The sequence below is a fragment of the Carcharodon carcharias genome, chromosome 16 (assembly GCF_017639515.1).
Source record: "Carcharodon carcharias isolate sCarCar2 chromosome 16, sCarCar2.pri, whole genome shotgun sequence".
Classification (NCBI taxonomy): domain Eukaryota; kingdom Metazoa; phylum Chordata; class Chondrichthyes; order Lamniformes; family Lamnidae; genus Carcharodon; species Carcharodon carcharias.
In genome coordinates this window covers 6,691,797-6,763,885 of record NC_054482.1, presented here as the reverse complement: position 1 = coordinate 6,763,885, position 72,089 = coordinate 6,691,797, and the positions used below count along the sequence as shown (strand labels likewise).

The following is a 72,089-nucleotide window of genomic DNA, read 5'->3' as shown; positions in this document are numbered from 1 at the left end:
GAGGAAAAACATGGACTTTTTCAACCTGGAAAAGAGGCAAGGAGGAGGGGATTTTGTACGGGCGTACCGGACAGTAAACTGTGGAAAACGTGTCAGCCATTGCCTCAAATCAACCGACTCAGTTGGTGGGAGGGGGTGGAGGTGGGAGGGGGTGGAGGTGGGAGGTGGCAGGCAGTGGCATAGTGGTATTGTCACTGGACTAGTAATCCAGAGACCCAGAGTAAAGATCTGGGGACCCGGCAGATGGTGGAATTTGAATTCAATGAAATATCTGGAATTAAAAGTCTAATGATGACCATGAAACCATGACTGTCATTTAAAAAACCCCACCTGGTTCACTAATGTCCTTTATGGAGATAAATCTGCCGTCCTTATCTGGTCTGGCCTACCTGTGATTCCAGGCCCATGGCAATGTGGTCGACTCTTATATGCCCCCTGAAATGGCCTAACAAGCCACTCAGTTGTATAAAGCTGCTAAAAAAAGAACAAGTCAATAAGGAATGAAACCAGATGGACCACCCGGCATCAACCTAGGCACCAAAAATGACAACGGCAAACTTAGCCCTGTCCGCGCTGCGAAGTTCTCTTTACAAACATCTGGGGGCTTGTGCCAAAATTAGCTGTCTCATGGATTAGTCAAGCAACAGCCTGACCTGGTCATCCTCAAGGAAGCATATCATACAGACAATGCCCCAAACACCACCGTCACCATCCCTGGTATGCCCTGTCCCACTGGCAGGACAGACCCAGCAGAGGTGACGGCACAGTGGTATACAGTCAGGGAGTCCTCAACATCAACTCCAGATCCCATGACATTTCATGGCATCTGGGTCTGCGACAGGTGGTGAAGGAACCAACAAGAGGGAAAAGCATACGTGACCTCATCCTCACCAACCTGTCAATCACAGGTGCATCTGTCCATGACTGTATCGATAGTAGTGACAACGACAAAGCCTTTGTGGAGATGAAGTCCCGTCTTCACATTGAGGATACCCACCATCATGATATGTGGCACCACCACCGTGCTAAATGGGATAGATTTAGAACAGATCTAGCAACTTAAGACTGGGCATCCATGAGGCACAGTGGGCCATCAGCAGCAGCAGAATTGTACCTAGCCATAATCTGTAACCTCATGGCCCGGTATTTCCCCTCATTCTACCATTGCCACCAATCCAGGGATCAACCCTGGTTCAATGAAGAGTGCAGAAGAGCATGCCAGGAGCAGCAGGAGGTGATAACTTGGTGAAGCTATAACACAGGACTACTTGCATGGAAAACAGCATAAGCAGCAAGTGATAGACAGAGCTCAGCGATTCCACAACCAACAGATTAGATCTAAGCTCTGCAGTCCTGCCACCTCCAGTCGTGAATGGTGGTGGACAATTAAACAACTCACTGAGGAGGAGGGTCCACAAATATCCCCATCCTTAATGATGGAGGAGCCCAGCACATCAGTGCAAAATGTAAGGCTGAAGCATTTGCAACAATCTTCAGACAGAATTGTCAAGTGGATAATCCATCTTGGCCTCCTCTGGAGGCCCCCAGAATCACAGATGCCAGGCTCCAGCCATGTGATATCAAGAAATGGTTGAAGACATAGGATACTGCAAAGGCTATGGGTCCTACAATATTCAGGCAATAGCTCAAGACTTAGCTCCAGAACGTGCTGCACCCCTAGCTACAACAGTGGCATCTACCCGGCTATGTGGAAAATTGCCCAGGTATGTCCTGTATACAAAAAGCAGGACAAATCCAACCCAGCCAATTACCGCCCCATCAGTCTACTCTCGACCATCAATAAAGCGGTGGAAGGGGTCATCAACAGTGCTACCAAGAGGCACTTGCTTAGCAATAATCTGCTCATTGACACTCAATTTGGATCCTTGCAGGGCCGCTCAGGTCTTGACCTCATTACAGCCTTGGTTCAAACATGGACTAAAGAGCTGAACTCCAGAGCTGAGGTGAGAGTGACTGCCTTTGACATCAAGGTAGCGTTTGACCACGTGTGGCATCAGGGAACCGTAGCAAAACTGGAGTCAATGCAGATCGGGGCAAAACACTCCACTGGTTTGAGTCATACCTAGCACAAAAGAAGATCGTTGTGGTTGATGGACGTCAATTATCTCAGTTCCAGGACATCACAGCAGGAGTTCCTCCAGATAGTATCCTAGGCACAACCATCTCCAGCTGCTTCATCAATGATTTTCCCTGCATCATAAGGTCAGAAGTGGGGATGTTCACTGATGATTGCACAATGTTCAGCTCCATTATGACTCCTCAGGTACTGAAGCAGTCCAAGACCTGGCACCGTCCAGGCTTGGGCTGACAAGTGGCATGTAACATTCGTGCCACACAAGTGCCAGGCAATGACCATCTCCAACAAGGGAGAATCTAGCCATCATCCATTAACATTCAATGGCATTACTATCACTGAATCCCCACTATCAACATCCTGGGGGCTACCATTTACCAGGAACTGAATTGGACTAGCTATATAAATACTGTGGCTTCAAGAGCAGGTCGGAGGCTAGGAATCCTACGGTGAGTAACTCACCTCCTGACTCCCCAAAGCCTGTTCACCACCTACAAGACACAAATCAGGAGTGTGATGGAATACTCTCCACTTGCCAGGAAGAGTGCAGCTCCAACAACACTCAAGAAGCTTGCCACCATCCAGGACAAAGCAACACAGTTGATGGGCATCCCATCCACAAACATTCACTCCCTCCACCACCGATGCACAGTGGCACCTTCCACACCCATGACCACTACCATCTAGAAGGACAAGGGCAGCAGATAGATGGGAACACCACCACCTGGAAGTTCCCCTCCAGGTCACTCACCATCCTGACTTGGAAATATATTGCCGTTCTCTCACTGTCGCTGGGTCAAAATCCCGGAACTTCCTCCCTAACAGCACTGTGGGTGTACCTACACCACATGGACTGCAGCGGTTCAAGAAGACAGCTCATCACCACCTTCTTAAGGGCGATTAGGGATGGGCAATAAATTCTGGTCCAGCCAGCAATGCCCACATCCCATGAATTAATTTAAAAAAATAGTTGGATGAGGGGCCTATGTTCAATCTAGTAAAAGCTGCCGAGATTTCTGGTAACACACAGAACAAGTAGAATGGAATTCCAGTAAACCAAAACACCTGGGGCAGAATTTTCCCCCAGTCGGGGGGAAGTTCAGGAGCGGGCGCATTCAGGTGCGCCTCTGCTGCCATTTTACTTGGGCGGGCCAATTAAGGCCCACCCAGCGTGATGTCCGCCAGGTAGCGCTGTCTGCTCCCTGTGCGAGGGTGGGGTGGGGGGGATTCCCTAAGCCGAGAGTGCGCTCTTTCACGCATGCGCACGAAAGAATGCATTCATCTCCCTGAGGCTCAGTGCTGCCTCACTGCCACATGAGTTGGGACATGTCCATCACTTTTAGTTAAACTTTTATTACATTTTTAAAAACCTGCATGGAAACTGATCCCGCCCGTGGATGAGGTTTCATGCTTTTTCTGAAGCCCACCTTAAGGTTGGATAGGCAAGTCCTTTAACTAGTGCAATTACTTTTTAAATGGCCTCAGTTGGCCATTGACAGGTTGGCGGATGCACAGCTGATTCGACTGCACCCCCACCGGCCTGAAAATTGAAATGACGCGGGGTGACATCGGGAGTTCCGCCCAACGTCATCCATCATCATTTTACGCGTCAGCGAGCAGGCCCCGCCCCCACACACCGACCGGGAAATCCTGCTCCTGGAATCGTTTCACAAACCGTCAGATACCCTTCTTCCCGCTGGTGACATTGCAATTGAAAAGATATCCTTAATTATTTTCTAGCCACAGCTAGTTTCAGCCCTGTACTGATAGCAAAATAGATAGGAAGCTGGAAACTCCAAAAAAAGGGGTTAAAATTGCACAAAGTAGTTTTACAGCCACACACCCATGGTGGAATGACTTTAATGCCACACAATTGGCTAAGTTGCAGCTCTAGCTATTGTCATGAAGCTACTAATGTGTATAATATTTTGGGAAATATTTTTCTTTTAAAATAGAGGTTTAGTCTGCGGTTGTGTCTTAATTGGATTAAAGGCAGCTAGTCTGGGTGCTTTGATGGGCACTAGTTTTGATATGGAAGAGAGATAGCGTGCATTTGCGTTTTTTGAATAGAGCTTTCAAGAAGTGGGGTGAAAGCTTGATGCCTCTCTAGCAGATACTAAGCCATATGTTTATATTATTAATAAAATTGGTATTACGAAAGGGGTTTCATTGTTAAAAGGTGAAGTTGAAAGAGGCTGTGGAGACAATGAGAGTTTGAATTCAATCAGTGGTGGTAGGTATAACTTCAGCAGTTTTCAGGTGTGCAGAGCAGAGGCAATGTGAGATCAAAAGGCAGCTGTAAGCCTCCAGCTGGCTCCACAGCAACCAAAGTGAAAGAACGTCGTTTGGAATTCGTAAGGTGAAAATGCTTTGCCCTGGTGTTTGGTTAAGTCTATGGGTTGCTGTTGCCTTAATGGAGATTAGTTTGGGAATTTGTTAAAAGCTATGATAGTAGTAATTTGTAGCCATGTGTATGTATGTTTTAACCTGTGTAAATTAATAAAATGTTTCAATTAGCTTAATGTAAAACCTTGAGAACTGATGGTCTGATTCCTGAATTTAAGGTGACATCTCGAACATAACATTTAAAATTATAGGTTATGACAGTTGTTTAAAGTTTTCCTCTGGGATTTTTAAATAACTCCGATTTACCAACTGCATCAGTCATAACACTAGGCATGCCATCAAATTTTTCACTATGTGTCACATGTCTGTTGGATTTGATAAAACATAGAGCTTCACTCTTGTACCTATTCAGTACATAGGCTGCTACATGATATTGAGGCGCACCATTAATTCATATTAAGCATATGAACAATTACCAAGGCATTCGCAATATAATGATGATGAGATTGGACAGGACCAGAAAAGGGGCACAGGCATCACAATGCAGAATTTGTGCTTTCTGCTCTTTTGCAGGATAGTTGTGTGCAGTCAGCGCTAAATGCATTGCTGAGTGACTGCATACCTGAGCAGGGGGCCCAAGTTTGTATGATGCTAACACAAGTTAATGCAAGCCACCACTACTTAAAGCTAACCTGCACCTCTGAAAGGGGAGGTGTATTTTAGCTGGAGTAGGTGCTGAAAGCGGTTGTAGAAGAGTGTGCAATAACAACACTCAAATATGGCACACTGGGCAGAAAGAGGGCTCCAACATTCTCAGACGCTCCGCTGGATGTCTTGCTGGAGGAGATGGATTGGAGGACTCCTGAGAAACTTTGAGATACTGTGGCAGCAGATAACTGTGGTGGTCAATTCCAGGAGTCAAACACGAGGACCTGGATGCAGTGCCCTAAGAAGTTCAATGACATCACACGAGTAGTCAAGGTCATTGAATTAATCTTCAAATGCTATAACCCACCAACGACACTAACCGTCTCTCGTACTGTTCATACCTCACATTCATAACTTCATCTCACTCTCACACGCTTAACACGACTGCAAGTCTGACTCCCACACCTCTGAACTTGCACACATTGCCAGCTCTAAAGTCATGACAGCCACAACATTTGGCCACATTGCATCATTTTTGCTGACACACTTCACTCTCTCTTGCAGGACAAAGTGGCGCTGAAAAATAGACAACAGGTGCTAACTGGGCATGACTGCATGTCCTCATCCTGATGCAGGAGACAGAGGTCACCATCACCGAGGTCATGGTCAGCAGAGAGGCTGGAAGCCTTGACGCTGATGCTGTTCTGATACTTAATCCTCCTGTACCCATTTCCCTTCCCCCTCAACCCACACTCCCCTAATTTACAACTTGCAGACAGTGTAAGTGTGCACCTATTGCTTTCCCCAACCACCAGCTTTCCTTGTTTCAGATACCTAATAAGTGTAACCCTGCCAGGCGGTGGTGGAGGAGCAAGAGAAGGAAGAGCAGAAAGACAAAGAAAAAAATATCGTCACTCACTTGTGAAGCCACCAGCTCAGACATTGATGCTGTGTGTACTTTCAAGAATAGTTTAGAGGTGGAATCTGCATGTGCTAAGACAATATCACACGAGATGGGACATGTTAATAAAAAACACATCGGAGATGACTGGCCTGCAGCGAGGGCAAGTGACAAGGGTAGTGCAGATGCTAACTCGCCAAGGATGAGGTCACACATGTTGTACTGCAGAGGACTGAGGTCAGAACTTCAATGGACCGACCTATGGAAAAGGCTGCTGTGCAAGCGTAAGAAAGTGTCGGGTGCTTTGCAGACCTGCCAGAGAGCATGCAGTCAATGCCAAGGAGCATAGAGGAGTCCAGTACCAACTTGGCACAGGGTTCTGTGCAGAGCTTGGAGCCCCATTATTTCCAGTGTGGAGGTGGTGACCAACACTGTAGGAATTCTTGCAAGTTCCAGCCATGATGCAGCATCTGTTGGCTGATGTCGCAGCTTCCATGGCAGAACAAGCAGAAGCCACCCAACATTTGAATGCTACTGTGGAAGCGCAGACAGCTCCCATGCAATATCAGTTTGCTGGCATGCAATGTATTGCTGCTGCTTTCACAGCTGTGGATATCAGCGTGCAAAAGAGCTTTGTAGGATATTACAGCAGTCCAGCAACCTGTACTCTAAAACATTATCAGGATCCTGAGACATTTCCCCAGGGGACTGACAGTGGCCCCATCAAGTGCAAACCTGTTGTTGTATCTGAGGACTCCTCCCACCACTGCCACACCATCAAAGCCCTTGCTGTTGCCAACCAGCCCAGACTGCTGTAGCCCATAGTGAGGTGAAGCAGTCTGAAATTGGTCCCTCTCAGCTCAGAGCTGTTCGAGGTTGTCCTCCAAGGCCATCTTCAGGTTCCTCCCGTAAGAGTCAGCAGCCTTCCACCAGCCATGCTGCAGCCGCTGGGTTATCAATGTGAAGGAGCACTAGGACAGGGACAGGCCATGAAAGGCAGGCACTATAAAGGGATGCACAAGGTTGATGAGTTGACTCTTGTGTGCAATATGGCATGGCTTAACTTTTAAATTTGATTCGGAATGTTTATTTTGTGGGAGCTTTTAATTTTGCATCGATGCTTAGTGACAGAGCAAAGGAAAACTGTGTAACGAGTGAGAAATTGGGGTTGTGTTTCCTAGTACAGCAGTTGGATGAGTCGATTATGGACAATGTGTCAAGAAAGGGACTACGTTGTGTGCCTCCTCTATTGATCCTCATACTTCTCTTCAGCCGCAGCTGTTCACCATATAACTGGTTTCAAGGACTCTACCAAGATGACCGTGAGCTAGTGCAGCATGCAGCAGACCACCATGAACCTTGACATGCACCCTGCTGATTCCTGCAGGGTTTCTCCAGAGTGGTTGAGGCAGCAGAGACATTGGGCAGAATTTTTCCGTCAGCGAGTTGGGGGTGGGGCTCGCTCGCCGATGCAAAAATGCCCGGATGTCATCCCGCCCCATTTAAATCTTCAGGAAGGTGGGGGCACAGCGCAATCAGCTGTCCGCCCGCCGACCTGTCAATGGGCAATTGAGGCCATTGACAGGATAATTAAATCAATTAAAGGACCTGCCCGTCCGACCTTAAGGCTGGTGGGCAGGCCAGGAGCCTCAGCGGGCTTCTGAAAGAACATGAAACCACATCCACCGGCGGGATGAGGTTTCATGTCTGTTTTTAAAAAGTTTAATAAAAGTTTCTGTGTTTTTTATTACCATGTCCCATCTCGTGTGACATTGTCACATGAGGGGGACATGTTAATAATTTTTTTTTTCTATTTTTAAAGCTTTAAAAACCGTCAGTGATCTCCCTGAGGCAGCTCTTAGTCTCAGGGAGGTGCGCGCTCTTTTGTGCACATGCGTGAAACAGCGCACTCTGACAGTTGGGGAATCCCTCACCCCTCCCCCCCTGCACAGGAAGCGCACAGCGTTTCGGTGACGGCGATCAGCTGCGCGCCCGCCGCCAAGTCAGTGGGGCCCGCCCGCCCATCAAGGGCAAGATTCTGCCCATGGTTTAAACAGGCCAATATCTGTAATATTACATTTCCTGGGGCAGCTTGGCTTTCGTTATACACACACTGCCCATGTGTTTCTGAGAGTTGTCCACCAGAGTCACGAGTCATGTTGTCAATGGATAGATCGTGCCATCCAATTGCCAGCCTCCAATTTGTCTGGTTAGCTCAAATGCAGGTGGCACAGTGGAGTGCCACAAAATGAGGGCATCATTACTGATATCGGGCACCGAGGTACATCACATCCAAGCGCTCTGACAATCACGCAGCAGCAAGTATACATCAACCAGAAACAAAACTGAAAATTTTTGATGATCTCTATAAAGTAGCAAAGCTGAAAGGTCCTTCCTGTTGCTGAACACACGTTCAGCTGAGGGAGGTTAATAACGGGAGTTAGCAGCAATGTTGAGCTCCAGTATGGCAGGACAGGCATCACATCAGCATTGCACTGTGATTGATGTCACGACCTGCTTACTCTGTCTACTCTGGCAGCTGAGATAATTCAGCTCACCAAAATGGCATCCAGCACTGCCAGCACAAGAAGTGCGCACGCATCCGGCCAAAGCAGCAGTCTGGCTAACATTCATCCCTGAACCAACATGATCAGAACAGGTCATCTGGCCTTTTAACTCATTGTTGCTCATCTGCAAATTAGCATCTGCATTAGTTTACATGGCAGCAATGATGACAGTTCAAAATGTTTCATTGGCTATGGGACGCCCCGAGGCTGTGAAAGACTTTTTTCTCCCTAAATACTGTATCCAATTCACATTATGCCCTGGGAAGCTGCAGAAAATATTTCCCCAAGCTGCAGCAAAGCTTTTTTGTGCAATTTTCATCCTGTTTTGGAATTATATTACCATTTTTTAATAGCAATTATTTCATTTGCGTTTAGCAGATTTTAACAAAACAGGATTTGAAATGAATACGGGTCAACTTGACCAACACGTTTAGCAACAGGGAATGTAACATGTGAGGATGGATCACTAGTTAGTGTATTCCAGTGTTCATGCACACGCTGTGCTTCTGCAGAAAGCAAGCATCTAAGGCAGCCTTCTTACAAGCTGCTTCCACCTGTGCACATAAACAACATCCGTAGTTTCCACTCCATCTGTAGGTTTGTAGTTTCTTTCAATATTACAAATAAATAATCTGTCACTAATCCATTCCACTGTCTAATGGTTTTCACCTTTTTAAAACCTCTGACTATGTCGCCTCATGTGTTTTCACTCTTTGCACAATTTTAGTTTCCCATTAGTTAGGATTGCAGCGATGTATTGTAGTCTAGCAGCCTGCAGCCACCTATAGGGTTGGCTACAATATCATCTACATAAAGCGCACTCAGTTTTCTCCCAATAGGTCCTCTTACGTCTTTTATAGCCTCCATTTGCCCCAAGTGAGTGCCGGATCCCAGGGAACAGTAGCAGCCAGATCAGTAATAACATTTTAAATGTAATCCTAGCATATTTTTTATCTCCCTTCCCTGAATTTGAAAGCTGAATAAATGATGGAGAATCTATTGCTATGAAATAGCTAGCATGAACTGAGAATCATTTTATATTGATCATTTCACTACACTGTCTTTAAGATGAGACACAGAAACCCCATCCGATCCTTTAAAATTGGCCCCTGTGCATTTTGCCTAGGTGTGAATTTTAGAAACGCAGTACATGAAACCATCTATGGGGTACCTGGTTGCTGGTGATGGCTTGTCAATGCCAGTGCAAAACAGAAATTTGGTCATAAATATGCCAGTGGCTTTTTACCATTCATTTTAATTGATAGAAAATGGTGGGCAGTTTGCTCTGAACTGGTAAAATTTCCCACCCCAAAAGTGTGAACGTGTAAAATTATCCTGTTTAAATATATTAAATCCTTATGCCTGTGCACAATTCCTGTGAAATTTTCCATTATATAAATCTATGCCCAGAGTTCCCGCTAGTTTGCGCTGCATTTTACCAACAATCTGGCTGGAATCAGCCAAACCAATGTTCAAGATTGTGGTATTTTAACTGCCAGTTAGAGTATCTGGTTTCAGGTGATCTTTAATGCTGGTTAAAAAAAATGCGCTATCTGCCAGCCCCGCCCACAAAGCTGGCCACGTCCCAAATCAAAACCACAAGCACAGCGAGTTTTCCACTGCTTGTGGCCATTTGAGGAGGCCCTTCAAATTAAGCTTTGCTGTTTAATATTGCTGAAAACAGGCACATTTGTCAAAGCTTTTTGTCTTGGATTCATCAGGTCAATTCGCAAGAATATCAGATGTAAAGGGAACAACAATTCATACTGCATGAGAAGAGTTAACTGTCAGTCATCAGTTAACTGGTGCATTCTCCATGGCAAAACTGCAGGACTTCACCAAGGCTTCTTCGACAGCACCTTCCAAATCCACAACTTCTACCATCTAGAAGGACAAGGGCAACAGATAGATGGGAACATCACCACCATCCTGATTTGGAAATATATCACTGTTCCTTCACTGTCAGTGGGTCAAAATCCTGGAACTCCCTTCCTAACAGCACTGTGGGTGTACCTACACCACATGGACTGCAGCGGTTCAAGATGGCAGCTCACCACCACCTTCTCAAGGGCAACTAGGGATGGGCAATGAATGCTGGTCCAGCCAGTGAAGCCCACATCCCCTGAATGAATTTTTAAAAATGCCTCCCCCGATCAGAGTCCCACTTGCCAACCAATGAGCACCCTCTTCTCATGCAGTATAAGTTGTTTCCCTTTCCATGTGGTACTTTGGTGAATTATCCTGATGAGTGCAAGATGAAAAGCTTCCACAATGTGTGTCTTTTTTCAGCAATACTCATATTCTGTACTACCGAACAACGTTTTTGTTTAGGCGCAAAGTCACATTTTAAATGTCATCAAACAATAAAAAATATTTAATTGGCTAAGAATCTGACTAGTACTCACCAGTGAAACAAGAAAATGATCCAGCACGGTTTTTATGTCATTTTCAGTTATGGTAAAATCAAGTTATTCACAGATGATGCTTTAGACACTTATTAAAATGCTTATTATTTGTGATAAATCCATTTTCAGCTGTATTAGTAAAACCACACTCGATTACCACTCATAAGTATATCAATTATGCTTGCATGCCCTGGTCCAATCAGTTCCCACTTTAGATCTGCACTTACTCTGAATATCACTCCTGGTTTTGGCAGGCCATGTACAACAATATTTTTGTTTCGGAGGACAATGTCTGTTGAGCTGCATGCATATTGATTTCTGCAATAACTATTTCCGTTTATTTACTACCACTTACATAAGGAGGTTTTTAATCCTCCCCAGGATGAAGTGCCCGTAAGCACAAGTCCACACCGTATGGGTTATTGTGATGGAATACTGTTATAAATATATGGAGGTTTGTGTGGTCGTGTTGAGTTCTATATGCTCCTTATCAGCTTCTTGGAAACACCTGCAAATTTGTTTTTCTTCCTTTGTTCTTGTTTTCTCCACCTGTGATAGAGGTTGGTTTGAGTTAGTTACATATATCAGATATAGCAGCTTCTAGCCATGTGGCACAGTACAGTAAGATATCAACACAAACCATAAACTGATAGGATGCAATATACACACCAGGCTCCCCATGTACAAGACTGCCTTATTCAGGCCATACTTAACGCAAGAATAGTGCACTTGTATAGCACCAGTCCCGACTCCAGGATGTCAAGTACGCTTCACAAGGTTTTTGAGTTGTAGCCAATCATTGTTATAATGTAGAGAGGTTCTTCCTCACTGAGAGATTTTAACTGCTCTCCCCATCTGATGCTACTTTCAGACTAATTCTTGGAGTCAGTCGGTCAGTAGCAGTCAAAGTTCCACTCACTGAAGAACATGGAATGCGTTACTTCTTTACAAGGGGATGTTGTTTTAACATGAGGACGGAAGAAATAATGCTGCAATAGCTGCGCAAGTCGATTCATTATCCGTTATGGCACTAAACATGCTGAAAAGTGTCTGCTTGCAAATGTCAAGTAAGGATCAGGCTCTATAGTGATGCTCCCACAAATGAACACCACATGGTTTTGCTTGTTGTGTTCCCTACATGGTGAACCCCCCCACTGCCCACTATTGGACTACTACTGGTGGTAGCTGTGGCATGAGGTCCTTAAGTGGGCATTAATTGCCGACATAAGGCCCTCAATTGGCGGCCAGGTAGGTAAACCATCCTCCCTTCCCGACATGGACTTAATTGAGATGGAGGCGGCGGGGGGGGTGACAGGGTCCCCACGCTCCACCTTCCTGCCTGATTAAATCCCCCAAGCCAACAAGCTCGCCATGTGAGAGGGCACAAGATTGCACCCACAGTTCCCATTTTCTGCTATGTAATAAAGGTCCAGATGCTTGAATAATTAATGGAATTACTGTTCTGATTTTCAGAAGTTTGCAATTATGTTGCACGGCTGCTTCACTAATTGTTTTCAATCTTCCACAAGCTCAGTGCTCTGAACGGATTGGCATTAAAACAGTGACTTTCCAATCTGAAAATCCCTGCTAACAGGCTTTCTGTAATCAGCCACGTTGTTGAGGTCCGGACAATTTGGACCAAACCCCAAACTCTTGGGTGAGAGCTTTTGGACCAAAATAGGGAAAGCCAAGAATCTCCACCTGCGTTAAAATAATGGCTGGGATTTTCCTGCTCCACCAATGGTGGGCATCAGCCATTCTCCAAATTTTCCTGTCCTACCCGCGATGATGCCCTCTGCCGGCGCGCCCAGAAAATCCCGCCCAATATTTCAACAGCTAGCCTTCCTCTCTGCAACTTGGATTTCACCCATTAGCTTAATAGGGTGAGGTACCTCTGCCCAAGGAAAAGCATTGGTCTGCCATGGTTCTTTGAGGAGGAACTTCACTACCTTCTGAGGAGCAGAAAATATTGGAGGCTAAAGGGAACTGGGAAAGTATTTCAAACGAAAGATTGTCAAAGGGTCCAGAGAAAGGTCAGGGAGATAGGATTTGGTCAGTCAGCTGTAGTTTATGGGTTAGTGTGGGCAGAAGCATGATGGAATTAAGTTTGCCTAGAACTCCATGGTCTCCTAGAACTTGGTTAATGCTTTGCGGAATTGGGGACCAATTCCCCAGAGTTTTACACAATGTTATCCAGTTTCTTGCCTCCGTTGTTTGCTTTCCCCAGGAATGCTGAAGCATTACCAAGGCTTGAGGAGGGCAGTGAGCTAGATTGCCTCATCAAATGGAAAGAGGCAGCATTGATGGACCTGAAAACTTTCTTCCTCTTCTTTTCAAATGTTTACCGTAATTCCCACAAACTCATTTAACTGGAGCTATTTCCCTCTATCCCTTTTCCTATATCCTTTTATAGTCACCCTTTTCAAGTGCTTATCGAATTCCCTCTTAACTAATGTTACAATTCCTGTCTCAATAGTACTTCATGTTCGAATAACCCACTGTTTGACAAAAATTTTTTTTTTGTTTCCCTTTGCATCGCTCCAATAATGTCATGAGCATTCGAGTTACTGATTCAAAAAGCAATGGAAACAAGTTATCACTATTTCCCCTCGCTAAACCTTTCATAATCTTGAAAGGCTTAAAGGTCCCACTTAACATTTTCTGTTGAAGTGAGGGAGGGGGGGGAAGAAACTATTTTTTGAAGCCTTTTTCAGAACGATAACCTCTCACCCCTGGCATTATTCCAGTGAATCTTTGTTGTAGTCTTTCGATCTTTTGCTTAATGGAACCTTGATGGAACATTGTACGCAAACAATACTATCTGCTTTTATATCCTCCCAACCCTGCCATGTATTCAACCCAGAATTTGATCTGTCATTAATGGCCCTGTTATGTGCAGCCTTACTGTTCATGGTCTACATATTCCTAGATCTTTCTGTCCCTTCACTCTTAAGAATCTCGCCATTCAGGATGTACTTTCTTCACTGTTTCTTTTCCCTAATATATTCGTTTCTATTTCCTTGGCTAAAACTGATCCTTTCCCAAATTATTGCTTCCCATTTCTCTGTAGCTGCCACCTACATTTTACATTGCCCGTGTCCGTCTGCAGCCTGCTTCATTCTTCTTCACTATTAGCATATACCCCCAAACTTGAGAGCAAAGTTCAATATCATTCCTTTTGAGCCGACGACAAAGCAATTTACATAAATAGGAAACAAAACAGGCCCCGACACTGCATAGCTTTGTGCTACCCACAGTCTGCCTAAATATTTAAAAAATTTACTCCTGCTCTATAATATCTGTCTTCCAGCCATTTCTCTATCCAGCAAACTGCTTATCCTTTAATATCAAGGAATTACATTTTCCTAACATTTGTGTCGCACGTTATGAAAAGCCTTTCTGAATATTGATACATACAGCATCAATTTTATATGTCCTGGGCAGAATCCTGGTGAGGTATTTGGGTGGAGGGGGTGGTCTTGCCTGCTGAATGGAGGGCCGGTGAGAGATCTGTGCTGCCTCTTTTCGGGAAGGCCCGCCAAACCACGAACTAATCAGGCGGCAAGGCCGCCAGCAGGTCTTTCCGTGGAATCAAGACCTCCCGGGGACTCCAGAGTCCCAGGTTCAGGGAGAAACCCAGGCCACAGGTAAGTAAGGTGGGTGTGGGTCCGGGTGTTGCGGGGGTGGGGTGGGGGGTGGTTGGCGATCGCAGGGAGACGAGTGAAGGGGTGGTCAGCAGCAAGGGCAGGGGGTTGGCTCTCAGCACCCTCCGCCCCCCTCCCCCCCCCACCCCTCCCCGATATCCAACCCCTCAAGACCAAACCCTCCCCACCCCACCACCCTCCAAAAGTGACAATCTGGCAGTAAGGTTTTAGTTGCGACACACACCACAAGACGAAAGGCCCACCTGCAGCTAGATTAATACCAGCGGTGGTGGGATGAGGGCCTTAAGCGGTCATTAATTTGCCACTTAAGGGCCCCTGCAGACCGTGGGGCAGGAAGGTCGACCATGGGTCTTCCCACCCGGAACTTAATTCTGGCAGAGGCAGGAAGGCAATGCCAGGGTTCTGGGACACCACCACCCAGCCTAATTATATGCCATTCCCGCCTCTAAATTCGCCACCAGCAAGAACAAAAGATTCGCCCTCCCCCTCCCCCACCCTCCCCCCCCTCCCCCCACCCCCCACCCTGCTTTTCAACGCAATCCAAATCTTAAAGTAAATTAATCAGATCCACACAAACTAGATAAGCCCATTGTTATGACCACAGCCCATGTTAATCGCTGCGCAAAACCAAATCCCAGAGGGAAACTTGGCTTATGGACCATACCCTTTTGTTTTTGTATTTTGAAAACATACTGATCTCAGCAGCAAGAAATCGAGTATCACTTCTGGGATTTTAAAAACTAAAAGTAAAAGTTTTATTAACAAGTATAAAAGAAAATAAAATTTAAGCACACAAGATTACAGTCGCACAGTTAAAATTAGTCGTAAAAAACATTCCCCCAAAAAGATTCTCTACTTGGTCAGAGCCATAAGTAAACACTTTCCAGACAACAACACTGCCTTATAGATTTTAACTATGCAGATGCAGTAATGTTAAATAAGGCAGACGGCTGTAGCCTTAATAAAGGCACACCACATGACCTGTTAAACTCTCTACTGCTGTGCTGTGGAAATCCAAGACTTTAGAACAGGACTGCCTTTTGCAGCCCAAGGCTTTTCTGGCTTGGCTGATTCAAGCTGCATCTCTTCCTAACCTAGAGCTATTTTCAGGAGATCTTCCTCACACAGCTAATAGCCCACAGCTACAGCTAACAGCTCAGCAGCTACCAACCCCCTTAGGCTTTCCACAGTAACTGTAAAATACCTTCTCCCCCTTTCGCCTCAGGTTCCATTATTCTCACACCTCTTTTTAAACTTTAAAATCTTCCAAATATGAAAGCTTTCATGTTTCTATTTTGTCTCTGCTTTGGGGTCAACAAAATGTAATATCCCCTCTTCTGGTTACCTATGGAACTCCTGCAAGATGCAAACATGTTTCTTGGAACCTCTGACTTCCCTTTGATATTCAAACGAACTCTGAACTTCTCTAAAAATGCAAATATTAGATCCAATCTATTCACTTGTACCTCAAACCTAATGCCTCTATCCTTTCATGTCTTAAAACTCCCAGACAACCCTGTCTTCTAGTAACCTTCCTCAGCTTAATTAAATCATTTACACACTCACAGCTTTCTTCACAGGATAACATAATATTGCCCAAAAATATTTTTAAAAATAACATCCATTCTCACACCATACTTTTTCAAGTGCACAGAATTCCATCTTTCCAATTTTCTGCAGCATTCTATGATGTCTACCTCACCTTTCTATTTTTTAGTCCTATTAACTTTTTGATATGCTTTAACTTTGAACCTTTCTTTCTAGTAGTGGCCCTTCCCTATTCTCCTCACAGTCTCTGCACAGGAGCATTTTGCCGAAAAACCAACTCAAAATATTTAATAAGCTCTTGATGTTTCTCAGTAGACAACACCTTCATTCAATTATTCTTTTACTTTTTATGTACTTACAATTGCCCTTGTTGTTTCCCTTTTTATGTTGATCACTTGTCTTCTTTTAGATTCTGTTGCCCGATTAAATTTTTTTATTTCCCTAATGTAGGTCATTGAATATATTTAAGGCTAAGCTAGACAGATTCTTGATCTACAAGGAGTTCGGAATTTTGAGGGAAAGTGGAGTTAAGGCCACAATCAAATTAGCCGTGATCTTATTGAATGGTGGAGTGGACTTGAGGGGCCAATTCCTACTCCTGCTCCCACGTTCTTATGTGTGAATTTTCTTCTCTATTAAATCACAAACATTTATTTTATCCCAATCTAACTTAGAAGTCCTTTATAATAACAACTCTTGCAATATTGGAAATGTCTGTAAATTGTTTGCAAAATCTCTTTCTTATGTTGGTTTACAGTGTATTCCCAATTTCATGGTGATCAGCAAAAGAGATATAAAGACTGCTTTAAAGTGACTCTGAAACAATGCAAAATAGAGATCTCAAAGTGGGACAACTTATCCCAAGGTCAGGGTGAAAAACCATACATGAAGTCAACTCCTGTTATGAGGCTCACCAAATTGCTGATGAAGATGGTAAGTGGTAGCTGAGCATGTCTTAGATAAACTAAGATTTCCAACCTGGTGTATCCAGAATCCGCTGCTCATTCTGTATGTGCTCATCTGATAAACAACCTCCCACTTCAGCAACAGGTCCCTTTATTACTTGTTATCTCAACCCAAATAAGTGCCATCTGAACATTATCATCAGTAAGAAGTTTTATTTTAAGGTTGTAATGGTGTCCTTAATTAATTAGTAAGGACTCTTCTCTCTTTTCTTCTCTATCCATACTGAAATCCTTTACAAGGAACGTTTATTTCCAAAACTCACCTGATTGATATGAAATTGCTGCTATATTGTGTCCTCTCATTCTAGTTAGCCCTTCTCATAACCCAAGTTTATTTCTTGCACTTTGTACATTTGAATATGACTTTTAAAGTTCTTCACTACTGCTCTTTGTTTTTAAATAATTTCCTGGATCATCCTTTTCATATACCTCTTCTACCTTTCTGTAGCTTATTTTTCTTGAGCTTTAAACATTACATTGCTATAAACCTTCACGATATTTATTCTCAGCTCTTCCCTCTAAATAGTCTAAGATTTTCCCCTTCAAGTTTAATCTTCTCTGATTTCAGCCCAGCTCCTAACAAACATAAAGCACAAAATGGCCTCTGATTTAACATTAATGGGCATTCACACTCAGACTGGTGTGGGGAACAGAAAATATTACACTGGCACAGTAGGGATTGAAGATTGCAATTAAAGCAAAGAAGGGGAAGCTTAGTTATTCTACATCGAACCAAAGTAAATGTGGTGAAGTTGCTTCATATCAATCAGTGCTCAAAGTGGAAACATGTTCTCCTATTCCAATCTTGCTAAGCACAAAATTTGACTGCCTCACACCACAAGGTAGACTGGTCACACTGGGCTTTAACATATGTACCTTGTACCTAATTGATTGAGTGCAATTCTGGGATTCCAAAAAAACATACAAAATCATTGAAGGAGAAGTTTCCATTCAGTTCTGCAAGCACCACAGGTGCAAAATTGCAGATGGAGCTGGCGTGAAGATATGCAAGAGTGCCATTAACTCTAACGATAATGATGGAATAATTACGTAATGGCACATAACCTCATCCTGTGGCTTATTACATCATCACCAGAGATGCAGCACAAATGACACATAGGAACATTTGATAAACTTTAATATTACAAGTAAGAACAATAACTGCGGCCACATCCAACCATTGAGGAGATGGTTCAAGTTTATTTTTGCCACTACCCCAAACAGGCAAAAACTTTATCATGAAGCAAATAACTGTCAGGATCCACACCAGATTGATACAGTCACTGTAATATTTGCATGGGGAAGGGCTGTTGCCCACTGTCATTTAAAATACCATGTGAAAAGGATCTTTCCAATTGGCACGGTCACTAAAACAACAGTGTGTACAATGATGGCCATAGGTGTAAGCCCTGGGTAACATCCTTGCCTCTAATGTTGTGGGCTCACTGTTCCACTCCAACAAATTGAGCACAAAATCTAGGCTGAGCCTCCCAGTGTAGTAACATGGCCATTCAAAGGGAGTATCTATTGGAAAAGATGTTAAACCAAGGCCCTGTCTGTCTTCTCAACTGGATGTAAACAAAGCCTCATGACACCATTCCGAGGACCAGTGAGTTTCTCCTCCGTGTCTGTCCAACATTTATCTTTCAACCGACATGGCCAAAATCGACTTTCTGGCTATTTATCTCATTGCTGTTTGTGAGATCTTGCTGTGTACAAAATTGACTGCTGTGTTCCCTACACCAAAACAGTGGCTACACTTCAAAAGTACGTCATTAGCTGTAATGTGCATTAGGCCATCCAGAGGTCATCAAAGGCATTATAGAAATACAAGCCTTTTATTCTTTGCAAGGCGTGAATGCTTGTTTGGGTTAGGGTTAGCTAATCTGAGCCTTGAGGGCATTGAGAATTACTACAATTGGCCATGAGCATAGCAGAACAAAGCCAAACACACAACCGGGGCTCTGGTCTCTGATCGGTGTCTTGGACCTCCTGCTGTGAAAGCCCATCCTAGGACAGGAGTTTCCAACCTCCTTGAACTGCAGGCTCTGCCCTTCCCCAAACATGGTGCAGTATGCTGCTGCAGAGGGCCAATTTTTACTCCTCTAAATCAGGAGCTCCCCATTTCTGGCACTTGCACTGACATTGTTTGAGCCAATTAAATGGTGGCATCGGCCCCACCTCAGTGATCTGGAATGGGAATGCAGCCCGGGTCCTCCAGGGTGAAAATGTGAATTTGTAAGAACATATTTTAATTTCAGCTTCCTTCCAAATATGTTCTTCCCTATAAAATTGCAATCAAATTCAACCCATGAAACATTTATCTTAAAACAATTTAAACTTAAGAATCCTGGCTCGCAGAGTAATATTATATAATGCAGTGATTATATGTTATAGGATCTCATTAGAATTAATCTCGGATTGCAGCTGAGTTTCCTGCCATTTGAAAGTTATGAGAGTTTGGGATTGAGCTGATCAATTCCCCTTGTTCTGTCTTCAGCACAGGTTAGCCATTTACAAATCAACAACAATGGATATGAAAAGATAGCCACTGTTAAACCAGTTAAGCTGCTCATTCCTCCTCCTCTGACCTCTGCCTAATGATGGCTTCAGATCCTTTCCCAGCTAATTCCCCTGTCAGTCTAACTCCCACACAGTCATTCTTCTGCGAGAAAAAAAGAGGCTAGGACTGGGAGGATCTGCATGCCTTCAATCTTCCGATGTGGCCAATGGAAGAAAAAAATGTCTCGCTTAAAGATTATCAGCTGAGCCAATGGTGTGCACCTATGTGTTCCACGTGACTACATTTCCCCCTGTCTTTCACATGGGTATTATATAGTTCAATTCAGTGCAGCAGATAGAAGCAATACTAGAGCACTGGGATGTCTGCACACAAGTGCCTGACTAAAGTGACTTTAAACTGAAGCATGTTTCTTTGTATAATTAATGGAACTTCCTGCTCCCTTCCCTTCTCAGCTTGTAGTAAAACTAAACAAGGCACTGTACAGCTTGAAGAAAATTCATAAGAGTCTATTCTGGCATCTGAACTGTAAGTATTTATTTTAATACACTTGCCTTCTGAGATCGCTTCACTGCACAGCTCCAAAAGATTTGGCGTTTGTGTGATTTCTGTTAAGTGACAAATAAATGGGAAGAACATTTGAAGTTTGAGGAAACCAGCTCACATACCACAGAGTAACCTTAGATCACTTTTTTGGGAGGGGGCGTTGGGTGGATGGGGGCAGTGTTGTGGGGGGGGGGGGGGTTTGCGGGGGGCGGGTTTGGTGGCGTGGGTGCGGGAGAGAAAGTCGGCAGCCTGAGGGGACTGTCTGTCTGCCTGCTGACTACAGCAACAGACTCCTTTAAGCAGAGGCAGCCCTTTGCATTATTCAGGGAGCAGGATGAGATGAAGTATGCTGCTTGTGATAACACATTCGCCGTGTCCAATCAGTTTCACTGCAAGCACTAAGTAGAACAAACTCGACTGACCCTATGACGAAGGGGTACAGCCCTGTCCGGCCAACTCGGAGTTTAGCTTGTACAATGAGTTGCTGAAAAGACCAGAGTTTCAGAGGCACAGCTGAAGAGCTTTGAAATTCAAACAAAGGGCAAGCAGGAGGGATTTTTTTTTTTGTTTGTTGTTTACATTAATTAATCTTTCCTACATATTTTTGTATACAGCACTGAACGGTGCTTAATAAATCCTGAAGCAATCTGGACTTCTTTACACAGACAAGCTTAAATCCGCCTCCCATTCTTGGGAGACTGCTCAGCTGAAATCAAATACATAAATTCATTTAACATGGGAATATGTTCACTTTATTCTCTCTGAGCCAAGCTTTTTTTTCCCCCTTTCCTTTGTCTGCCATCATGTCATCCACAGCTCCTCCTCCTCCTCCTCTGTCCACCCCCCCCAACCACACTCCCCTTCACCACCACCACCCACTGTGAGCTAAGACACCTGAAGGCTAGACATAATGATCAACAGAGCTCTCGCCTGTCTGGCCTGCAGCCAGCTTTTTTCTACAATCAAGGAGCCTGCACGCAATGCATGACGAGTCTGTTCTACTGCACCGAGAGATCGGCAACTGTGGGCTTCCATATGCTGCAGATAGCTAGCTGCAACAGCAGACGAGAGCGAGCGCTTCCTTTGTTGAGATTTTTCTTTAGACACAAATTAATGTAATTTTTGGGACATCCAGATTCACAACAGCACTGGCAAGCCCTCCCGTTATAACGACCCCCATAAACTTTGTACAGAGTTTGACCAGACCAGATGGCCATGGGCCCTTTTATTATTTAGATGAGACTCTTCCTTTCAATAACATCATTCTTCCTGCTCATAAGGCCCTGCTTAAAATTTCCAGCAAAAGGAATCAGCTGAGTATTTTCAATACTAATTGACCATATGCAGAGGAAGGGCTCGTGTGGCAATCAGTGGGACCATTGTAAGGCTAACAGGATCAAGCCAGCCTTTGTCCCATTTGCAATAGTCACTGTGGAAAAACTGTACAAAAATTTAAATATTTTTGCAATCCTGACGTGCTTTATTTCAGGGCTGTTTCATTTCTGACAACTCATTTATATGAAAGCACTGAGGCTGGTGCTGGGCAACAAACTGATTGAATTAACTGATCTGTTCCAGACATTCCCATTCACTTGTTTCAGTATTGCAGCAATAAAATAAAATCCTCCATCGTAATGAGCTATTTACTATGGACATGTAGCTTTCCCACTTCAAAACTTTGTCACCCCTTTGATTTTTTTTTGGATGGGGGCAGGGGCTGAAAGGGTGGATATATGTACGCGCGTGGAGAAATACTTAATAAGCGCCAAATACAAATAGTAATATTGAGTGAAGCGTGCGATCCTAGTGCTTTCCAAGCAAAACCATGCAAACTGTTCCCCACCACACATAGGATGATATATCTCGACTATTTGCATTTTTTAAAAAGGCGTCTGAGTTGACACTATCAATAATGGGCCTTTAGAATTGCTGCTACCTTGCTAACTCAGCAAGCATTCCATTCCACCATCTCCAGACAAAATACCTACTTCACTGGCTAGTCTGATTGGGTCTTTGAAAGCAAATGACTCGCACCAAGGAATGAATTTAACTTCTTCTATGGTGATCAACTGAATCGTGCTACAGCTGTGCTTAAGTGCACACAGACAATTTGGTCTTCAAAGGACAGGGCACTGCCACGACTTATGGCCTTTTGTAAACCTTACAATACAAGTGTCTATTACCCGGACCGTTCCTTTATTACACCTTCCTCCTCTACCTGGATTTGAATGCAAGTCAGACAGACAAATTTGCTGGCAATAGACTGTGTTTGGTTTAAAGTGATGGGGGTGGGGTGGATGGGGGGGTGGTGGGGGTGGGGTGGTGCCGGGGGTGGGGGTGGGGCTGGGGCAAAGACGCTTCATCTATTATGGAACGTAACAAGGGAACTGTCACCCGAAGGAGCTGTCATTTACATAACCTCCGAGCAGCCAGGTGTGTCTGAAGACATTGGAAACATGGCACATTTACTTCTCACAAGATGGAAATTAAACAAAAGATGTGCTCATATATATCCCCTAAATGACTCTTGCAGCAAGAGTCAGCTTTAAATGATAAAAGTATGTGACAGCTGAAACAAATCATCGCCATGCCTGAAGAGGAGCTGTGCTTTTCCCACTGTATTAGTTCTGCTATCAAAGCACCAAAGAGCATCTGCAATCTCTCCAGACTCCAGCTCCTAATAATGCGGATTTAGATCGGTTTGATGGAATTAGGAGGTAGTCATAACAAGAGGTTCCTGTGAAATCTAATCTTTTTTTTAAAAAAAAGCCACTGCCTATTAATGCTCGGAATTCTTCCAATGCTGAGCGCAAGGGTGGGGGGGTGGGTGGTGGGGCGAGAGGGGGAGGGGGAGTGGGGGTGGGGGGGAAATGAGAAGCTGGTGGATAATTACGCTGCTGGTGATCTGAAGTATATTCTTTGGATTACCACGTCTGGAAAAGAAGAAAGGCGAGTGTCGCATGATGAATCCGCAGGGGTTGTCTGGACCTTTCATACAGTGCAAAGTCTGTGTAGTCAGTGCCCTAGCCAGGGTCAGCCTTTGCCCTTACATGCTCCTCCCTGCTCCAGGTGCAGCCACTTACTTGCTGCCTTTGCACAAACTGAGCAGGATTGTGATGATGCAAGGCACGAGTTTCAGCCACTGAATGTTGGTACACGGGCCATGTTAGAGGTTTACAGCTGTATAAACCCCTACGCAAACAACGTTAAGCCAGACAGACTGCATGATGCCGCCATAGTTAAATCTGCACTGCAAAATGTCGCATTGACCTGCTATCAATCGATGTATCAAATATCATTTTACAATTAGCTTAAACCTTTTTCAAAACCCCAGGAGTTGAGCTGTACCACAAATGGAATTTTAACCGGCTTATATTTTCTTTCAGCCTATAAGAACGATGCATTTGCTGTCCTCATTACTTCATTTTGTTTCACGAAAACTCAAACACTTTAAAATACATAAAATAGTTTTGCAAAATAATTCTCTCCTTTGAAACACAAGTCACGGTTCTCAAAGGGTTAAAGGTACCCAGTCACCACACTCCACCTCCCCCCGCGGCCCCCCCCACCCCCCACCATGGGTAGGGGAGGTGACACTTAGCTAAGAATAGCAAGAAGGCTGTTACCATGGCAAATCAAATTAATCAATCAGTTAAATCAAATATGGCGTTGGAAGAGGGAGTCATCATCACTCATTAGCTAACATTGGAAAGATTCAAATGGGAGACGTCCATTGCATGTTGCTGTGTCAGGAAAAATCCTTCTTGTGGAAAATGTGGAGGAAAAGCATTTTCATCATTTTTTTACAGTTCCAAACGGGCTAATATCTGGCCATAAATTTCTAGATGATGTACTATCTTAAGGTCTGCATTTGTGAGAACTAACGTTAAGAGCACAATAATGTATGAACTTCCACACTACATTACATTATGGAGCAGTTTCCAATTAAATAAACTTCTTCAATCTCAACTCTCTGTAACGGGCCAATTGTACAAAAATAGACCTGCGGAATTTGAAGAGGAAAATTGAATCAGATTACATTGCATGGAATATGTTCAACATAAAAAGTTGATTGGTTAACTCGGTACTATTTGGTCATTTATTGAATTGCTTCCCATTTTCATCCAACACCCAACCCTATCCATCCACCCATTTCCAACCATTCACAATTGTAATTTGATTCAGGCCACTTATGTGCACGTTTCCAGTCAATACACTTTTCCACAGATTTGATTATCAGCAAATCTTCTGACTCATTTCTTCCTAAGAAATGTGTTCCTTGTAATCCATTTTGCCAACCTCTGTCTGGAAGACGAAGCCAACCCCTCGTGACAATCAATAATTGAGCAGCTAGCAATTGAATTCTGTGAAGAGATGCATTTAAAATCAAAAGTTCAGACATGCTGTGAGTCTGACTGTCTGGTTGGATTGCAGCAGACATGTGAACCTGTCTAGAAAGCTTTTCAGCAAATCTGTCACTCCACCTAAACCTAATGTTAGAGAATTCTTCCACCTAGTGTATTAATCCCATCCCTTTTCAACAAAGCTGGGTATTATTGCACTGCTGCTGATTCAGAAAACACACAAAAATGGGCAGTTACAAATTAAAATGCTTAACTAAATCAGTGGGATAGAATCTCTCTTCTGGTCAGCGTATGTGGACAGATTATGCTGCACCAGGAGCACAGTCAGTTTTCCATTTGTCAGACAGTGAGAGTTACTGAATAACCTACCATTGAACAGTACGTGTTTTATCCAATTGTCCCATTTTAAGAATACATGATCATTAACAACTCAGTTCAATGGGTTAAGGTTTTTAAAAAGTATAAGAATTCCCAAAGTAAATCAAAATACGCTTATTCCTGACCATTTAAAAACTCAAACTAACTTTTGAGAATTCATTTGAAAAATACAAGAGCATGCCCTGTAGCAGAATCTGAATGTTTTCCTTCAATTTGAAGTTTTCCCTTTTGCTGTTTTATGTGGTGGAAATGCAAGGTAATGAATAACTTGGTTGTGACTGAGGGGCATCCCTGTGTAGCTCAACCCATTTCATTTGCTGTACATTAGTTCCACTCCTGGTCACATAGCCTTTCCACCAGGGTATTCAGTTTCCTATTTGTGGATCATAATTTATATTTTATGAGGTTGTACATTAAGAATCAACTTTTTTTTTAAGCACCCTGAAGCTTTTTTGGCCAGAAGCAATCCGTTTTTTTTTTGGCTTTTAAGTTCCAGAACTGACTATGCAAGCACAGGCAGAGTCAGAAGTATTTTGTTTCAAAGCAGGAAAAGGAAGGCAGTGGAATTGTGGGTTTTCTAAAGAGCTGACGAGTGCACCCAGGCTAATTGGAGAACAAGTTAGTCAGACATCAATAAGTTTGTATTGATGTATAAGATATGAATTCAATCTGTTTTTAATTTTTGCTGCCTTTGTCTTCTAAACATGTCAAATCATGCTTAATACATTCAGAAAAAAACGCCAAGCTTATTTCCCAAGTGATCATCCCTCACAAGCTAGCATGGCAATTGAGCTTTGGTGCACTATTTGATCAAGGGAGCTTTGCTGTCAACCTGTCCCATTTGTACACCAAGCTCACAATTCCAGGCTTGCTGCAGGATAGTAATTGTGAGTAGGGGGTGTCAATGTTGCTTTTCCTCCCCACCAAAAGGCCAATTGTTTATATCACAACTACTCCACTGAGATCAAGGAACATGCCCACAACTTTCCTGGCCCGTTTCATTCAGTGTTTCAACAGGCAATGCATACCTCCACTAAGCCACTTGTGGGGCAATAATAACAAGTCCTTTAGCTTTTCTTTTATTATTCATTCATGGGATTCGGGCATCATTGGCTAGACCAGCATTTATTGCCCATCCTAATTGCCCTCGAGAGGGTGGTAAGCCCCCTTCTTGAACCACTGCAGTCCATGTATTGTTGGAAGACAGTGCTGTTAGGAAGGGAGTTCCGGGATTTTGACCCAGCTGTTCACACTTTTTCTCAAGGGGTGATATGTTTCTTGAAATTCACACCCTTAAAAAAAAAGGACATGAATGCTGGAAGTTTGAATGGACTTCAGTTTAATTTCCAGAGGAATTGGCCTTCAATGGGTTAAAGCTGAGGTGATCTCCGATGTGAAAGAGCAGAGTCAGAAAATGTATGAGAAGGTGGAACTAAGGACATGTCCTTTCCATTACTTTAACCAGCTCACCTCAATGTGCAGCTCCACACCCAGGATCTGCAAGGAAGGTTTTCACCTCACTCTGTTTAACACCGAACTCTCATCTTTTCTCACTTTCTCACTCTCTTACATACTGTTCAACTGGGTGAAGAGAACGGCCTGAAATACCATGGTATTTCATTACATCGTCTGGCAAAAAGGTAGAATAACTGTAGTGAATTGTCACATAATCTTATAATTTACAGGAGATCTTGTTGCAAAAAGAAGCAACCTGTTAAGAGAAAAAAAAGTCCCAGAGATAGGCTTATTCATGTTGAACCTCATACGCTACCCTTTATTTGACATCCATATTTGTTTAAAAAGAATTGCAGAGGGTAAAACATCATTAAACATGACAGTCAAACTGGCTTCTTTCTGCACCAATTTTATCAAAAACAACAGGAAATGGCTGGCTGGAAGTAGGAAAATTAAATAAAACTGTACCACCTAAGCATCTTTTATGATTAAGAAAACAATTTAAAACTGTTGTAGTGTTAGTTTTAATTGTACCATCCACTACATAGTACAGGGTTCCTTTTTAAAGACGTGCAGTGTCTTTCTGTTCAACATGAAGCACTGGAATCCAGTCTGGATCACAGTTCTCTGATAACAAGCCAATCCATTCACACATTGAATATTGCAGCAGAAATTTAAGCAACGGTATAGAATTACCACACCCTGACTTTCATCAGTCTTCAGTCCAAAAAGACAACTAAAGCCCTCGCTAAGTTTGGTCTATAGGAAGGCATCTTAAAATTAATTTAAATGTGCAGATTTTGATATTGAGCACAATCTGCTAAGGAAATAATGCGATGGAAGCAGTCAAAAGAAAATTGCTTCACTGATATATTGGATTCCCATCTCTTTTAGCCAAGACATCACTGTAGAAATAAAGTATTGAATGTCAACTGGGCAATGAGCTGGGTCATATCTTTGGCTCTGAGTCCTCTGAGATCTTCCTGCAATCTGCCAAACATCCTAAACTTTCATGACAAAACAGTTATCATCTTATAAAAAGCCTTCTCATCACTGGACTCCAATTCAATAGTTATTTTTCAAATATAAAGTGCTTTCAAATTTTCCTTTGTAGATTGTGTTTAATATACCCAATTGTTTTGTCTAAAATGAAATGTCTGCAATGTTTCAGCCAATTGTTTTCTCACCCTCACTGATAGCCATAAACCCAGGGTATTAGAGAAATGCACTGCCATCTCCCACTGCAATGGAGGAGTGCAGATCGATTGGTTATAGGAACCATCACAGAATCAATCCTTTACAAACCAGTTAAGAGATAAAGGCACATCCTCTTCCTAGTATTTCTCATTAAATGTTAATGAACTTGGTCAGTATGGCTCCTTAATGCTGTCAATTACAAGCCCTACTCTCTTGCTTTCCCTTACACTGTGCAATAGTTGCCAACATCACCAATCTTCCAACTATCAATTTGTTTTAAAAATAAAGAAACGGATTATGGGGGATTTACCAGCACTGTGTGAGGGGGCAGAAACACCTGATAGTCATACCACTGCATTAGTATTGATTTCTGTCCACCAAGGCTTGTTCCATTTATTGTACGGGAAAAGGCAGGGTCACTTTGATTTAACTACAATGCCAGGTGCAAGGCCATTGCCAGGATTTAAGATAAATTAATCCAGCAAATTTGTTAGATTCATCTTTGGAATTGTGACATTTTCTTTGTACAACCCTTATTGGATCGGAATTGCATTCCATTCTTTCAAGTGTCTCATAATTTTACTGACTGTTGTTTTCAATTATGCAAATTATTACTCAAGCCAGAGGCAACCGACCAGTCTTTTACTCGGGTTTTTGGTCATATTAAAGGTACTGTGCAACGTAAGGTGTTGAGAGAACACGACGACACAGCAGGTTAATGACTTTGACTCCATTAGTTTCTTTTTTTTTAAAAAAAAAGGATTCTTCAGCCTAGGAGCTTAAACTAAAACCAGCTATAACCACACAAAGCTACCTTTCATTGGTTTGGAGCAGTTGCTGAGATGAAAAATAAAATAAGGCTGTCAATAATGCATGAAACAACCCATGCTTTCTCTGTATAACAGCTTGCAGCTGAAAGGATAAATTTTACACAGTTCAGTGAGAATAGTAACAGTGAGGAATTTTGATTTTCCAGCACTTTGCTTTCTCCACACACCACCCCACCGCTCTCCCCCCCCACCCCCCTCTCCACATACTGTTTGCAGTTATTTGAAAGCACTTGTAGACCCATAACTCTAAAAAGTACAGAACGTCCTTCACAGGTTTCAGGACAGCCACATATTTCCTTCTATCTTACAACATCTGCAAAACTTGACTCTACACTTTCAATGCAGAATATTGCAAGATTGAACCAGAAGAATGTATGAAACCAAATAGGAAAACTTTAAGCATGGCATTCTACAATGAACCTAAACATTGTTTTATTATTTTTTTAAATTCCCCCTGTAGTTCTCGAGAGGTTAATAAAAATATATGTTAGGTCATAGTATAATAACTTCTTTCTTTCTCAGCCAGTGTTCTCATGATGCAGAATGCCTTGAATTTGGATAAAAATTGTTCCAATGCTTGACCTTTGGCTAACTGAAAATGTGAGAAACTTTTTTGGGCTATAGTGCAACCCTTTATTTTAAACTTTGTGTTCAGCCAATATGTACATATAGCACTCTGTGTACTTCATGTTCACACCCCAATGAAGTAAATCTATCTAATTAATCCCAGGATGGACCAAACCTCAATGACATTTATCTTGCTAAAATGATTTTTTTGCTGCATATCATCAATTAGACATGGATCACAACTAACTTTGGCTAAATTTAGTCTAGAAATGATGAGGAAAGTTCCAGCCGAGTACAATGCATTAACCCTTGAAATATATTTCATAGAGTCCCACCCCACTCTATTCTTTCACTATTGTCATACCTAGTCCATTGTTTGGTCCTTGATTACTTGTGATAGGTCCAGTGACCACTTTAGCCAGTATTAAAAGCTCAGGATAAATCAATAATGTATTTAGAATGGAAGCTTAAGTAAGATTAGGTAAACCAGCGGGACACAACATTCTTCCTTCCGAGCATGGACTCATCATGTGATCTGCAAAAAAATCATAGGTGTGAGTTGGGGTGATGGATCAGGGGGCTGGTGGAATGAATTAACTAGTATTATATAACACTAGCTTAATGAATCATGTTCAAGGTTCTCACTTAAAGATCAAGTGGGAATAAACTTATCTGACTTGAGAAGAGAATTGAAACTGAATGAAACATATATATAAATCTAGGTGAAAAGATGGTAGAAAGAGTATTACGTAGACATGTATTTGACAGCGCATAACTAGGCCATCTGGTCCATCTGCTGATGCTGCTGTTTATGTTCCACTCAAGCCTCCATCTACCTTGGAAGGAACATAATCAAAAGGAACTATCAGGAGCATTTTGAGGATTAATCTATGCATCTAACTCATGACAAAACACTCATCTTCATGACGGGACAACAATGGAGTAAGAATGAGGTCACAAATGAGCACTCTGTGGATGCAAGAACTAAAATTTTGTCGAGATATATTGAAGCACAAGAGAACCAACTTCTACCTCTGATCATTATCACACACCTTTGGTCACTTCTGGAATTTTTTAAAATTTTGAACTTAGTTTTAAAAGTTTTAGTTTTAAATCCTTCAAGGTTTTCCTGTGCTATCGATGTGAATTTGGATTTGTGCGAGTTACTTCTGCCTTCAGTAAAGATTACATGGCGAATCCTGACAAAGGAGCACATAATAGGGCAAAGTATCGTGCAGCTCTGTAACCTTATTTAGGGTGGGTCTCATTTTCTACTTGCAGATCCAAAGATGACCTCACTGATTAGTGCCTACCTTGTATACTTAAAAAGAAAAGTTTATTGCAATGTTTTTAGTTTGGTCTGACTGACTAATTGGAGCGCTGACTCCCCATGATCACAGCAGTTAATCACGCCTTATTTGAATGGATTTGAATGTCTAAGGAGTGCGTCCAATTTTCCCTCCATGATAGCTAGTATGTCTAATGACATTTCAAAGGGATTATTTAGGGCGGAATTTCACAACAGCAGGATTTTACGCTCTCGCCGAAGTCAATAGAGTTTAAAATGGCTCGCCATATTTTATTGCCCCATCTCCACTGTAACAGCGCCGTAAAATTCCAGCCATAGTGTAAACCCACCTGGTAAACAAGTACAAAATCTGTGGAAAGGAATATCTTTGGATGTGGCTAAATAGAAGGGATGGACTTGGAGCATACTGTCTAGAAAATTGATTAGACTTGAAGATTGATGAACTTGAACTTCAGGCTTTTTCCTTAACTGTTGAACCTGTAGTTAGCTAGGCGAAACAATAGCTAAATGTCAATTGTTCCTTACTGAAAAGAACAGTGCTGAATAGGCCAAGACATTCCAGCCTGGGACAAATACAAATATGACCCTGAAAAGCAGGCTCTCTTATATTAAAATGGGGGAAGCTTGAAGAAATCTTACTACTGCATTCACATGTTAGATTTCAGTTTGTGTTTTTTTCTTACATTTCACCAAATAGCTGTAAATATAGCTGCATAAAATTCTGCACATGAAACAGAGGCAATTTTTTCATCCTTCTGAGTCCCCCACCCAACGTACCGCTCAGTTTCTGGAATTCAGCAAAATCCAGAACTGGGACATCGTAGGTTCCAAGCAGCAGAGTGTGTTATTATAATGTTATTTAAGCCACGTCATTCTCTACTCCATACTGATGTTATTCATGGTGTTAATTAAAGTGTTACTGAGCACTTAACTCTTTGAATTGGCATATAAGGTGAGCTATGCCGATATCACTGACATTTTTCTTAAGCCTAACATTGAAAAACATCCCAAGATAGTTCAAAATTGCCATGTAAATGAAAGTCAAATTTGTTGAAGGTTGCCAATGGTAATATTTGCTGGTTATTCTTGATGGTGGCTATATATGGCTGCTATTGATGATGGTTGGTGCAAATCACATCCATAAGGAAGACAAATCCTCTTGCATGCTTCCATCCTTCCTTTTTGCTACTGTGACACGTGACAGTGTAATCATGTGCACATTAGCATTATCATATAATTGTCAGTTTCATAAAAAGCTATTTTAATTTTATCTACAAAAATAACACAATAATTAGTGGTGAAGTAATAGGCAGGTCTTGTGACACAATGGGTAATGTCCCTGCCTCTGAACCAGTTTCAAATCCCACTCCAGGGCTTGATGGGCAAGGAACATGTGTTCATAATGTGGCCAAACGGGTTCTGCATAATCTGCAAATCCTTCCAACATACACCAATATCAGGTGGCAAGAGCGGGAGAGATTCCTGGTTAACCACGTGATGGGAAGAAAATTGAAGCCGCTACCATCACTAGCCATAGGTCTGCACTACAACATGCATATTGAAGTGCATGTTATCACAGCACCTGTGGGGATGGTTGTGCCAGTTGGCTGGACAGGCCATTGGGGATCAGATTGGTGCCAACAGCACAGGGTTTGACCCCTGTTCCGGCTGGCATGGATTTGGGACCTGCCTCCTTGCTCTACCCATGGCGGAGGTCACAGTGCTGTTGTAAGGACCTGCCTTTGGGCAGAAACTGAAGAAAAATAAGTGGAGTGTAGTTCCCGGCCCAATACAATAACTATTCATCTTCTTGTGGTGACTAAGGCAAACTCAGGCCAGGGTGTAAAACTTTTCCCAGTACGTTTTATGGAAGTGAACGGATAAACCAATTCTTCCACACGATATTAAACTGCATAATGTAGAATCCATAGTTAAAAGTACTATGTACAATTTTAGGCAGTTAAGTAAAGATTTCACTTTTATTAAAGACTTAAAAAGATTTGACATGGTAAAGAATGACTTGACCCTGCTTAAATAAACTAGCCTAATAATGTGGTTTAAACTGGTTAAAATATTGTTACAATTACTGAGAATGCTAGGCAGCCCACGGACTGTCAAGATTTATCTATCACTATAATGAGGTGGCACTAGTTCTGCTCATGAGTACCATGTAGATTTACAAGGATTTAATTCTGCTTGACATACAGTTGGCTTAAAATGGCATATTGCTTTCAATATTAATGCACTATGCTAACTGAACTAAGGGGAAGCCAGAAAAGTACATGAGGGGAAAAAAAAAATAGGAGGATATGTGGATAGTGATAGATGAAATAAGGTGGTTTGTGTGCAGTATAAATCAGTTGGATTGAATGGCTGGTTTCTGCTGTAATTTCACATAATCCTGTGCAATAATCAGTGGGGAACAGAATATAATTGAACTGGTGCCATCTGATTGGAGTCAGTGCATCATAGAGTGAAACAGGCAATGTACAGCTAATGATGCTCTATCTAATTGCCCAGTTACACCATCGGGCCATAAGCATAGCCTGTAGATAACACAATACAAATGACCCCAAGCACTCAGAGGAACAGCTATGACAGCCACTCTCTGGTTACACATGATCAGATTTCTAATGTTCACATGGCTTTGAACACTCAATATTTTCTTTCTTTTCTCCCCCTCCCCCACAATCGATAAACTCCTCCACTGATTTGTTAGGTAAGGCTAGAGGCTGAGCAGGGCATTTTTTTTTTTGTTTCGTTTGAGCAGTTAAGAAAAACTGTTATCCGGTCATCAAATGTGACCTTTAATAGAATAACATAAGATAATAATGCAACCAACAAAACCTCTGCTAACCACAGGCATGTTTCCATCATAATAAGTAGCTGTACAGTAGAATCATGGTGCCTGGGAAAAATGTCATGAGGATTATGAGAAAGACAACCACCAGAACAAAGACATTTTGGCAAAGCAGTGAGGGAGTTTCATTGGAAAACCATTGAATTCAAGGAATTCCGTCTGTGTATTATCGACATACATTTACAAATGTTATTGTATCAGCAAAGTATTCATTTAACACACTAAACGGGATTTAGTTTCCAGAATTTTGAGTTACAACTGAAGTAGGCCCTCCCATTGGAATTTGATCTCTTGTGGTTTCTGCAAACTGGTGATACCAAATTTCCTTTGCAGAGCACAACAGATCACATTATATCTGTAAAAATAGTTTTCTGCAGATCACTGGGCATTGTAAAGAACACTGAGAGATGACAACACAAGATATTTGTCAGTTGCCACCATTCTGTTGCCAAAACAATAATTTGGACTTCTTGAAGTCCTTATTTCCTGATTGGATCGCTTCTTGCTTACTTTATGGTGACTTCTAGCACCAAATCAAAGAGTGCCATGAGCAATCTTTTTGGGACCGGTGTATTTTAGAACATTTCATTCATGGAATCATAAAAGTTACATCAGCAACCTAGAAGTTCCTGAAAGAAGCTGATGAACCTCATGTTAACTGTAGAGGGTTGTATTATCGAGGTCAGAGTACAGTAGCTGAATAACCAGGAATGATTTTAAAGGCATTTATCATTAACCTGCTATTCATTGATTTATAACTACGCATTCAAATAAACTCGCACCAGGCTCTCACTTTTCAGGTTTAAAGTTGCATTTGAAAATAGCAGCACACTTCTATTTTCTACACTGCTCTGAAGACCGTAGGTTGAGGTTGCATCTCTAGCATTCATCAGAAGGGAGCAATTGAGCACAGTGTGGAAAACATGAATGTTTCATTTGATAGGGGAAACTTGGGTTATTCCAAACATCTGATGCCACTCCCAGTTACTAATTATTTAGGGTAAATCATTTTCCCACTTACTGCATTGTGAATGTAAGGGTCTCCATTTCTGGCAGCAGGATATTAAAATAACCTTTCACTTTCCTCATCTGTCAAATTGATTGACTGCTCACTGCATCTCCAGACTGAAACAGCCTAAAGGAGGTGGCTTTACTGTGGCAGAAAGCTCCAGGGGTCTTGCCTTTGCAGATGTTGGCATGTGGAGTAGACAAGGAGGGATGCAGGCAAAGAAATTTGAGGTAAAAACTTTAAGTAGAGATTGAGATCCAGGATCAAGGTGAGGCCCAGCAGGTTGGAGGATTTACATTTCAGCAAGCTGCAGTCAGAATCAAGTTGGTTCGCAGGATTTATTCCTACTTTTATTAGTTCATTCTTGTTACTTTCTTGTAGAAGACTGATTGATTGACTCCTACAAGTTTTCTGAGAGGTTTCCAGATGTTTTCAGTGCTGGCTGTCTTAATTAAATTACACAGAAGATAACATTTCTGGATCAGTAATCTCATTATTACTCCTACTATCTAAACAGATTGAGAAAGTTTCTGGAAATTATGATTCAGGGGTGACATCACCAATTCCCCTTTGCTCGCCCCTCAAATGCTGCTGAGTTGACAGAAATTTCAGGGTTGAGAGAGCCTGACAAATGACTGCCTGTCCCCTCCTCCACCATCTCAAGCAACACTGAGCTCTCGTCAAGACATGCCTGAGAGCTAATAGTGAGACAAAAGCAAATAGACTGAATTTTTCCATGAATACGAGCACACTGTTGCCAGCAAAATCCCATAGGAAGGAGGAAAGCAGGACACTTATTTTTTGAACAACAATGGCTGCTGAGAACTAAAATTAAGATCACTAAAATCATTTTGCTCAGATTGAACACTTAGGCAAGAATGAGTTTGCTTTGTTAGAAAGACTTGACTCTTCATTTACAAAGTTAACTGCCACACTCGGTGCTTGGAATATCATACATTTCAGTTGTGCATTATACCAGTTAGCAGCGCTATCGTGAGATTTTACACTTAACTTCAAAAAGCTACAGAGTACAAATGCCCGTTTGCAATATTTATAGGACACTATTTTCATCTTCAGTTTCAAAATGATGAAATTACAGAAATATGTTCTGACACGCAATTCCACTTGTCTGTCCTCCAGGCCACCCAAGTCTCTCTGATTTTGGGTCAGCAGTTAAGTCGAGCATAAGAGCAATGTGACTGAGGGCATCATTGTTAGTTCCACATCAAGGTAAGTGGGGCATATTATCCAGCATACTTACCCTGGAGGCACAGACACAGATTAGTATGTTGTGCTGGAAACGTAAGAATTCATCAAGCTCAGCCATTTTTCTGACCCAAAGCTAAAGCCTCACGCAACTGGAAGGTAGAATTTTGTTACCCTCTTATTTACTTTGCATCTGCTGTAATTGCTATTTACTGTAACTTCAAACTGTCTGCCATAAAACAGGTGATGAGAGTCACGGGCGCCTCCAAAAAAGCAGAGGAGGTGTCTGGCATTCCGGAGAGAGAGAGCAAAAAATCCACCTGCCTAGACATCTGCCCCATGTGATTTTTTTTTTCTCTATTTACAATCACGTAAAAACAAACCTTTCATTAGAACGTTTGTCTGGTTTAAACTTTTTGATCTCACGCTCTCTTCTGAAGCACAATTTACGCAGTGTTATTAAATGATTTATTTCATAGCCACTTTAGATTGGACTCCAAACTTAGATTGGGCCCTAAAGAGTGCAGCCTGAAAGACGAGAGGATGCTGGCCTTTACGTATTCAGCCGGCTCACTCAAAAAAGGTTCCTCTCAATGTGTTTTCAGACACGCTCTTATGTCCATCCTTCCTACATTAAATTCCTACATTAAAACAGATCAGCCTGTTAAAGTGGTCCGGCAGAGAGAAACTTGAAGATTCTAGGTATAGAGGATGATAGCTTTTTCTGCGGTTGAAGCATCTGAACCAGCTGCTGTAGCTTCACCTGCTCTCTGGGAGCCGAGAATTACTTAGGCCACAGCCAGCAGAACCCTATGTGTCCGATTTTTAAGATGCAAGAAGTGTTCGGGGTGCGTTTTTTTTTACAAGCTTCACACCCTCCAGCTGCTTTACATCCTGTCTCTCCTCATTCACAAGGAGATTCCATTCGTTGCCTTCCCCCAAGCTTGTTTTTTTGTCCTACTGATTTAACAGTAATTCTCAGCCTTTGACCACTGTTCCGTGCTGGGAGTTTCCAATCCTTAGCAAACAAAAGAGGATGTTTTAAAACATGAAAGAAAGAGGATGTGTAGACATCCACTTTACAATTCCAAGCCCCCTTTGGTCCAGGTTCCGAAGCATGTTCAAACAACTTTCCTCATAAGACAGATTCAGCAGGAACACACTGTTCAAATCAATCATCCTATCTCAACCTGAGCCCTAGCTACCTTTGTTTAATCAGGAGAGGCCTCTCTTCACCGATTCATGGTTTTTCAGACAAGTGGCTTTTCAACCTTCCCTGAACCCAATCTTCTCCGTGGTTCACGGAATGCAAACTAAGATAATGTGCCCTTAATTCATCAAAATGTGGCCCAATTGTTGCTTTCGAAAAGCAGCTCTGGTTGTGTGCGAGCAGATAACTTTAGATTGCTCCATGTTCATTTCAGTGAGGGGCATTCGTCAATTGTTTGTGGCTGGTCAAATTGACTTTACAGTTGCTCTGGGGGTACTTAAATGTGATTAGCTAAAAATAAAATTTGTTGCTTGTATAGCTGGGAATAATACAAACAAATGCTCAGCTGTTTAACAGGTGTAGCTTTAAATGTGACAATTATCTCTGTCAGATGTTTAAATAAAAGAAGAGGTCTCTAGAATGTTAATTCATTGACAAATGTTCTTCCTGATCCTCAATATTAAGGATGAGTGCAAATCTGGGCCCAAGTAGATCAAGTGAGAACTAATCCAAATCTGGTCCATTTGATTAAATTGGGATAAAAATAAGCTTTGCTTGGACCCACCCTGGAGAAGGTTCGATTTAGTCATTTCATTAAATGCTAGACATTTTAAATGCTAGAAACATCATTGATTTAGATTTGGCATTTAGCCTTAGATAATGACCATTTAGTCGTTTACTCCTAGATGTAAATTAAAAGAGATTGGGTTTATTCAGAGTAGATTAAAATGAAAATCTAGCCTAAGATGAGTACATCATCTGTACTTAGGGAAAATTAAAATGTGAACAGGTGCACTAAGATAACACATTTTATCTACAGTTTTCAACAATACATACAGTTTGTAAGCAAGAACTTCACTCTAATTATTACAGATTGCTTTCAAACGAATGCTGAAGAGTTGGGGGCACATTAAAAAAAATGTGAGGGTGCAAATACATAATTCTTTCAAAGACTGGGTACTTACAAAGTCATGTAACAGGCAGTAGAATTTTGGCTTTCATAAACAGAAGCAAGAGTAAAGCAACGTGATGAGTTTGTACGAAACATTGGTTTGGAAACATTTAAAATTTAGTGTGCAGTTTTGGACCCCTGGCTAAAGAAAGAGAATGACAAAACTGTGTAGGTTCCCCAGGATGATGTCAATTTGGGAACTCACAGTAGAAAGACTGGAGATATTGGGTTATTTCTACTGGAGTGGAGGAGGCTAAGGGGAGATTTAAAACCTATATAGTTTCTTTTCACTGGATGAATAGACTAAAGCCAATTTGAGTAGCTAGTGAGGAACAACTGTCAATTTAAGATGACCACAAAGAGTGAGACAAGAAGTCAGGAGAAATGTACTTATGCAGAGTGTTGTTAGGACATGGGATGCTTTGCCACAGGGACTAGTTGAGGCAGGAGCAGACAGATGTAGTAGGCAGAGTGGGCAATGGGGCCAATGTTGGATTGCTTGAAGTGAAGAAGTGGCCCAGGCATGATGGGTTGAATGGTCTCCTTTTGTGCTGTCAACTTTTATGGAACAGTGGTTTTGTTCTATTTTAGCTTTCTGCTTAGCATAATAATTTTTTGTCAATTCATTCATTTCTAATCTTCACTAACGTGACCTTCCAGCTGGGAGTACAGGTAAGTGGAACCCAGCTTCAACGCCAACTCTATTCACATGAGTCAGCCAGTAGGAGGTGTATATATTTGCGTGAGTGTGATAATGGGTAATTAGGAAACCTGTCAGTTTTTCCCCCGTTTGGAATGCCCCCAACCAGAAAGGAGCAAAGTATCACCAACACTCATCACATTTCTGGTTGACAATTTGAAAGGTTGACAGCTCAAGTCAGCGCCCAAGGACTGGAGGTGAATGGCCTAATTTCTTCACTGCCAAGTTGCTCAACAAAACCAAATCTTTCAGCAATTTTGAACAGCAAGGTCCAGCCTGCAATGTGCATAGGCATCTGCGGATGTACTGATGAATCTCAAATAAAATTACACCATTTGCAAAACGTAAGAATCTGATCAACTTGAAGCTGTGTTAAGACAATAACCGCTCAAAGTAGGGACTGCACCTAGGCCTAACATGAAGAGAGGAAGTTACCTGACCTTTCCAGATTCTCATTCTTTAAAAAAAGCACTTCAGAGTTCAGGCTTATATGGTTGCATTCAGAATGAAATTTCTACTGTATTTTTTGTTCAAAGATTATTCTGGTGTAATTTAGGATGTTCACTTTACTACCATGATCAACTATAATTCATCATGAGTAACAGTTCAATAGATTATATACTTTAAGTACTTTGGCAGTAGTGTAGAACACTTAAATGCTTTGTGCAAACAAGTATGCAGTGAGCCTCCACCGGTATATCTGTAACCTTATTGTACACAACTTGGAATAATTCCCAGCTTGATTGCACTTCTTGGCTCCAAATCTCCATTTTGTATTGCTATTCAGTTACATTTATTCTCAATAATAATCATTCAGCCAGGCAGTCCTCAAACTACTTGATCAATTCCTTCATTTTTTTGGTTTTATTTTCAATTTCTATTGGTCCTGTTGGAGTGAGTGACCAGATTTGTTTATCTTCTGGCAATAGTTGTAAGAATTAGTTTTAAAACCAATTAGCACCTGACATGAGCATGAATCCAAGAGGTTCATTGTCACTGATGTTTACCCATAAAATATTTCATGTAATGCCTTTTGTTGTTGCAATCAATAATCAGCTGGCACAGTCATTTCTGAGCCATTCCTGGGAGGGGTACCTTTTGTTTTGGAACTCTTCCTCTCATGCAAAGGGTTCTATAATGCATGTCATCTGACACATCTGTAAATTATAGTTTATGAAAAAGTCTTGTGAAAGACCTAGATCTCGTCCTCTAATCCCTCCTCCAACAAACTTTACAGCTGCTGATACTTTAAGTAAGAAAAAGGAGCCTGAGGCGGATAAACGTATATGTCCTTATACCACAAAAATGATGGAGGATGTCGAATATGTCGGACATAAACTCCAATTACTGTAGTTACAGGAAACCAAACTTTTTGAGCAAGAAATAAACTAATCCAAAGATGATGCAGTAACTCTCCATCAAGAAATGATTTTTGGGTTAAACTTTTAACTGGTTAAAGGCAAGCCTTGTGGTGCACACACTCAGTGCCATACAATTCAATCATTTATGCCACACAATGTCAAATAAACAGCATCAATGTGGGGATGTCTCATCATCTGTGTGGGACCACCTCTAAGGGACTGCTTTACATCTGAATTGACAGTGTCACATGGTCAGAATTGTTGGCTTAATGCCTCATCCGAATGACAAGGTCTCGGCCATCTTGGATGGGCATTAAAAAAATCCCATGATCCTCGTCGACAAACAGCAGAGGGGTTCTCTCCTTGTGTCGTGGCTAATATTTATCTCTCAACCAACATTCTTTAAGATACATTGTCCGGGCATTGATCACAATGCTGTCTGTGGGATCAGCTGCCACGTTTCCCTGTGTAAAAACAGTGACTGCACGGCAGCCAACAAAGTACTTCCTTGAAAAGTGCTTTGGGACATGATGAGATTGTGCAAAGTGATATTCTCTCCCACTAGCACAGGAAGATTGAAAGCAATACAGAGCTAAGTTTTTAAACCCTAAATACACAGACAGTTTGCTGAACCATTTCCACATTTATTACAGTAGAAACAAGCTGACTTTTCCAAAGTTTTAGCAACAAAGAGGCCCAAGGACAAACTTTCTCCCCCTTATTTAAGTGTATATGATAAATCTCTTTTAGTTTCACAGGCAATATACCCATATAAATGACTGCTGACTTTCAGCAGGCTTGGGAAGACTCTAGAGAGAGCATAGGATCTCTGGGCCATTTAATAAAACTTAGAAGAACAAGTTTATTCACTGTGATTGTTAGTAACTTCACAGTCAGCTGATGTGGGAATGTGTACCAGAGGAAATACCAATGGGATTCATCATTTAATTGGTCACGTCATGTAAGTCACTTGGGACTTTTATTTAATAAAAGCCTGGCCAATCAATGTTGAGAGAATAAGCAGTTACTGTATTGAACTCGATGACACTGCATTCACATTCTCCTTTCATTCCTGAAAGAGCATTTCTGAACTCATTCACCCCTGTGGTGTTCACGAGATATGGATCTTTCACACTGCAGACAATGGGACTAGTGTAGTATTCAGTACAGTATTCAAAGGATAACTTAAGCCCTTTTTTTAATAACTGGCTGTAATAGTGACAATTTGCAACTGGAATACCAAACTAATGATTTCACACCCGTGTTGTGGATAAAGGAGAGACTTGGAGACCAAGGACTTATACCTGTATAAAATTTAAAAACAAACAAAAATTTTCTCCAGCTATTTGAAATAGTTGCTGTGACTGAAATGAGGAATGGAACTGAATAAAGGTGCTTCAACAATCTGATGTCAACGTTACTTATTAGTTAAGTTTCTCTGCCCTGTGGGCTTAGTATCTTGTCTACCCATGACCCTAATGCTGCCATTAGTGCCCAAAATTTAAATATTATTTTTAAAAATCAAAAGGAATTAACCAAGTAAACAATTCATTTTAAATGTTGAGTTTACAAAGTTTCCTTAAAATGAATTTGTAGGTTTCAGATTAAACAAGAGCATAAATTATGATTCTTTTCAGATGATATAAATTTAGGCACAAGGATGAAGAAATAACCTGACAAATATCACAGGGATGCGTGGTTCATTCTGAACTTTTGAAATGAGTGGGAAAAGTGGAGGTGGGGGTGGGTTGGCTGGGGGGGGGGGGGGGGGGGGGGTGGGGGGTGGGGGTGGGGGGTGGCGGTGGGAGTTGGTGGAGTATGAATTCTCTGCAAAAAATTCCAATAGTTATAATTTGCTAACTTTTAAAAAAAAAAGGAAAAATAAAGTCCCACAGAGTGCAGTATCAGAAAAATAATTTTAGAAAATACCTTTTTAGGAAAAAAATTACTCCTATTTTGTCAGATTCTTTAGTGGGAACAGACGTGACCTTAATGTCACATTTATTAATTCATTTGCTGACACATGAACCCATGTCCTTTGTTAGCACAAATATATCATTATTATTAAAATTGAACCTATGGTTTTTTTAACTCACTGAAGATATAGAGATTAATAAAGATGCCAGTGGATGTTATTTAGCAGGGTCCAGTAATGAAGGTCATTCATTCACCAAAATATTGGCCCCAGATAATTATGATTGAAAGGGGCCAACATTCTAGAAGAGCAAAGCAAGAAGTTGTTAATTCCACCTAACAGCTGATGGTATTTGCAGGTAATTTACAAACAAAAATGATTATTTTTCTCAAGAAAATGTCAATTTGGTTTTATTTAAAAGTCAATTAATTTACTGTCTGGTAGTACCTTCGATTGCATGTGAAATGGTAATCACATTAAGATTTGTTTTCTCATTAAATCTAAAAAAAGTAATGTTTTCAAAAGAAGTAAGTGAAAGGTGCTGGTGGATCTATTGAAGCCTGTGACTGATGTGAAGGGGCTTTTTTAAAAATCTTCATTTATCTTTTAAACAAGATACATACAGGTTTGTTATGGATAATGAAGGGATGTGCAATAATGCTGGCCTTGCCAGCGACACTCACACCCCATGAGGAAATTATAAATATAAATACAACAGTAGTGACCAGCTTGAACATTCCTGTTTTACAAATGTAGCAGTGTGTGTGAATGGGACAGTGAGAGAGCTGTAAATGACTGTACCTTCACATCCCTCTGAAGGAATCCATTTCAGCCATGGTTCCCTTCGTGTATTACCCACATAGAATTTACTTTGTAACATTCTTTACATGTATACTTCTCAGGGCAGTGTTATATAGTGTCACAGACAGAATTTGTGTGTTACCTTTTACTGCCCATAATCAGTATGTTTGCCTTAAAGAGGTGAGTATTTTCTTACCCTCAGAGTGAGTGGCCAAATTAAATAATACCAACAGCAAGCCTTTTGAGAGTTAAAAAATAAAGGTTATTTATTATTATTATCCACTTACCCTAAATTTGACGCAACAGCTCAATACTCATCTCACACACATTCTCACTTACATAAAAATTAGATACAGATGAAGGTAATATACTGTTACAGCTTGTAAATATCTGAGTCTCTTTCTTGGCAGGTTTGAACTTTGTTAGACGTCGTTGATGCTTTAGTTGAAGTTAAGGTCTTGGTAAAGCAAAGAATTCTTAGTAAGCCACGAGGTTTCTTGTAGATGCATTTCCAGGAGTTTGGATCGCAGTTGAACCTGAAGTTGGAACAGGCTGGGGAGTCTGTCTCTTTGTCAGAATCTCCCACTTCCAAGGTATTGCTGTTTATTACCTTGGCTGCTTAGATGACTTGCAGCTGGTTCGATGGCTTTCAGTGGAACTCTCTGTCTGCAAGTAGCTTCTTGCTGGTTTTAAAAGCAGACAACAAAATGGTTCCTTTATCATGTGACTTTAACGAGTTCAGTCATTTTTCCAAACAAAGGGTAGTGTTATGCTTATGCTAGTCATCCTGTGCTGTCAGTTGACACCTTGAAATTCACCCAATCTAATTTGAATGAGAAAACTGTCATGATAGAATGGAAGGTTGATAGGATCAATTTACACCCATCTTACAAACATTGAATTTTGATGTCCCCTTTTGTCCAGAGTGAAACAGTCAGATTGACTGGAACTTTATAGTCCTGTTTTGTTGATCTATCCTTAAACAAAGGGATGTATGAATTCCTTAGATGGCTGTGAATGTCCATATTTTATTAGGTATTTGACTGAGACTTAGGATTGCCTGAAGCTCAAAATGCCTAAGGTTATATGATTTGCAGCAGCCATTTTAATAGATCATTTGTCCAGTTTTTAAACGCCTTGACTGAAAGTTCATTATATGCTGGGACATGACAACAGGTACATTCTACTTTTAAACCACAGGCATCTATATAACAGTCTATGTATATGCAGTGTGTATAGCTCTTTGATGCAGTACCAAAGGAGTGCTACATTGTCAAAGTTGGCCTTTTTTACCAATAAGAGTCTAAACCATGGCTCATTTCCCTGTTCAGCTAGAAGCAAAAGATCCTATGACTTTATTGGAAGCCATTTATTTGCTAATATACACATTCAGTTACACTTTTCACTGTGAACCGCTTTCTAATCTTCCCTGGTACTTTACAGCATAATTTTGAAGTATTCTCCATTTTGAACAGTTGATGCAACAGCCAATTATTGTGAATGCTTTATTTGCAACATAATTTTGTGTTCTGTTATCAGGAAGCTAATAGTAGGGTGGGATTATTCCTTTTGACTGATTGTGAATGATATCATTTATTTGTGATAATATTCCCAGTGAATTACATAATCTACGGGCTGCTTTGATAAAAGTGGTGCCTCGTGTTCAACAAAAGAGTATTGATTTATAGACATTAACTGGCAATTTGTTCAAAATCAGTTTATTTTTCTAAGATTCATATGATGTATAAACTGTGATTTCAAAAATAGGAAGCTCTCTAAATCTCCCGGGGGATGAATCAACTCCTAATAATTTGCCAGGTCCCACTCCATTATTGTTGTACCATGACTACTGTCCATTAAATTTTGGGCATCGTGGGCAGAACTTTGCCCTTGGCGTGCGGGATTGATAGAGGCGGACGAGGGTGGTCCAGTAGCTGACTGCCGCCCATGATTCACAGCACACCGCGATTTACGCCGGTGAGCCAATTAAGTCCCGAGCAGCATGATACACAAGCGACAGCACTGAGCACTGCTTGTGCTGGCAGGGGAAGAAGGGTGAGCAAGCCTAGCGTGCACTTCACACATGCGCATGAAAGAGTGCTGAATAATTTCCCTGAGGCATGGAGCTGCCTTAGGGAGATGAAGAATATATTGAAAAAAATATTAAATAGCAGAAAAAAATAATAAAAGATGTCCCCTCAAGTGATTCTGTCACATGAGCAGGGACGTGTTTTAATTCAAAATTAAAGTTTTTAATTTCATTTGCATTTGCTTTTGGAAGCCTCACTCCTGCCCATGGTTAAGGTTTCCAAAAAAATGCAAAGACCACTTGGTCTTTTCGCCTGCCCGGGTTGAACAGGCAGTGAAAAATTCAGGACAGTTGATAACTTAATGGCCTTAATTGTCAGAGGGCGCACTGCCGGAGAGCAGCACACCCACTGACCAAACTATTGTGCGACTGCACGATGACATCAGCTCGCTTGGCCGATATCATCGCATGTCATTTCACACTCGGTTGGGTCGAACATGCTGAGCTAAGAATTCTGGCCTATAAGTGTAGCATCACAAACAGACCATTCACCTGTAGAATAAATGTTAGGCAGAACATGGGGCAAAATTCTTCAACAATGGCACCGTAGAAAGGATTTGTAACTTCAGTTGTCAATGATGACACAACAAATGGTGACAATCTGTGCATCACCTGATCTGGAACACTAAACCTTTGAATCTTCTAATATTAACCAATGTTTTTCCTCTGAGGCAAATGCTGAGCATTGAAATCACAGCTCATCCACAATATGAATCTCACAAAAAAATAAATGAACTGGTTTGGAACAAATTGCCAATTAACACCTCTAATTCAAATCCTATGTTAAACATGAGACCCATTTTTTATCAAAGCACTATATAATTCACTGGGAACATCCTCACCAATGAGTTATGACATCATTCACAATCATTTAATAACAAGAACAACTCCAACCACATCAATAACTTCTTCACAAAATAACTATAGCTTTTTTTTTAAAAACAAAACAAATGTAGCATTCACGATAGTTGGCTGCTTATATCAACTGTTTGAAATTGAGCAAAACTTCAAAACTATGTTGTAACTTACCCCAGAAAATTAGAAAGCAGTTCACTGTGAATGTGTATATTAGCAATTAAATGACTTTAAAATACACTTTCAGCAAGCACTTAGTGGGCACAGGGAAGCCTGTTGGCATCCATCACTGGCTTGAAAATGCAGGATTAAATTGCATGCAAAGTATTGTAAGGCTGCCAGAAAGCTCTTATGTGTTCGGTGTACAGTAATTACCAACATTACCTCCAATAAATGTGATATGATAACATCAGGACTTGACGAAGGTTTTAAATGCTCCAATTCCATGGCCATTTTCAAAAGATCTAACACAAAGGCACTTTTAAACAAGGTATCGAATGGTTTTCCCAGAAGAACAGCCTAGACTCAAACTTTTCATGCTGAATGTGTCCTTTCTCTGTGATTGGTTTCTCCTGTCTCAGAAATATCCCCAGACTGCCTGGGTTTTCAAAAACTTGAGGCTCAGCAAACTTTAACCCATATTAATTATAGACAATTGATTAGAAATTTATATTAAAAAGATAGCCTTTGCTTCTAGTTATTTTAACATATGCATACTTATGAGAGGCAACAATTACTGGCAAATCAAAACTTCCATGAAAAAATCAATTCAAACAAATTATAATGCTCAAAGTCATACACATGGTTCACTATTCTCTTTTGAGAAGATTTTCGACAAGCAACCAACATTGGAAAAGACAATGAATTGACTTTAAAAGTGGTTATGACCTAATATGTCTGTGGAACTTAGTGTTCCCTTGATACAACAGCAGAAAATAAACCCGATGACTACTACTGCACTCAAAGCTATAAAATGCTTACTTAGAGACAGTTCTCAGAGAAAGAGCTTTCAGACGTTGCTTATTCATCATTGTCATTTAATTAGTATGCTTGAGGTTTTCATACAGTAAACCATGTCATCGTCTTTAAATCAGACTGAATGCCTGGAGGTGGGGCAAGATAAATTGATTTCTTTTTAAATCAGAGACACTTTCCATGCAGTCACAATTCAAAGGCCTAGAATCTCACGAAGGATGGCTAGGCTGAAGAAGCCAGTAGCACATTTGCATCTGAGTCTGAAGTGCTGGATTTGAGCCCGACACAGATTTGAGCCCATAATCAAGGTTGACATTTCAATGCAGTACAGATGGACTGCTGTGCTGTTTGAGTTACTGATTTGCAGATACGATGTTAACTCATGGCCCTGTCTTCCAGCTAGATGTAAAAGATCCCATTGCACGTGCGGAAGGAGAGCAGGGACTTCTCCGGGTGCCCTGAGAGATTCCTTCCTTAACTAACATGACTACAATCAGCTGGTCAAGGATTTATTTGTTTGTGGTGTGCAGATTGGCTGCCACATTTGTCTACATAATAACAGTGACCATGGAGTGTTTGAGATGTCTGATGTATAAAAATAAATAAGAATTTCCTTTTTTCTTAAGTAATGAGTAGAAACGGTAGTAGAAATATGGAAGTTTCTCCTCCAAAGGCTACAGATATTAGGACAATTGGAGGTTTAAAGATTGGGATTGAGTGAATTTTAATAGAAAAGGGATCAAGGGATGGAGCTTAGGTCATTAAATGGAGTTGCAGGACGCATCAGCCATGATCTATTTGAATGGTGGAGCAGGCATAAGGGGCTGAATGGCCCACACTTGTCCCTATGATCCTAATGTTGAAGGAGCGGCTAATACTACATGGTGTCAAATAAACATATAGCCTAAAGCGATATGAGGGCAAGAATAATTCAAATAACCCAAGAAAATGTATAAGGTGGCATTCATTTAAACAGGGAAAATTTGCTAAATGGCATAATTGCATTTTCACCAGTGTATGTAGTTGGACATAGCTAGAAAGAACCAGAGTTGACAAAGCAGTGCATTGCTGATCTAAAATTGGAAAGAAATGATTTGCACCTACTTTATAATCTTAGTTTGGTCAGTATGATCTAAACTAATCAAGGAGATGTCACAAGAGAAATAATTTACAGTGTGAAGGAAAGCAAAGAAAATGGGTGCATGTGATGAGCTTCACTTAAAATAACTCTTCATTATCTGACAGACATAATTATTCAGTGACAGAACAGCAGACACTGTGACAACAATATCTATTTAATTTACTGTAAAATCACAGGCACCAATTTGATCAGATATCTAAGTGGGGACTGCAAGCTCTGTCATACCACTACTAGTCTTGTGTCCTTCTACTTTGCTGTCCTAATAATGGTATTTAAATTACAGACTTGCAGATGTTTTGCAGTCACAATAAAACCTCAGCATATTCTCCAGTCTCTCATTACAGTCTGTCTGTGCAGCAACAACCCCCTCATCTTCTTTTCATACTCCTCAGCTGCCTTCAACGAATAAAATGTCCAAGGTATTTCGGTGGAATAGAAACTTTTATTTCTTTCTTTAAGCTAATAATGCAGCACCGCCTAAGTCTTTTTTCAATTGCAGGTGAGTTGTTTTGCATTTCGTTTGAAAAAGTTCGAGGAATATAAAAATGAACCCAAAGCAAAAATATTGCCTGTGAATTCCCCCGCGGCACGGTTTTAAAATAACTCTCCAAACCCATTCTCTTTGCTTAATACTCAGTGCCTGATCCTTCACTTTGCCTCAGGATCAGACCCCAGCCATTGCCTCAAGCTCAAACCCTACCCATAACTAGGTATCAGTACCTGTCTCTTGTTGGCTTCACTCAAAAGGATGTCTCTCTTTTACTGTCTGTCTGTATTTCCCTCTCCCTGTCATTTCAAATAGTTATGCCACTGCCAATTTACTCAGTCCTCTCTTCAAAATGATCTTTCTTCCTTCTCTCCTTCCAACAGTGTCAATCTCTCTCACCTTCCTTTGCCTATTTCCTGTGTTACAGTGGTGTCAAAATAAAAAGTGTTGGGAATTCGTACATCATAGATAAGCCACCTATGCACATCCATTTTCCTTACCCTCTCTGTCACTTTTTACTATTTTAATTTTCCCATTCTCTATTCCTTCTTGCTGTCCCAGTTCACTTCCTTTTCTCCTTTTTTGAAAATTCATTCATGGGATGTGGGTGTCGCTGGCTGGGCCAGCATTTAACGCCCATCCCTAATTGCCCTTAAGAAGGTGGTGGTGAGCTGCCTTCTTGAACCGCTGCAGTCCATGTGGTGTAGGTACACCCACAGTGTTGTTAGGAAGGGAGTTCCAAGATTTTGACCCAGTGACAGTGAAACGATATATTTCCAAGTCAGGATGGTGTGTGGCTTGGAGAGGAACTTTCAGGTGTTGGTTTTCCCATCTATTTGCTGCCCTTGTCCTTCTAGATGGTAGTAGACATGGGTTTGGAAGGTGTTGTCTAAGGATCCTTGGTGAGTTTTGTAGTGCATCTTGTAGATGGTATACACTGCTGCTAGTGTTTATCAGTGCTGGAGGGAGTGAATGTTTGCAGATGGGGTGCCAATCAAGCGGGCTGCTTTGTCCTGGATGGTGTCAAGCTTCTTCAGTGTTATTGGAGCTGCTCTCATCCAAGCAAGTGGAGAGTATTCCATCACACTCCTGACTTGTGCCTTGTAGATGGTGGACAGGCTTAGAGGAGTCAGGAGGTGAATTACTTGCCACCGAATTCCCAGCCTCTGACCTGCTCTTGTAGCCACAGTATTTATATGGCTAGTCCAGTTCAGTTTCTGGCAACGGTAATTCCCAGGATGTTGATAGTGAGGGATTCAGCAATAGTAATGCCATTCAATGTCAAGGGGTGATGGTTAGATTCTCTCTTGCTGGAGCTAGTCATTGCCTGGCACTTGTGTGGCACAAATGTTATCTGCCCCTTATCAGCCCAAGTCTGGATACTTTGCAACACTTTCCCCAATGCATTTCTTGCACTTATCTCAGTCCTGTGCAGGGTGACTGTGCAGGCTGCAAGGAAAAAGCTGCTCAAGATTGGAAAGATGCTGTCAAGAATGTAACACTGGGTATTGCAGCTAGGATACAAACAAGCTCCAGCAAATAGTTTTTCATGTAAGCTTGAGGAGAGAGGAGGAGGAGGAGGAAGGCAAGATGTTTGCACAGTGACTCCTGAACAATTCCCCTGCTAAAGCTGTGATGGCTCCTCAATATTTTAGTCTTAGGATGCTGATGAATAATGTAATGCACACTTAGACCAGTTGCTTACCAGGAGAAGGTTCAGAAAGTTCAAAGGCTTCCAGTAAGATATGTTATTCTACTTGCGGAAGGGTGGAGAGTTCTGCAGAAAGAGAGGATTTCTATTAAAATCAAGTGCATATGAGAAACAATAAGTTTTGTTTTATCTGCTATGTAGCAGTAGAGTGAGGAGGTGTAATGGTGGCTGTATCTTGATGAATGTTTTTTGCCCTCAATGTAACTGAATGAAAAATCGATGAATAGTGAAGGAATTCCTTTTCAGGTGGAATTCATTGTTTATGACTAATTGAAGTATGACAAAAATGGAAAATAGGGAAAAAATAGTGAGGAATAAAACTGGGCAGATTGCCTTATGTCACAACAATTTAGCCTATGGTCACAGCAGACACAATTTTTTTAAGAATCTACGGTTGCTGAAATCTAAAAGCTTTATAGTTTTGTGAAAGTTGGATTTGGGAATTGTTAGGCCAGACTTTGTGTCTTTCGCAGGTTTTGGAGATGACACAACATAATTTCCATTCCAGGAGTGGCAACTTGCAGTCCTGTTGCCTCTCTGTAAAATCTTTAAACCATTAACAATGGTCATATTTCATTTCATCTGTCAGAGCAGTGATCTTCATCCATTTTTAATTCTCCTCCATGCTGCAGCAGCAGGATAATTTGCGTTCTGGTGTTGTCTTTCCGTGGAGAGTTGCTGGTCACATCAGCAACTCAAAATTCCTTTTGCATTGAACTTAATAAATGGATTTCCCTCCAAGCCCTTGCTCGGAATAATGATTTCCACCAAAACCACAATTCTTTTCAGCCGTGAAAGCACCTGAGAGAAATCAAAAGCACTGATAATGCTTGCCAGAATTTTCCTGGTAAGTACTGGATCTCCATTGAATCAAGCTTACCATTTTGGAGCCCATTTTAGGTTGCCATTTTAATTCGCGTGCCGAATCAACAATTTGGGAAATTTCTGGATTTAGATCCAATTTGGTGGGAAGTGCTTTCCTCTGAGCTGTACTATTTGTTTTGAGAAATGAGCTGTTTCTGGACAAATTCAGGGTGGTAGTGATGGTGTTTTGTTTGTTTCTACCCTTCCCGCCAAAGCTTGAATCATGGTATTAAATCCAACAGATCTCAATGTGTCATCACAAGATGAATCTCCAGGAATTCAAGCCTCTGGTAGTTTAGTTTCTAACGGCAACAAATCATGTTGGAGATATATGCAACATACGTAATTGGGTGTATTTCTCTCATTAGTATATTTATTCCATGCAAAAAATGGGTTAATTGATGCAATGTCAAACTTATAGATTAAACTACACTTAACTTATTAGACCCAAATTTCCTTTAGAGTACCAACAGGCATGCATTGTACCTCTGATGGAAGTCGAGTAGATCGAGTTTTGGTTACTCTGGGTTCTAGCCAACCCTGGGAATTTCTCATTAGGAGTGAACCCACTGCGTGCCCCTTTGAAGATCTCTGACACCAAGCAGGTAGAGTCGAGGTGGATTGAGAGCTCCCATTTCGCTGGCTCAGGAGGAAGCTGCCAAAGTACTGGAGACCATTAAGAGAGAGGGAATAGCAGCCTTCAGAAGCACTCCATCAAAGGGTCGGAGCAAGGGATCTGACCTGAACCCCTCAAAACAGGTCATATGTTTGAGGGGAAAAAATGAAACAACCCCTTTAAATAGAGCGTCAAGTGACAGAGCTCCATTGGCCCATGTTGTGATATCGCTTTAAGTGATAATATGCTAATGAGTAAGGTGCCAGGATGCAAACCATGTGAGCAGCAAACGTTGCTCAGAGGAGCTTTCAGTTTAGCTAGCAGCATGTGGTGTGAAGGAATTGCAGCTGTACTTTCTTATTAGCAATAGCTGTTGAATCTTTATAGTAACTGTCCACTGAGCAATCCTGTACTACATTTTCAAATAAACCAAACCTACGTTTACCAGCCATGTGTGATATTGTTTGTTTAATGCAAACTTACCTTAGAAATACAACAGTCCAGTGAGGTGTGAGGGGGTGGGGTTGACATCTCTCCAACCCTTTGTGAGGCAGCCACTAAGTCTTCCAGCTGTATGAGCTGGAAAGGTTTCAGCACCTACTGGCTTCAAATGAGTTGCATTCCTGCTGGCCCCACAAACCCATAATGGCACACTCGAGTCGTGTCTTATCTTTTTCAGTGTACTGCTGAGTTTTAATGATGTTGCATATGCAACTTCTTATATTGCAGCTTAGGTTCGTTTCTTGCACAATTACCATGGTTAAGCTCAACACCCTACCTAAAGTGTGGTGTCCAGAATTGAATATACTATTCCAGTGACAACTATCAGTTTACAAACTGAAATAGTGTTGCTAGGAATAATCAGTGAAAATATTGGCAATGCAGAAATCAACTTTGCCATTCTCCTCTGAGGCACATTGTAGGTGCTTGCTTTTGCTCTGTTCACTGGGTCACGTCATTTCTAGTCTTCCTATTTTACCAATCCACAAAAGCTGTAGAGCATTTACTGGATTATATTTTCAAATATAAGATTTATAAATGTACAAGGGTCCAATAAACCCCAATGATTGATGGTCAATAGGCTGAGAGCTACGGGAGAACAATAAGGTTTCAGCGCTACCTGATCAACCTGTAATAATACCTTTCTGCTTCCTTGTGACATGAAAACACCAAGGTCACCATTTAAGAACACATCAATGGTTTTTGCAACATAAATCAAAGATATCACAAAAAAAGGGCTGCATTATGCTCCCAATCACATGTGCCCTACACAATTTAATAATATACACCAGACATAATATATAACAACACCTTTACCAGGAGCAGGTTGAAGATTTACTATGGTTACAATGTAAAAATTAAATTCTGGAAGAAACTTACCAAGGAAACACATTTCAACTTGAGTGCACAAAATCTGTCAAATCTCCAGTTTTGTTTTTAACAAAAAATACTCAGTGATGGAATTTATCGGTTGCTTACTCACCATTATGATTGTAAATCATCTTTGACGTACGAGCTAAAGGCAGGAAAGCTGTATTAATTGGTAGCATGTTACACATACAGTGCTACAGGACAACTTGACAAGGCTCTGCAATTGAAAATAAATAGGAACGAGGTGACTGCTGGGTTTTAGGTTTGGAAGGCACCTCGCTTTTGTGACTGATATTAGCAACTGGCATCTTGTTATCTGTACACTGCATGAATGATAATAAAAAAAGCTCACAAAGCCTTGTTTTCACTGGACTATGGAGGGAAATCAAAATGCTTAAAATTCTCTCCCACAATTAGAACCAGTTATCAAGCACCACCATCAGCCAGTGGCCTACAGAATTCATAGCCTTCCCTGCTGTCAGACCTCATTGTAAGAAAAGGCTGCATTCTGACTAAATACAATGACTGCGTCTGAATCATTTCATTCCAGAGCGATGAACGTCTAAACATGTCTGCCCTGTTTCATTCATGTGTAACATGGCCAGGGGGCTGTGATAATAACAGTGTTAGTTCTAGGAGACACTTTTTCTGGAAGTGCTGTATACACAGCATGTTTTCTGTATGTTAATACTGGTATCAGTGTGTGATTAACATTCCTTCAGTAGCCACCAAAACATTTCACCTTTTTGTTCCAAAGGTCCAGAATTTCAAACATTACCTTGCCAGAATGCAATGTTTCAGACTTGCCTCACCTGGAATATATCGGGAAAACTGAATCACCTGTGAAATGCATTTTGCTCCGTGCGCTAGAAGAAACAGCATGTGACCACATTCTATTTCAGAATTTTCAAAAGAAAACTTCTTAGGAATGAAAGACAATGCCTGAAAGTCAGCCAATTTTTCAGAGATTTGTGCATCAAGCCTCCCTACCACAGCACAAAGTATAAAGTATGCATCAGTTGGGACAGTAGAGGTACCAGAGGAAATGAAATAAAATGCAGAAAACATAGCAACCAAAGCTTCCAGTTTCAAAGATTCCTTACTGGGTTTCCTAACATTGGTTAATTCTGACTCTTTCTGATGTGTGCTGAACCACTTTTGTATCCTTGTGCATCTAAACAGTCACACTTTGAAATATGTGTGAAATGTGTAGTGAGGGGTGGCGTGGTGGGGGAGACTGGTCTTGTGTGATAATGCACAGTAGCTCCTTTTATACCTTGCCTGATCTCATCTCCCATTTAATTCAATGGAAAAGAGAAATCAGTAATGTATAAAGTAGACTGCTGATTTGTTTCTGCCTATTCTGCATTGCCCCGAAAGACCACCACTCAAACCAAGTTTGGGAGGGGTGTTTTCCAGAAGTTTTAACTCATTGATATTTATATATCAGTTGCCGAGCCCCACCATTTTAATTAAGTACCTAACTAAATAAAGTCAGCACAACCCTATGACAGATCCTGGCAAATATTAAGCAGCTTCACTTGATGCCACATCCAATTCTAAATTTGCTTCCCAAAAACTAGGACATGAAATTAGACTTGGGCCAGGACACAAAAGCGACAGTATTGCATTGATGGCCTGCTATCCAGCCTGCCAGACATTCAGGTCATTGACTTGAAGAGAACTGAATATCGGGTGTGACTTAACATGTGCAACAAAAACTACTCACCTATTCGACATCCCCACTCAGGTCTAATTTCACCTCACTTGCATTTATACTTGGAATAATCAATACAATTTACCATATTCAAAACAGAGTATAGACACATAGGGCTACCTAATTGCCTGACTGCTAACAGATGGATGCAAATCTTGGTGCACAGCCCTGAGCACCAACAGAGCTATTTCTGCCTGTTTCCAATAGTATGAGGCACAGCTGTGGTAAGCCCTTTCTTCCAGAAAAGGAATAAGCCTGATAAAAGTCACCGGTTCCAATCTGTCAGCAGTCTATGCTGAACAGTGATGGAGCGGCACCAACAGTTGCTCTGGAAAGAGCTCAGTACGAAGTCAGTGCAAACGTCTTATTTAGTAGACCAAGGGGATTGTGCAAGGATCTTCACAAACTTCCTCGATCTCCCACTGTAACATTGACAGGAGAGTGACAGAAATCTTAGAGAAGGATGTTTTGGTTGGAGGTCTAAAAAAAAGATAAAAACACTGGGAAGTAAATTGATTCCATCTCAAAAAATAGAATCTTAAAGTTAGTCGCCTTTTTTTCAAACAAGTTCCTGATGTTCTGGGATAGCTGCAACCCAATAATTACATTTTAGTATATTTTTAAATGCATATAAACCATGTATTTTTACACTGTAACTCCATCATGCACAAATCAATTCCCCATTTGTCTACCCATTCCTCCTTTTCGTTTTCACTTTATATTCCATTAAGGAGTCAGGCTTCCATATTTCTTAAATAGCATTGTACACACATGTTGTCTTCATGATACACTTCCACCCATAACCTGGATGAGGCATGTTTGAAACATAGGTCTCTGGCAGGACAATTCTGAAATACAACGTTGAAATGAAGTGGCAAAATGTTCCTGTGGCTATTGAGTGATAATAGAAGATTTACAGAAGGCATTGTGAGGAAAACATTTGTCACTCAGAAACTACTACTGTTCATTCCTATGTGAAAAGCAAAGACTGAAAGGTCACAATATTTGTGCACCTTCCAACAACAACTTGCAATTTATGTAGCACCTTTAACGGAGCAAAATGTAGCAAGACAATTGACATGAAACTAATCAGACAAAAGCTGACAGGGTCAAAGCAGAAGGCATAAGGACAAGTGACTGAAATCAAATCGAAGAGGTAGGCTTTAAAGAAGGTCTTAAAGGAGTTGGAGACACTCATAGTTTAGGGGGGGGGGGGAATTCCAGAGCTTGGAGTCTAGACATCTGAAGGCATGGCTGCCAATGACAGGGCAAAGGAAGTTGGGAGTGCACATGAGGCCAAACTTGAATGAACTTGGAGTTCTTGGAGTGTTGCATGGCTGGAGGTGTTTACAGAGACTGTTCCAACCGTTAATGATGCTAACTCCTCGTGGTAGAAAAGGATTAAGAACATAACAGGGCATAGATAGAGTAGCGATGCATCACATTGCAGTGTCTACACAGCATGGCATGCAACCCTGCTTCCCAAATTGATGAATCGTTAATCTTTTCTGAGCCGTTACAATGGAGTGCCAAGCGGAGACCAGATATCTTGCATATAAGAATGGGATAGTCAGGGGAAACATCAGCCATGAACTGAATTTGCATGTTTCCTACTGGTCAAATTAGAGTAGCATTAGTCCTGGAACAAATCACCTTCCTGGCCCCTTACACACAAATAAATATTGGGAGATTTAAAAACATTTTAAGGCCTTGCAAGAGACTACTACAAAGGTGACCTTAACGCACAAAAGGTTTTATCATTACATATTGCTTTCCATTAATATTTTCTATAATCTATGCAAAATCAAGTCAAAATTGCAAAGGAATAGAAGAATGCAGAATGTGACATTTTAATGAACACCTTTTGTCAACTGCTCTTCACCTCGTTGCTCAATTACAATCTCTTTGATAAAAGCTGCCAAAGGGTGCTTTTTTCTCTTTATTTTCCTGGTACCCCAAAATTATTTGACTTCCCTAAAGCCTGACCTGTGGCTTGTTTAGCCTGACTGAAGGTCTTTTCTCAGTGTGCATTCTGCTTCATTTGATTTTCTATTTTTTCCATAGTTCTGTGTCGCATCGGCCTTTTCACTTGTGCAACCATCCCTGTTCTCAAAAATCCTGATGTACATTTACTAATCTTCCATCTGTATCATCCCAATGTGAGACACACAAAGTACGTGGGTTTGTAAATTTCCTGCAAGAAAAACTGACCACGTCGATGTTGCATTTGAATCTGGGCCAACTATCTATATTCAAGGAAAGATGGTCCTCCTTGTGTCCCCCAAAATGTGTAGCAACAATGGTCAGTAAGGAAGCTGCTTTTTTAGAAAGTCCTTTTCCTAGTAAAGACAGAAATTAGATTGAACATAATGACCTTTCACCAAAAACTGGAATGGAACCCATTATTTCATAACACAAGGGCATGAATTACCACAAGAATTCTCCCACTTCTCCACAGGAACTTTAGCAGTAGAGCTATGGGTTTCCCAGAGAAGTGGCAGAGCCAGGTCACATCACTTTCCTCTTTAAGGTCCAATGGACCAGACCGAGGATCTGCCCAGAAATAAACCCCAGAAACCTTCAAGAGCCTTCTCCAGATATATGGCCTAACCCTTCCGGTCCCGCCTGCCATGGGAATCATCGCAGGAGGGGCGGACAATTTGACAGACCAGGAAAAGGTCCATTGACTTTGGGCGGGGGAAACCCTTAATAACCTCCTGAGTCCTTAAACATCATTTGTTTCAACAGCTTTCTGTGGGAACTTGTTCCACAATGCCACATATAGTGTAACAAGTAAATCAGAGTTGCTTCTTTATTCTGACCATAATTTAGTCCCTGGGATTTGAATTACTCACCATTGTTAGCAATTAGATTAGAGCAATTTGGTCAATGATCTTCATATTCTTCCAGCTTTTAGATACATCACTAGATCCCCAGCATCTTTGGTATTGAATTATAATTGGCTGTCCTAGCTGGCTTGCAAGTTATAGACTACTCCTTAGATTCCTTGCCCTTGAACCAATATCACTTCAAAAGATACAGCATCGTCATGCTGGAGCTCAGCCCAGGCCATCATGCACTTCACTAAATACGTTAGGAAAATTCAAACAAGACTGAAATAAGATAACCAAGTCCATCAGTCACACAGTTTGTCCAGCTTAAAGGTTTGAGAAAGTTTACTCTGCCTCGCAGGTTAAAAACAAACTCAAGTGAGAGATAAAACTAATCCAAGTCAAGACTGCAGAGAGAGTAGACAAATCCTCCTCAAACTGCACCAAGTGCTTTGACTGGTGAAGGCTTAACTTGCATTTGTTTATTACACAGGAGCAAACTCTTACAGAATGATTGGAATGGTGTGTCTTTCAGTGCGCACAGAAAACTATCCTTCATTTGGAAAGTGAATACCTGGGAATATTTTATTTCCTAAAATCGGGTGAGATAAAGTGGGAGAGGGCGCGTGTGGAGCATTTTGTGCCTGTGTAGTTCTGCTGGGCTGAATGGCCTGTTTTATTGCAGTAGATACTTCAAAATACTAAGATGTGGAGGGCATTTTCAACCAATTATTATTCATTCAAGTGATTGGTTGGACAAGCCAAAAGGCCCTCTTGCTGAATATAAATGAACACAGCAATCATGCAGATGTGAAGTGAGGTGCTGCAATCACTTTGGCTTAATCTGTGGGAGAATTCATAGGACAATTGTTTAGTCTTCAGAAAAGATCAGAAAAGATGAGCAGCAATACTCCACCAGTGGCCAGGAGGTAATTTGAGATTGGGCTGTTTCTAGATGTTTCTGGTTAAGTCTACCTAACAATTCTCCTAACGAAGAAGTGAGACAATCTCTTACAAAGTGAGAGTAGCACAGTAGTTAGGCTTTTGATTCATGTGTGTGGTGCTGGTTTCTGCTTGTGGCAATAATCCAACCATACAAATGTGTAAGGAGTTCTGCCAGTTTTCAGGCTACACTGGGGCCATCCCAACCTTTGAACAGACAACGAAAGCTTCAGCTTGAAACTTTGGCCTGCTGTATGGTTCTCATTAGATACTAGATATTATATTGCCATTAGTCAGGGCTCAGAAAGGATCCACTCACTCTCATGTCTAAAGCAGTAGAGGATCAAATAGGGCGAAGTAAGAGAATACAAGTTCCAGAAAGTTGTCAGATTCATGCCTTAATTTCAGTAGCTGAAGTTCTATCTGTTTGTCATGAAATAAAATTTATATTTTGCAGGTGAGTTGTGGTTAGCCTCACCGTGGAATACAAGTCATGTTCACAGCTTCCCATGATATATACTACATTTAAAAAACTCTTCTACATAATGTTCCTTTAAAAGCCTACATTATCATCATGTAACTATCAATCCATCAGCATAAATGAGCAATTCCAATGACAGTTATGGCCCTGAACTATATTAACTGACCTAGAGCTACTCTTAAATTCCAATCTGCCTGTTAAAAAAAAACAATGTTTGTCTGATAAACAGGCAATTTGCTGCCTTACTCGTTTTCATTATATACCATAAGCTGCTGAATAAGGTACTTGACTGTACAGCCTTTCTGACAACAATAAATGGTTGTACAACTACAACTTTTCATTTCCACACCCCAACCCCCTTGCTGTAGCTGGAGATCCTGATCCAGGCACTCATTGTCAATGTTAACCTAACTCCTCTCTCAGATTAGGGATAACACAGCTAATAAAGCTCCACTCTGCACCAAGAGGTTCCCTCAGCACCAACTGCCTACGTATGTCTCTGCTGCACAAATATTTCATTTTGTGTGCTATTTCCAACCATCTTTAAGTCTTAATCAATGGCAGTGTTTCTTAGTTCTGAATTAGAGACACCTTTTATGTTGTGGGCTCATGCACACTGAGTGAGCTCAAGACTAACCAAACTTATTTCTCATATGACCCTTACAGCAGGCTTAGAGAGGAGACTTTTAGTCCTGAGTAAATTTGAATACAGATCCTGTAGGCTTAAGGCCTGTGTCTAATCCACTCCATTATCCAGTTCCCTGAAACAAGTTTTTGTTAAGTTTGTCCTGAATGGAAAACAGTAATGCACTTTACATTAACACAAAATACATTCTCCCACATCAACTACCCTTACAGAAAAAAAATACAACTGTCCAAAAAAAAATGAACCCAGAGATTCATACATCCCCTAATTTAACAGATATTTTAACTGAAATGTTGAACAAAGGAATCTGATACAAATTTTTGAATGTGTTCACCCACTTATGCTGTGCACTGCAATTTCACCACAATATTTTCAGAAAGGAATCAGAAATTAAAGTACAGAAGGATATCACTCTGCCCAGTGTGGTTCCATAATGGAGCTAACTACCCAAAACATATTTTCCTTCTCTTTCCCCAGAAACTTGTAAGATTTCTCTCCAAGTATTGATCGAATTTCCTAAATGCAGTGAATGTCTCAGTATCAATAACTGCCTGTAATATACTAACAAGTCATTACATGAAAAAAAAACATTTTACCCTTCCTGTTTTTGCTTTCAATACTAATCCTAATTTTAAAACTGCTCCATGCTGAATCACCAACTCCCGGAAGTAACCTTCCACTGCTCATTGTCTTGAGCACTTCGATTACATCAGCCCTTAATCTTCTCAGTTGCAGTGAATGTGACACCAACTGTATCAGCAGAATTGATCGGTCCTGCGCTCAAGTTCTCTCCCGCATTTCATCATCTTTATCATTCAATAGGAAAGACAGTCAATTCCTCTCATATATGGCAACAAGAAACTTGGCTTTAGAGACATAGTTCCATTCCTAAAACTGTCTGCTTGATCTCAGGTGTTAGCTGATGCAGCAAAGCACACAGAAAAGCAAATTTTAGTTCAATGACTGTCCAATTTTTCACATTGTTGCTACTTCCTCTTGGTTCAGATGTTGATAATAGTTGATGAATTATGCTGTAGCCAACTGCAATCACTGAGTAACTGTGCACATCTGTATTTACAAGCACAGTATTTTAAAAGAGGCTTCACTTGAGTGATAATACTTCTGCAAAAAGAACCCCTCTCAACTGAATTATATATTTAGCACACAGGGAAAAAGTGCAAAAAATATTTTGGACCTTCTTTTTGCATCATTGTTAAAGGAGGAAGAAACAAGCTTGCAATAATACTGGACACTAAACCAACGATCTGATACATAACAAAGTTGATCTCGCATGAAGGGTGTGCGCAGTAGAGTCCCCTGTGTCTTAAAACTGCAGCTAGAACATCTCCATTGCCCACCTCCTGTCCAGAATGTTCAGATATTGACTATTTTCAATGACTTATAGCTTTTTGTCCATGTTAAAATAGTTTTCTTCAATGTCCCGAGAGCTGCTTTAAACAAAGACAGAATTGTCTTAGACATGAGTTACTTCTAAAGGAGTTTGGTTGCTTAATTTAGCAAAGCAATTTATATAATCTAGGTAAGGGAGTGATTCTATTTTTGTCACCAACTGACCATTTCTTTTCAACAATTTATTTTGCGTTTTGATGTAATTTTTCTTTTCAAAAGTAAGTCATATCGTATTGTGAGGCTCATAAATCAAAACTGAGTACCATTAGAAAGATATTATACTTCTAGCCTTTCTGCCCCGCTTTTCACTTTAGAACCAAATAGAAATTCAATTGTAAAGCTGTAAATTTTGAGTATCTATTTGGATTAACTCCACTCATAAATCCATGACTTTAATCTGCTCTCATCATTGTAGCCAGGTTTAGGTTATCTGAAACCAGTGACTGTCTTAATGTAGTACAGGAAGTGGGACAAGACACAGTTGGAAACTGAAACCATCAAAAGTTTAATGTCATTAGCTAAGAATGGATCAACTAAGGGGGTCTAAAATTATCAAAAGCAGCAACCCACAGACACTTGAAACTTCCGTGAGTCTCCATTTTCAGTCTGCTGCAATCCCACACCTAGTAAATGACTCCGGGCTGTAGACAGTCAGTGTTTGATGGTATCGGCTGCAGCTGAGCCCCTTGTTGCTGTTTTTTATTTTGCCGCAGACACACTGTCTCGAGTTTGCTTGAAGTGCCTCTGGAGTGCTGCCCGTGTGGAGCCAGTACATCCCCGAGGCCTTGCAGTTTGACTTGGCTGTCAGTCCCAGCACCTGAGCGCAGTCACAGCTCCAAAGGAGCAAAGAGGTCTCTGGGAACAGGCACATGTATAGGAGTCTGCAGAGAATACATCTGTTGTGCCTTCTGCTATTTGAACCTTTCCTGAAATGAGTCACCACTGGCTTAGTTCAGTAATTTATCATTACAGACAGATCTTGTTTGCACCTTGTGCAGCACTGCAACTTCAATCACAACAAGCTGAGTTATTGGGACCTTTGATCCACATCCACAGTATAAAATCTCAAAGGGGAGGGGTTGAATTTTACTCCTACCCACCTGGCAGGTGGGCAGTTACGAATGAGCCTGTTCCTTACCTGCTCATATCCTGAGTGTGAAGCTCCCCTGCAGCATTTTGCAACTAGAGGAGGCATCTGCCTAAGGCAGGCCATAGCCTCAGTGATCTACCTGCAAATGGGGGGATTTTAGCATCAACGGAACCACAACTTTAACCAGAGCCCAGCTGGAAAGAAACTCTGGCCTTTCCGCTCAGCAGAAGCTAATCGAAACCTGGAAGAGGTCCTCTTACATAAAGATACACATTTTTCACTGGACACCACTAGGAAATCTGTGTTGTCCTCAGCCCTGGACTTCATTGCCTTGCCCCCCCCTCCCGCCCCTTAAGACCTAGCACTTAACTGGAACTCATTAAGTGGCCAAAGCAGTCTACAGGAAGGGGACTACAGCATTTAACTTGCTGGTTAAAATCTCTGCCACTTCCTGTGTTGGATTGGAAATCAGTTCACCAATGCAGTTTCCCACTGGAATCATGTTCCGAGTTAAAATTCGCCATGTAAACTTCGATTTTGGCTTTGGAGCATCTCCATAAGACCATAAGACATAGGAGCAGAAATTAGGCCATTCAGCCCATCGAGTCTGCTCTGTCATTCAATCATGGCTGATAAGTTTCTCAACCCCATTCTCCCGCCTTCTCCCCGTAACCTTTGATCCCCTTACCAATCAAGAACCTATCTATCTCGGTCTTAAATACACTCAATGACCTGGTCTCCACAGCCTTCTGTGGCAATGAATTCCATAGATTCACCACTCTCTGGCTAAAGAAGTTTCTCCTCATCTCTGTTCTAAAAGGTCTTCCCTTTACTCTGAGGCTGTGCCCTCGGGTCCTAGTCTCTCCTACTAATAGAAACATCTTCCCCACGTCCACTTTATCCAGGCCTTTCAATATTCTGTAAGTTTCAATCAGATCCCCCCTCATCCTTCTAAACTCCATCGAGTATAGACCCAGAGCCCTCAAACGTTCCTCATATGTTAAGCCTTTCATTCCTGGGATCATTCTCGTGAACCTCCTCTGGACCCTCTCCGGGGCCAGCACATCCTTCCTGAGATATGGGGCCCAAAATTGCTCACAATATTCTAAATATTAATATAAATTAATATAAGTATCTTCGTTTAGGTATTCACTCATGACTGCATCACCAGGGCTAAACATTCACTTAGTATAGTACAGGATTCCTGATCTTGATCCTAGTATTAAGCTACCTCAATGTTTTTGATAAAAACATCGAGGCTGGGATTTTCCGGTCTCACCCACTGTGGGAATTGTCGCAGGCAGGATGGAAAATTTGATGGCCCAGCGAAAGGTCTATCGATTTCAGGTGGGACTATCCTGCCCTGAGGGAAGAAAATAACTTTCGTTGCACATTATCATTAGTATCCTTTGTGAAATAAAATGAACACACTGACTTTTCATTGACGTGGCAACACGTTCTGGTGGATTCAAAATCCCATTAATTTATTAGCAATGCATTTAAGTAGCTGTTTCCTCATCTACTTAGGGTGAGCAGGACAATAGTTTAGTGGTTAGGTCAAATGAACATGATGTAGATTAGAATTCCAAATAGCTGTGTTAGGGTTTTGGCTGCATAGGGAGTGATCGGAATGCGACGCTTTGTACAATATAGTGCAAATACAGTGTGACAGACAGCAATACTGGCATTGGGACAGTTTTGCTCTTAGAGGCCAAGGTAGTTTAGCATGTAGGATTATTTGAATGAATTGTATTTGCTTCTTGTATTGAATCAATGTGCAACCTATCAAACTATTGCTTGCCTTTGTCACTGGGGGCTGGTATCTGTAATAAGCAGTCAATTTCCAAAAGTGGATGAAACATGCCTTCGATATCCAAATTCGACATGTGGAACCATCTTGACTATCCTAATAACTAACTACATAGATGCTATTCATCATTGCTTTAATCCTGAAAGACAGGCCAATCAATTTAACCATCATAATGCCACTGGTTTCTTAATAAGCTTGTGAAAGAAGCGGTATGTGATTGAGCGACATGGAAGATTTTCAGTAGGTGTTTGCTATTCTTCCATTCTGATGAAGCTCAGTGCATTGAAAAGCTTAACTTCAAACAATCAGCCAATGAGTAATAATAAAGTAACTCAGCATCTCATGATGGTATCTAGTGAGATAGTTACTGTGATTGTAAGTGGGAGTTTCAAGATAATTGTGGATATTTTGAGAGAATTCTGAAAAGTTTTCACATCAGGTAGAAAGAGATAAAATGCTACTTTTTAAAACATAAATTTCTAGATAGATAAACTAAAAAGTCTAGAATTTCCAACTTAGAAGGGAAATTGAATATTGGGAAGATTTCTCCATCCAGCAATGATGGTCTATCTCTTGCTCCCATGCTACCTCATGAAGATTCTTAGTAGGATCTTTTCTGGTTGAATGAAGAGTGCTTTCGGACAAGAATCTTCAGTTTTATTTGTTACATTCCAGGATGATCATACCAACGGACATCTGCGCAACATAATGATAGGAAAACTTAAAAACAAGTGACCAATAAATGTGACACTCCTCAGAGTTATTTTCTCAGTGATTGACAGCATTCACAGATTATTTGGAAGGGTAACACTAATGTACAGCCATTTTGTTACAAATTGATTGTAGATATGCTTTTAGTACAACATGCTGAAAGGTGCTAATCACTGAAACATTGATCCTTGTACTAAATTTCTCTTTACTTTTTCCTTTCAGAAATCTAACGAAAAGATAGGTTGCATGTGGAATGAGACCAGATAATGGAACAGAGTGAAATGAGCCTATATACAACTGTGAAAATAACAGAAAAGGGTATTTTTTTTAAAATGTAAGTTTTTATTCTTCCATGTTGGTTGCCTACAGGGTAAATTGAATAAAGACCTGATAGGACTGTTTTGATTCCCATTGTAAATCTTAGTAATTTACAGTGTTTTTAAAAAAAAATTCTATCCTCCTCTATTAGCTAAAATTCCCTGCAGGAAAAGTAGTTATGTCCAGCAAATTTCAAAAGTAGAAAACCAAGTGTTTTAGCGGTGTAAAACTGGATCATTGCATTCTTTATTCAGCTCTCAGTTGAATGACTGGCTTCACCAGTCACAACCAAATCATTTGTGGAACAGATTGCTCTTCTATAGTGCCCCAGCTGTAACAAGGTCTTTAACAGGGCGCTTGGAGCAGGAAGAGGGAGAGGAACAATGACTCAGAAAGGCCAGTTTTGGAAAAGACGGTAGAAGGTGGAGAGGAGGTGGTGTGGGCAGAGAATGAAAGAGCAAGGGAAAAGGTAGGCAAGTGAGAATGAGAGAAAGGGAGAAAGAAAGAACTGGGGGGAGGGAAAAAGCTACATCGAACAATGAAAATAACATGTCCTGCTAATGATGAAGTAGTGATCCGCCTAAGGGTAGGTCCACTGCTTATTACTCCATGGCTCACGGTCCTGCGCTTTCCTCTTCATAGGAGCCTCTCATTTTAAATTTCGATGAGCAATATGACTAGGGAAAAAGAATCATGAGGTGGTTTCCTGTTGCCTTCCTCATGGACGCTTAAAAGGAAACACAAGTCCTCTTCCTGAAGGATCTCCAGCCTCTAAGCAGCTGCTGTCCTTCGAATTTCTAGCTCTCCTGCTGTTACCACTGAAAATTCACTTGTCCTCCAATAATAAAAATATCAAAATACTGTAGACGCTGGAGGTTGGAAATAAAAACAGAAAGTGCTGGAAAACCTCAGCAGGTCTGGTAGCATCTGTGGAGAGAGAAACAGAATTAACGTTTTAAGTCCAGTACGACTCTTCCGAAGAAGAATCATATCAGACTCAAAACTTTAACTCTGTTTCTCTCTCCACAGATGCTGTCAGGCCTGCTGGGTTTTTCCAGCACTTTCTGTTTTTATTATCACTGGTCCTACTATTGGACATAGCTCATAATCCTGAGCCTGGGGCAACTCGCAAAAGGGTAGAGACAGGCATCCCCAGCAGTCTCAAATGACCCTACTACGCCTGCAGATGATGACAACCACAGAATTTACCCACATTCGGATCATGTTGCCCCCTCTGTCCACAAACATGTAAAAGAACAGCAATAGATGGGGAAGGTAAGAGAGAAACTAGCACTTGCAGAAATTAAGATGCCATCAGTTTACAAATTGCATAAATCAACACATCATGTACTAATACCCTTTCATGCCTGAGTTGTGCCATCAATTGCCATTCTGCAAAGACTTCTTTCAAAACAGGAACATCTGGCAAATCAGGCGACATCTGGCATTTTGGTTTCCAGTACAGTATGTTACTAATGAGGAATGCTTTTGTTAAAAGCCCTTAAAGCATCATTACAGGGTACTTTCTTCATATTATATCTTGCCATTTTTTTTCTGAACTTGAGCATAAGAAACTTACCATATCTAGTACACATGAAAATGGAGTGGTTCATCCTCTTATTAAATCTCAGTTTCTACAAAAAAAAATCAATTGGTGAGATTTCTCATCAGATTTTAAGCACCTATTTTCAAGTATCTTAGTCAAGTTTAATTATTACATTTAAAACAGATATAGATCTAACAGAAACATTTGTTCTATATCTAAGATACAAGATTATTACTTAAAGACAAAGCTTGATTTTGACCTGACCCCTTAGTATGAAAATTCTGCCCAATTTCTTCATTCGCATTAAAGGAAACATTGAGCTTTGCAAGCCTAAGTGATCAGACCCACACTTATTAATTAGAGGTGGGAATAGGTTTAGTAGCACGGCACAAAGCACTAATGTTGTATGGTCATTTGGATCCCCTTCCTTTAATAATTTCGGAGCACGATGGAGAGATGGGAATGGAGGAATAATCCCCATCAGTGGAATTTGGGTCCAGAATAGCATAAGTAACAGTTACAGTTGACTTAAGTCTTTTAGGGCTAGGAAGGGGCAATTAGACAGGGTTGTCCACCCTGGATCACTGTCCAATGAATGCTGTGGATAACGGGCAAGGAAGGACAGAGTTGGGCTCATTTCCCCTGTGGTTGAATTGGCTTCTAACACTCACTCAGTGTGTTGACCCACACATGCAGAAGGGGCACTTGGGTCAAGGATCACAAAAACCAGACAGCAGTAAAATTACCTTACACCTTGCCAAAAGAGGAGGAGCAGAAAGTGAAATTGGCAAAATGAATAAATTATTAGGAGCTGCTACACGATTTCCCCCACTAATTTCCTCCTATATTCCCTTCCCCAGACATGGCATGGGAAAATGGGACTTTTAAGTAGTGGCGTTATGTTAATAGTAGAACAGAGTAAATTCCAGTTACACTGAAATATCTTTCAGCCGCATACTGCTCATCATCACAGCATCAAATGAATGTTTTAGTGCAATGCCTAACACAATTGGCCATTTAAACTAACGTGTGAATTGAAGATGGAATCTATTGTCTTAAGAAATCAAAACATGTTAAGCTTCTGAATTTAAAAAGAGCAAGCACTTGAAAATGAGACAAAGCAGACATTCATCACTAGAAACAATATCCTATTGTTTCTTGCTGGAATAAATTGAAAGTAAAGACTCAGGGCTGTTGTGTGAGACAGTTCTTCAGGAGGTATTGTTAACTATGGTGTGTTGAGAGCCAAGTATATTCTAGACATCATTCTGTACAATTAGTCTCATAAAGAACTTGCTTTGTTTGCAATACATCTAATATTTCTCATTATCTTTCAATTGTCAATCCTTTCAGTAACAAGTATTGTATGTGTTCACTGCAAAAAATAATCTATAGTGTAATTACTTGCACCCCCCATGACATGAATTGACATCAATGCAATGACCAGCACAAGGAAAGGCATCACCAAACTAATTATGGAAATAGAATACAGCCAGTAATATTGGACCCACATTGGGTCTGGTAAAGATCTTGTTCCATGGCAGGTTTTATATAAATTCCTACTGCCATAAAATAGATACATACATAGAACAAACTGAACCACAATATCATCTCTCTAATGCTGTTACAATACCAATGATGAATCCATCATGTCTCCAATTTATCTAAGCTCTCTTAAAGACTATTTAGCAACTGTCAAAAGTGATCACTGCAAAGAGCACCATCTGGTACAGACAGTTTAAGTGCTACGCTTGGACCTGAGATGTCATTGTATGAGAGGCCAACATATAATTTGTACTAGCATTTTAAAAATTGTTAAATCAAAACTCCCAAAATTGGCTACTATTGCACTAGTCAATGATTCATCCTTGACTGTATCCCTTTTGGTTGAAGTGGACATTAAAGATCCTAATCTTTGAAGATTAGGAAGTTATTGCACATTCTTCACTCAACTAACACTACATAAACCGATCATCATTCCCAATGCATTTTTGAAGATCATGTCAGGCACAAATATCTTCCCACATTTGCCTACATAACAACTATCCCAGCAGTTTGAAGATATTCATTGCATTTGAAGCATTTGAGCTATGTTGAGAATCTATATCAATGCAGACTTACTTCTTTTTGTCTGCCATCTTTTTGAGAAAACAACAAAACCCAGATCACCAACATCATTCACCTGAGTTCAGGATGAGCTATTCTCACTTGCTGAAGTATTTGATTTACTGCAAATCCATGATACTGCACCACTACTCCTTCGGAGAGGTGATGGCATAGTGGTAATGTCGCTGGACTAGTAATCCAGAGACACAGGGTAATACTCCTAGGTCTCGGGTTCGAATCCTGCCATGGAATTAAAAGACTAATGATGATCATGAAACCATTGTTGTAAAATCCCATCTGGTTCACTAATGTCCTTTAGGGAAGGAAATCTGTCATCCTCTGATCTGGTCTGGCCAACACGTGACTCCAGACACACAGCAGAGCAAAGCGGTTGACTCTGAAATGGCCTAGCAAGCCACCCAGTTGTAACAAACTGCTAAAAAGTCACACAAAAGGAATGAAACCAGATGGACCACCTGGCATCGACTTAGGCACTGGAAACGACAATGGTAATCTCAGTCCTGTCAGCTCTGCAAACTCCTCCTTACTAACATTTGGAGGCTAGTGCCAAAATTGGGAGAGCTGTCTCACAGACCAGTCAAGCAACAGCCTGACATAGTCATCCTCACGGGATCATACCTTACAGATAATGTCCCAGGCTCCACCATCACCATCCCCGTTATGTCCTGTCCCACCAGCAGGGCAGACCCAGCAGAGATGGCGGTACAGTTGGGAGGGAGTTGTCTGGGGAAGTCCTCAGCATCGATTCCGGAACCTCCTGCTGATTACCACGTACTGTCCTCCCTTAGCTGATGAATCAGTGTTCCTCCATGTTAAACATTACTTGGAGGAGGCACTGAGGGTGCAGAATGAACTCTGGGTGGGGGATTCAATGTCCATCACCAAGAGTGACTTGGTAGACCAATACTGACTGAGCTGGCCGAGTCCTAAAGGACATTGGTGCTAGGCTGGATCTGCGGCAGGCAGTGAGGGAACCAACAAGAGGGAAAAACATACTTGACCTCATCCTCACCAACAGACTGCCGTAGATGCATCTGTCCATGACAGTATCAGTAGGAGTGACCACCGCACAGTCATTGTGGAGATGAAATCCCACCTCCACATTGAGGATACCCTCCATCGTGTTGTGTAGCACTACCACATGCTAAATGGGATCCATGAGGCACTGTGAGCCATCAGCAGCAGTAGAGTTGTACTTGAAAACAATCGCTAACTTCATGGCCTGACATATCCCCCACTCTACCATTACCATCAAGCCAGGGGAGCAACCCTGGTTCAATGAAGAGTGCAGGGAGGAGCCAGGAACAGCACCCCTCATACCTAAAAATGAGGTGTCAGCCTGGCCAGGCTATAACACAGGACTACTTGCGTGCCAAACAGCATAAGCAGCAAGTGATAGACAGAGCTAAGCAATTCCACAACCAACGGATCAGATCTAAGCTCTGCAGTCCTGCCACATCCAGTCGTGAATGGTGGTGGACAATTAAACGACTCACTGGAGGAGGAGGCACCACAAATATCTCCATCCTCAATGATGGGGGAGTCCAGCATATCAGTGCAAAAGATAAGGCTGAAGCATTTACTACAATCTTCAGCCAGAAGTGCCGAGTGGATGATCCATCTCGGCCTCCTCTGGAGGTCCCCAGCATCACAGATGCCAGTGTTCAGCCAATTTGATTCACTCCACGTGATATCAAGAAACGGTTGAAGGCGCCGGATACTGCAAAGGCTATGGGTCCTGACAATATTCCAGCAACAGTACTGAAGACTTGTGCTCCAGAACTTGCTGTGCCCCTAGCCAAGCTATTCCAGTACAGCTACAACACTGGCATCTACCCGGCTATGTGGAAAATTGCCCAGGTATGTCCTGTACACAAAAAGCAGTACAATTCCAACCCAGCCAATTACTGCCCCATCAGTCTACTCTCCATCATCAGTAAAGTAACGGAAAGGGTCATTAACAGTGCTGTCAAGCAGCACTTGCTCAGCAATAACCTGCTCACTGACACCCAGTTTGGGTTCCGCCAGGGCCATTCAGCTCCTGACCTCATTACAGCCTTGGTTCAAACATGGACAAAGGAACCGAACTCCTGAGGTGAGGTGAGAGTGACTGCCCTTGACATCAAGGCTGCATTTGACCGAGTGTGGCATCAAGGAGCCCTAGCTAAACTGGAGTTAATGGGAATCAGGGGGAAAACTCACTGCTGATTGGAGTCATACCTAGCACAAAGGAAGCTGGTTGTGATTGTTGGGGGTCTCAGCTTCAGGACATCAGTGCAGGAGTTCCTCAGGATAATGTCCTTGGCCCAACCATCTTCAGCTGCTTCATCAATGACCTTCCTTCCATCATAAGGTCAGAAGTGGGCATGTTCGCTGATGATGCACAATGTTCAGCACCATTCACGACTCCTTGGATGGATACTGAAGCAATCCATCTCCAAATACAGCAAGAGCTGGACAATATCCAGGTTTGAGCTGACAAATGGCAAGTAACATTTGCGCCACACAAGTGCCAGGCAATGACCATCTCCAAAAAGACAGAATCCAACCATTGCCCCTTGTTGTTCAATGGCATTACCATCATTAAATCCCCCACTATCAACATCCTGGAGGTTTGCCATTGACCAGAAACTGAACTGGACTAGCCATATAAATACTGTGACTGCAAGAGCAAGTCAGAGGCTAGGAATCCTGACTCCCCAAAGCCTGTCCACCATCTACAAGGCACAAGTCAGGAGTGTGATGGAATACTCCTCACTTGCCTGGCTGAGTGCAGCTCCAACGACACTCAAGAAGCTTGATATCATCCAGGACAAAGCAGCCCGCTTGATTGGCACCACATCCACAAACATTCACTCCCTTCACCACCGATGCATGGTGGTAGCAGTGTGTCCCATCTACAAGATGCACTGCAGGATTTCACCAAGGCTTCTTCAACAGCACCTTCCAAACTCACCACCACTACCATCTAGAACAACAAGGGCAGCAGACACATGGGAACACCACCCCTCCAAGTTCCTCTCCAAGTCACTCACCATCCTGACTTGGAAATATATCGCCACTGTCACTGGGTCAAAACCCCGGAACCCATTTCCTAACAGCACTGTCGGTGTATCTACACCACATGGACTGCAGTGGTTCAAGGAGGCAGCTCACCACCACCTTCTCAAGGGCAATTAGGAATGGGCAATAAATGCTGGGCCCAGCCAGCGAAGCCCACATCCCGTGAATGAATTTTTTACAAATGCAGTTATGACAGAGAAGAAACAAAGCTCAGTACTCCTTAGACACTTCATTAGAAAAATCATGCTGAAGTTTGAAATTTAGGGATGAAGATTCTGATATGGAGTTCCTTGGAACAGACTGGGAAACCTCAAGATCCTGCCCACTAAAATGACTGGGCAGAAAAGTACAAGCTAGGTGTGCAATATGGGCTCCTGGTGTGCAATGCGGAGAAGTTTATCAGAAGCTTTACCCCTTAAGTTTTAAAGTCTCTAAAGTCCAATCATAGCAAAAGGCCAAGAAAGATCAGCATTGTAGTTGGAATGGACGGAAGTCTTTTTATGAATGCTTTTATTTAAAATGGAAATAACTACAAAATACACCAGCTAAGACATTTCTTTGCTGCACTGTGGATATTGTTTAAGTGCATAGGCAGGACACTTTGCCTCTAATAGACTGAAATTTAATGTATTTTTTTAAGAAAGGCCGAGGCAAGCAGCCAACTTGTTACACAACAGAATTTATAATGAACCTCCTACAGACAATGGAAACGTTCATCCCCTGTGCTTGGGCCGAGGCTAAGTGTCCTACAAGAGAAAATGTGAGTCAGTGGTGAGTTACTCATAGACAAAACCTCAGTTACACGCATTTGCCCATTTCAAAAATCAATCTGAATCACATAGTTAGCGAAAGCAACTGTGCTTAAAACATAAAGGTAAAAGGCCCTGTGCACCTGGAATCAGTGTTACATCCAACATTAAACTACTAACTTTGTTACGACCAGGTGAGGAGTGGTCAAGCGCCTCCC

At 41.4% G+C, this 72,089-nt stretch overlaps 1 long non-coding RNA gene across 1 annotated transcript; it reads left to right on the top strand.

Annotated features, from left to right (window-relative positions):
• The first annotated feature begins 19,997 nt into the window (after positions 1-19,997).
• On the top strand, positions 19,998-64,396 carry LOC121289254. The gene is made up of 3 exons (XR_005945521.1): positions 19,998-20,189; positions 35,317-35,406; positions 64,291-64,396. It is a non-coding gene; the product is annotated as an uncharacterized LOC121289254 (long non-coding RNA).
• The last annotated feature ends 7,693 nt before the right edge of the window (positions 64,397-72,089 follow it).